The 56,781-nt window shown below is 39.7% G+C and overlaps 2 protein-coding genes across 2 annotated transcripts; one reads left to right on the top strand and one right to left on the bottom strand.

The window, feature by feature from the left end:
- The first annotated feature begins 23,746 nt into the window (after positions 1-23,746).
- slc5a9 (solute carrier family 5 member 9) lies at positions 23,747-43,559 on the top strand. The gene is made up of 14 exons (XM_085376688.1): positions 23,747-23,768; positions 26,290-26,402; positions 26,834-26,905; positions 28,285-28,389; positions 29,122-29,286; positions 29,377-29,482; positions 31,043-31,123; positions 31,379-31,584; positions 34,120-34,255; positions 34,648-34,755; positions 35,869-36,019; positions 39,848-40,016; positions 40,890-41,105; positions 43,248-43,559. The coding sequence occupies exons 1-14, from the start codon at positions 23,747-23,749 to the stop codon at positions 43,557-43,559; spliced, it is 1,962 nt and encodes a 653-aa protein (XP_085232814.1).
- A 1,965-nt stretch (positions 43,560-45,524) lies between these two features.
- rad54l (RAD54 like) lies at positions 45,525-56,090 on the bottom strand. Its single transcript, XM_085375507.1, has 17 exons — positions 55,983-56,090; positions 54,255-54,365; positions 54,088-54,148; positions 53,867-54,002; positions 53,670-53,739; positions 52,773-53,061; positions 51,869-51,993; positions 51,638-51,788; positions 51,431-51,557; positions 50,376-50,450; positions 48,477-48,607; positions 48,186-48,296; positions 47,706-47,829; positions 47,551-47,629; positions 47,290-47,469; positions 46,995-47,158; positions 45,525-45,726 (listed from the first exon to the last, which is right to left on the bottom strand). The coding sequence occupies exons 1-17, from the start codon at positions 56,088-56,090 to the stop codon at positions 45,525-45,527; spliced, it is 2,244 nt and encodes a 747-aa protein (XP_085231633.1).
- Between the last annotated feature and the right edge of the window lie 691 nt (positions 56,091-56,781).

Here is a 56,781-nt window from a genome sequence, read left to right as displayed (position 1 = left end):
CAGAATTAATCACAGAAGGCAAAAACACTGAAACTACGTTTTAAGCTGCAAGCCAAACAAACCAAAGGTAACCGTGTTTTGAAAAGAGCTATGAAGAGAAACAGACAGACTACTGTAATTTCTCAATAAAATGTCGCTTATTATCGCTCACTCTCAAGAACAAAAACGTGAGTAATTTTCCAGTAGCTCACCATATTTGGGATCTTCTAACATCCACACTTCATGTTTAAACGGTGGTGCGGAGGCGGTGTACCGTCGCAGGACGGATGTAGCATTCAGCGCGGTGTGCCTTTTTTTCAGTTGCTAAGCAACAGATTTGTCCCGCCCCTTTCGTTATGACGAGCCGGGCCAGTCCTTTGACTGGTGACGTTACAAAGAAACCGACCTTATATATAGACCTGGCTGTTCAGTTGAAACGCATTCACACAGCGGGACAGCAGCGCTTTAAACGTTCAAACACGGAGTTTAACACAAAACAACATTTTAGACATAAAAAACAAAAAAGTGAAATGGCAAGCTCAAACTGTAACACAATGACAAATGATGAAACAGTTCAGACCAATCGGGATAATTCTACAGTACATGCTTTGGTATCCCTCTTGGATAACTTGTTAAGTAGTTTTTCGAAAAAGCAGTTGGACGCGCTTACCTCAGGCTATCCGGATTGCTTCACCGCTAAGCGGCTTGCAGGTTTTTTAAAGGACGTAATGGACCTGTGTGCACAGTCACTAGCAGTATCACCACTGAGGTCTTCCCAGAACTCCCCTGTACATGAAAACTGTTCTGTCCACACCACCACTGGCAAAACGGTTTTGTCACCTGTGAAATTTTTGGACGATTCTGCTGAGCAGGAGTTTGATACAGCACAGAATATAGATGCTAACAGCCAAGAAACAGCTAACACAGAAGAACGCTGTCAAAATGCTGACCAACACAGTGCTGCAAAAGCAGAAAACAATCCAATTCCAGATCCCCAGCAGCAGAAATCCTGTGTTGAACATGAAGCCAGCATCCCACCGTTAACAAACATAAGTCAAACGGAGTCATATAAAAAGATACAGAATCACAGATCTTCTGTAGACTGTGAGCCACCTGAAAACACCTTAGACTTTGAAAGATGGTTAGAGACATTAATTCAGGCTGTGCTTTCAAAGCTTGGTAAACTTTTAAAGTGCCCTCATTCTCACCAAAAACGTTTGTTGGATCTACTCTTGGACAAATTCAAGGGGATGGATTTGCATTTAGACCGAAAAGTGCAGAATTATTTTGACTGCATTGCTAATGCCATTTTCACTGATATTTGTGACCAATTATATAATTGGTCACTAATATCATTGGAAATGGGGAGGAGTGGGGAGGAGGATTCAATGAATTTAATGGGAGAACCAATATTTAATATCATAACTACTTCAGTATTCCAAGAACACCTGTTGGCAGTAACAATTATCGATAGACTGGAATCATATGAAAAGAAAGAAAGATGCAGACTTTCAGTGGAAATCTTTGTGGAAGGACTGATTTCCCAGGTTGCAAAAACATCAGACACAGTCTTCAGCATTGAAAATGCTGAAGCTATCTCCAACCGGCTTACCATGAAAATCTGGACTGAAATCAGGGCAGAATACAACAAAATCCCCCCAGAGAAGTTCAAGAAACTCAGCGAGAGGGTTTTCAAATCCCTCTGTAAAAGATGGAAGCATGTAGCGGTTATTGCGACATCCTGGCAATTAAACGTCCAAGATCTTGATGAAGATATTGTTAAAACTTTCAAAAGAAAGATATTCCCAGAACCAAGTTGGATATCTAAGTGCTTTTCATCGGTGCGTGCATTTTTTGGGAGGTTTAAGGGAGGAAACAAAGTTTCCCCTTTATAGTGACATCGTGATATCAACAGCAAGATATTTTCTAAAACTCACTGGACACTTTAAATGAGCTAGTTTTACATTTAGATCAGATCAAGTCATTTTTGAAATCCCCAGGAATGGTCGCGGCAGATGGCCACCCCACCCTGAGCCTGGTTCTGTCGAAGGTTTCTTCCTCTTAAAAGGGAGTTTTTCCTTCCCACTGTCGCCTCGTGCTTGCTCAGAGGGGTTTGTTCTTTTGGGGTTTTCTTTTTAATACTGTAAGTTGTTACCTTACAGTGTGAAGCACCTTGAAAACACCATTGTTTCCTTTGGTGCTATACAGATTGAAGTGACTTGCACTGACAACATAACTAAGCTGGGACTTTAATTTAACATCAATAAAATTATAAAAATATTACATCTTGATTTCTGCTTGTTTTCATTGTCTGTGACTTAATGAATACAAATGTGTAATTTAACAGATTTTTTCTTTATGTTAGTCTGACCGGTGATTCCACGTTGGCCTTAGGTGTTGGCGCGGATACGCTGCAGCCCCTGAGCCATTAATGGCCCAGCACACTACAGTAAAAACAAAACAACAGCCATCTCTCCAACTAGGAAAGGAAAATAATAAACTGCCTCCTTGGAGGCAACCTGACTCAAAACAGTTGCAGTCCAACTCAGACCGACTGCAATCACTCTCAGGCAGATTGATGAAGATCTGCAAATAACTGTTGTCTAATTTATAAACGCAGACAGATTGCCAACACGTCTGTTTACAATAGAGGACTGTACTTACATGGTTGCAAACTGGTTGTTGTCTTGCTTATATGAAAACATTGCTTTGGAGCAATGAAACTCAAACACATTCATTTTTAAAATGCCTCAAAATGAAATTTTGAAATATTTGGCTTTATGCTTTGAAAGTGCCGTTGTGAGTGGGAGTGTGAAATCCTTACTTGATGTGTTCCCTTTGCCTTTACTGTTTTCAGTTTTATTTGTCATATGCAAGTTAGCACAGGGTCAACATTGCAATGAAATGTGTTTGACGAGCAGCAGTCACTCAGCAGCATGGTACAGTAGAAATATAATAAAATATAATAAAATAAAAAATAGAAAAATAGTAAAGAGCAAAATATTAGAGAGACGTGGTAAAAGAGAAAAGATGACTAAATATATATGTATCTATAAATATAAATATATGTACACTAGTGATTAAATAAGAAAATCTTGAAAAGAAATATGACGGGAGGCCAAATGGGATGTTGCACAGGAATGAGCAGCAGAAAATTACAGTATTACTCAGACTTTTAATAGTCATATTGTCAGTTTTGGCCGACGGTCATGGGTCACTTCCACTAAAATAGCACGAGACTGGAGTAAAATGTACTTTATTAATGAGAACACATGGTGATACAGCAAAGAATCCAACCCTTCTGAAAAGCAAATGGCTTCCTGTTATACTCTACCTGATTCAGGTGAGCATCTGGAATAGACCAAGTCTGGGGGTCAGCAAACCAAAGGAAAACAAAACCCTCCCCATAAGAAAACCACTACAATATAACCAAGATATAACACATCATAGACATATGAAGATTTGGAACAAGTCCTATAAATAATTCCATAACATATAAACTTCAGTCTCTTCTATATACATTAAAACAGCGGTCCCCAACCTTTTTTGCGCCACGGACCGGTTTATGCCCGACAATATTTTCACGGACCGGCCTTTAAGGTGTCACAGATAAATACAACAAAATAAAACTAGTACCGGTACCGGAAAAAAAGAAGATTTATTCATAACACACGTGAAAGACCCAGGAAAACAGAGTTAACGATAAAAACGATAACAAAATAACGATAAAAAACGATAAAAACTCTGAAAACCATACATTTCACACCCGAGCCTCATCTCTCGACCAAACGACGGTCCGTGGCCCAGCGGTTGGGGACCGCTGCATTAAAACACCTTAACCACACAGTTAGGTTTCAGCCCTCGCTGACTCAGAACAAAGTAAGACAATCAGAGTTCGATTGGTTTTTACTTGTGCAGGGGAAGCCTGGTCAGATTCTCAGAGTTGCAAGCTCTACACCCAAACTCAGACAACTCCAACTCCAGCCTTTTATTGAATGAAAACAGTTACACAACTGCCCATTGTAAACCCCATATGTTGTGTGGTAAAAGCTAAGGCACTGTGTGTGTGTGTGTGTGTGTATGTGTGTCTGTATACGTGACTTCCTGGTTACAAACGTTTTAACCGCATCTCTAGTCATAAAAGGGCATCTCCCCTCAACCTCGTATATGGCTTAACCTCTTTAACAGTCCACCATTTACATGGTGAGCCCATACTGTAAAGGGCAGGAAGTGAACATTCCTTACCAAATAAGGAAACCAGAATCTTACATAGATTGTGCCTGCAGTTGAAAACTATAGCTAGTAACATCCCCAACATCCTACATGTGGGGGAGGAACAGAAAAATATCTGAACATACAGTTCAAGACAAGGTCCAAGCACAATAATGACAACTTTTAACAAAATCACTCCAACACACACTCCCCTAGCCTGGCACATTGGTTTGCTCCAGGAGCTCATAAGCAGGTGATTGAGCTGCTTTTACTCTTTATAAAGTGAGTACTGTTAACACTTCTCTTTTTACATATACAACTAATTTAGGTTACAGACAAATGATTAAATGTGAACAGCTCTAACACGGGTTCTTTTCCTGACACAGGTAGGATGGCCAGTCCCCCTGTCTCTTCACCTTTCACGAGTCACTTAAATAACAACCCAAAAAACCTAATAAAGATCACAATCAACCAGTGTGTGTTTTTCTTCATTATGGTTTTTAAATACAAATCAGTCAGTCAATTAATAAAAATACAAGTAAGGGTAATGGAACCCCTGGTCTCCATTACACACATAAATACCATAAAGACACTAAGTCGTAGAGCTCTGAACTCCTTGCTTTTATGATATTTACACTTCTTCTTGGCCTTCTCCTTCACTCTGAGTCACTCCAGGATAAACGCATCAGCTCAGACATTCAATAATTAAAATATGTGTAGGTGACCGTTTGGCAGAAGACGATGTCGAGGCGGTACTGCAGTGACACGTCCGTGGCTATTGTCGGGGAGGTGTCCTGCATCAGCAGGAAGTCCATAGACTTCTTGGCTTTGTTGCTCATCATGGCTCTGTAGTCCGTGGGCGTGGCCTGCAAAAAGTGTAAATAAACCATCAGAGACCAAACACAATTATGCCTTCCAACCACTAGTTTAGACAACATCTTGCAAAGAGTGTGTATTTCAGAGTGCAGTTGTTTTTAAATTTGACAGAAACAGAAAAAAAGATGGAACAGAAGGACAACAGGGAAAGCAGAAGCACCGACACACTGAAATCTTTTAGGGTCAAGCTCCAGAACTAGCCACAAATCCTGCTGGAAAGAACCTAAAAATACTTAAAAATACTTGCAGAGATCTAATGGAGCCGTTAACTCAAAAGCCTGGTGTCAGGCATGTTCTTTAATAAATAAGAAACGAGCTGATATGTTACAGACCCCAGTCTTTACGTAAAGAAAACGCTGACATTTAGAGCGGTCTCGCAGCAGATTTTAAAACAGTGACACTGATTTGTGGGGTTTTTGTGCACAGATTTGAACCTTTTTGTTTTATCCATGTCCTTGAACACAGCTTGTGACTTGGGCGCTTTCATATGTACCGATTCATTTAGGTTTGTGCACTGAGGCCAGATTTAGGTATTAAAAACGAGTCAGTCATAACACTTCTTACATTAGTTAAAAAGCTGAGCTTACACTAAACCAACATTTAAATTTCCCCTTGTGGGACTAATAAAGGTATATCATATCATATCATTACTACAGTATTGCTGCAACATTGTAAAGACAAAGATGACACACGGACCAGACATAAAACACTGAACACTTTTTAAAGAAGAGTCATTTAAGAATTCAACTGCTTGAACTATGTTATTTTAAAATTGACAGTAGAGCAGAAGTCACTGCATCATTTCATCATCAACACGAACCTGAAAAAAGCTGTCTGATATATAGATAAAATAATAACAAACAAACAAACATACAGATATCACTAAACAAAACACCTTATCTTGGTTTTCTAGGTGTTGCTGATGGTGACATAGGAAACTTCAGGATCCACCTAAACAATGAAGAGAAAAACATGCTGACTCCTCAGTAATATCCATCCACTTATCCTTTTCAGTGTCGCGGGGGGTGCTGGAGCCTATCCCAGCTGTCATAAGGCGAGAGGCGGGGTACACCCTGGACAGGTCGCCAGTCTGTCGCAGGGCCAACACACAGAGACAGACAACCATTCACGCTCACATTCACTCCTGCATTCACACCTATGGGCAATTTAGATTTTTCAATTCACCTATACCTTTAGACGTGCTTGTATGAATGGGTGAATGAGGCATGTTGTTTACAGTGCTTTGACTACTCTGGGAGAGTAGAAAATTGCTATATAAGAATCAGTCCATTTACCAATAAAAAAAACACTGCAAAACACACAAAACAAAATAGAAATAAGAAAAATGGTAACAGACATAGGAAAAAAAACGTAAATAGGAAAAACGAAAACAGAAATAGGAAAAAACAGATTTCCAAAAGCAAAGGGGAGTGTTTCTGGGGAGACAATAACCCGACGGACCAGTTGCAGGAACCCAAAACATGCTAGGTGTGTTTTATCATGACTCATATAATACTGATGATGAATTTTTAGGCTAATAGTTAGGCTAACACATATACCACTCATCTTTTCTTTCCTCACAAAACCGATAAATCCTCCACTTCTTTTAAGTGTCTCCCAGCGCAATTCTTAGCATATTTTGGTTCCTGCAACTGGTCCGTCAGGTTATTGTCTCCCCAGAAACACTTTGTGCTTTTGCAAATCTTTTTTTTTCCTATTTCCGCTGTCGTTTTTCCTCTTTTCGTTGTGTTTTGTGTGCTTTTGCAGCATTTTTCTTATTGCTGGTGTTGTCTTAAGTTGCAGTGGCCTCTCAGGGCCACCGTACAACACATGTTCTCCCCGTGTTTGCGTGGGTTCTCTCCGGGTACTCCGGCTTCCTCCCACCGTCCAAAGACATGCAGCTTGTGGGGATAGGTTAATTGGATAATCTAGATTGCCACTAGGTGTGAGTGTGAATGGTTGTCTGTGTCTCAATGTGTTAGCCCTGCGACAGACTGGCGACCTGTCCAGGGTGTACCCTGCCTCTCGCCCTATGACAGCTGGGATAGGCTCCAGCACCCCCCGCGACCCTGAAAAGGATAAGCGGAAGTGAATGGATGGATGGATGTTTCAAAACTCACAGGATTTTCACTCTTCTGCATTTTGTTTCCTGGAAAGACAAAAACAGTCCACTCTAACATTCATAGAACAACTTACAAATGTTGTATCTGTAAATGTTCTCACCTTTCATTCTTTTCCTTATGATGAGACACACAGCTCTTATCAGCAGTGCGACCAAACCAATAGCTCCATCGATGTACCACGAAACTAAAACTTTGATGGGGTTTTTTTTATCTTCACTAAACACTTTTTTGCTTTGTGTTTATTATTGTGCTACTGCAAGTATTTCATATATTAGTCAGTTGATTGTTACTGTAGGGCAGCTCTAGGACAATCCCTGATGTGATGTAGCTTGCTTTTATCCAGCAGATACGACATCTCATGAGGAGGTTCGAACCCTGTACCCTGACCTTCCCACTGACGCACAAAGTCTGCACATCCAGAAGCAGGCCCTTCTACGTGAACAACAGCACAACAGTTTCTATTTCTTTTAATATTAGAAGTCAGTTATTCATTAATGAATACAAATGGTGACTGAAGTTATTTAGACAGGACATTAAACAATAAACTTCCAATAAATTATGAACAATGTGTGACTGAATGTGTTCAGTGAAAGACTTTGAAAATATCGCAGCATAAAACCAGTGTAAAAGTATTCAGACTACTTTTGGGGGTATTTATTTGATGATGCAACCAGAAAATGTGCAGGTTGTGAGTTTAACATTTTCAACACTGGAGAAGAAGTACATGTACACAGACTAGCTAATGACAAACATTTTTTTTAAATTAACCTTTATTTAAACAGGTTGTTCATTTTTCTGAGCTTATCTGGTGTCTAGTTTTGGTGGCAGTAGCATAAGCAGAGAAGACCCAGACCTTACTCTCCCGAGCCAGCTCCTCCATTATTTGGGGGACACTGAGGCATTCTCTGCTGAGTGCTGTGATCTCCCCAACATGTCCTGGGTGTGTCCTGTCTGTCCTGGTGGGACATGCCTGGAACATCTCACCCAGGAGGCGCTCAAGAGGCACCCTTGTCAGATGCCTGAACCTCCTCAACTGGCTCGTTTAGATGTAGAGGAGTAGCAGTTAACTCATGCAAACCACATTTCTCCACGCCAGTCCTAATCAGCTTACTCAGTATCACTAGATCCAATGCTGCTCCTCCAGCAGAGCACACAAAAGTAGGAGAGACCGGAGATGCCATGGCTTAGTTAGGAGACTGTTTGCTTCAAGGCCACTAGAAGGTGCTGCCATAAAACTACAATAAATGAATTGACCTTTTGACCTGCTCACACTCTTTTATGCAAAACCCTGCTGATGTTACGCACACACACACACATAAAGAGATTCTAGGTCTGACCAACCGTCTCCGCCGTGGGCAAAAAGATGACAGTCAATAAAATTCTAAAATTTTATTTATAAACACAATGAATAATAGTTAAAAGTCCAGTGTCCCATTTAGGTACAAAGTAAAAACACACAGTCCAAGGCCAGAGCCAGCTATGCCACAAAGCCAGTTGCACTCCACACGTTGTTCACTTCAACAGGGGTAGCAATTGTCCTCTGAGACCCACCACCCTGTAAGTAGAAAGCCAGTGATCACTCCATCCTCTGCAACTCAGCTACTTTCAGGCTACAGCATATAATAGGCCCTAGCCTGCACAGAGCGACAAAATAAGACAATTCACTATATAATTCACAGCCCATCCATCCCAAACATATCAGATCATTAGCGGTTTTGTCACATTACATACCTGCACTGAGAGACAAAATAAGACTAATGACGCTAAATTTAATTACGGGTCATGGACAGCCTTCATAAATGCTCATATTACTCACCCACACTGAATTCCAGCACAGGTTCATCTGGGTCCTGACTATTTCCTGCAAAATAACACAAACGTCATCAGAACATTAAGTCAGAGAAACAACATTTGGAGCTTTTGTACATGATAAATTATACTGCAGTAGTAAAACAAAGTCAAGCAGCAGTACATTTATTAAAATCACCTTCAGCTGTAATATTTAAACTGATTTAGTGTCAATTTAGATTATGTTTAGATTAAAATGAAACTAGTACCCTTGTAATGTCTTTTTAAATTAGAGGTAAATATTTGTATATTTTTTTACATAATATAATTATATTTACTGGATTTTCTCTCTATTGTAGTTTAGTATTATAGTTATTACTTGTTTTTTATTGACTTGTCTTGTTTTTACAATGATTTGCTTTGACTGCAGCCTTTAAAGAAAAGACTATCTGTTCAGTAACTATCCATCAGACTGGGTCCATGTTACCAGCCAAATGGGTAATAATTAAAGTAAGTTTTGAATTACGTATATTTGGGTGTTTAGGTGACACTTTTGCAAAAAAAAATATATATAATTAGGTTTAAAAGAACTAAACATGTATGTATTTAAAAACAATAAGTGTGTTAGAATTACTACAGCAACAGGTTGTAGCTCACTGTACTGTTTTTGAGCACAACTTTGGCGCTTTTGCCTCATTTTTAAATCAGTGATCCCAGTAGCACAGTCTAAGCAGAGACCTCAGTGCTTGGCAAACAATCAATAGAATCAATATAATTATTAAAAAGAAACAAAATAAATGCCAACCATATAAAAAACATAAACTTAAAGAAAAAACTAAACTTGATTTTATGTCTTTAGGCTATTGTTAACAGCAAGCATGAGGTTAGTGCATATGTATTATTATTGGAAAGATTACTGCAAAGAAAAAAAAAGTTGAACCAGGAGGGGGCGATATTGCTCTTCTTACAATGAGTTACATGCAGGCTATTACTTACCGTGTCACTCACATTTATTTCACAAATTAGCTGAACCCACTTAATTCGATTTAATTGTATTTATGCAGAGCTGAATCACAACAACATTCTCCTCGAGGTGGTATAGATTGTAAGGTAGAAAGTCTACAATTAAAAAGAAAAAACCTCAATACAGTGGGAAGGAACAACTCACTTTTAACAGGAAGCACCCTCTGGCAGAACCACGGTCAGGGAGCAAACTATCAAACTACGAGGTCTTTAAAATAAGATGATTATTCAAGACCTCATGTGTGATGGGAAGGATTCTGAATTTGATGCTGGACCCACAAATCATAAAAGAGAAACACTAACTCACACACACCAGAAAGTGCCAAGAATTATAATTATATGTAATTTAGTTTTGCGTTCCTTTATAATGCTTTCAACTATACAAATAAGACACTTGGGGGCGCCTGAGCCTTGTAGACACAACAAATATTGAACAAACCTCATGCGCCCTGTTGTTGACAAAACGATAAAAATGAATGTGTCTTATTTAGGTCATTTCTGTAGTTACAGAAAATCATTTGAATTCATTTTTCCTTAAATTATTTTAACCCTTATTTGATGCTATTGAAATTGGTCTGTTGCCTCAGGGCAACAACGGCAATAAGGGTTCCACAGTGTCACAGTTTTCTGCATATAGTCGATTAATAAATGTTGAGAAAACAACTAATCGATTCAATTTTTTTATTTGAACAAGTATCAAATTGATTTTCACAGAAGCGTTCAATGGAACAAATACATAAATGGTAAACTGACTGCTTTTTATATAGGGTTTTTGTATTTTGCTCGTGCATTAAAAAGCGCTTTATACAACATGCCTCATTCACCTATTCACCCAAACATTATTACAAGCACCTTTTCTACAATTAAGCTAAACATGCATAAAATGTTAGCAGTGGAGATTTGGCACCTGAAAGGACCCCCTTTGATCCACTCCTAGTTTGAGTCTATTTACATTTAAATACTGATACTTCAATTTTGCCTTGGTTTGAGCTCCATAAAGCAGGCAAACCAGAATTAATCACAGAAGGCAAAAACACTGAAACTACGTTTTAAGCTGCAAGCCAAACAAACCAAAGGTAACCGTGTTTTGAAAAGAGCTATGAAGAGAAACAGACAGACTACTGTAATTTCTCAATAAAATGTCGCTTATTATCGCTCACTCTCAAGAACAAAAACGTGAGTAATTTTCCAGTAGCTCACCATATTTGGGATCTTCTAACATCCACACTTCATGTTTAAACGGTGGTGCGGAGGCGGTGTACCGTCGCAGGACGGATGTAGCATTCAGCGCGGTGTGCCTTTTTTTCAGTTGCTAAGCAACAGATTTGTCCCGCCCCTTTCGTTATGACGAGCCGGGCCAGTCCTTTGACTGGTGACGTTACAAAGAAACCGACCTTATATATAGACCTGGCTGTTCAGTTGAAACGCATTCACACAGCGGGACAGCAGCGCTTTAAACGTTCAAACACGGAGTTTAACACAAAACAACATTTTAGACATAAAAAACAAAAAAGTGAAATGGCAAGCTCAAACTGTAACACAATGACAAATGATGAAACAGTTCAGACCAATCGGGATAATTCTACAGTACATGCTTTGGTATCCCTCTTGGATAACTTGTTAAGTAGTTTTTCGAAAAAGCAGTTGGACGCGCTTACCTCAGGCTATCCGGATTGCTTCACCGCTAAGCGGCTTGCAGGTTTTTTAAAGGACGTAATGGACCTGTGTGCACAGTCACTAGCAGTATCACCACTGAGGTCTTCCCAGAACTCCCCTGTACATGAAAACTGTTCTGTCCACACCACCACTGGCAAAACGGTTTTGTCACCTGTGAAATTTTTGGACGATTCTGCTGAGCAGGAGTTTGATACAGCACAGAATATAGATGCTAACAGCCAAGAAACAGCTAACACAGAAGAACGCTGTCAAAATGCTGACCAACACAGTGCTGCAAAAGCAGAAAACAATCCAATTCCAGATCCCCAGCAGCAGAAATCCTGTGTTGAACATGAAGCCAGCATCCCACCGTTAACAAACATAAGTCAAACGGAGTCATATAAAAAGATACAGAATCACAGATCTTCTGTAGACTGTGAGCCACCTGAAAACACCTTAGACTTTGAAAGATGGTTAGAGACATTAATTCAGGCTGTGCTTTCAAAGCTTGGTAAACTTTTAAAGTGCCCTCATTCTCACCAAAAACGTTTGTTGGATCTACTCTTGGACAAATTCAAGGGGATGGATTTGCATTTAGACCGAAAAGTGCAGAATTATTTTGACTGCATTGCTAATGCCATTTTCACTGATATTTGTGACCAATTATATAATTGGTCACTAATATCATTGGAAATGGGGAGGAGTGGGGAGGAGGATTCAATGAATTTAATGGGAGAACCAATATTTAATATCATAACTACTTCAGTATTCCAAGAACACCTGTTGGCAGTAACAATTATCGATAGACTGGAATCATATGAAAAGAAAGAAAGATGCAGACTTTCAGTGGAAATCTTTGTGGAAGGACTGATTTCCCAGGTTGCAAAAACATCAGACACAGTCTTCAGCATTGAAAATGCTGAAGCTATCTCCAACCGGCTTACCATGAAAATCTGGACTGAAATCAGGGCAGAATACAACAAAATCCCCCCAGAGAAGTTCAAGAAACTCAGCGAGAGGGTTTTCAAATCCCTCTGTAAAAGATGGAAGCATGTAGCGGTTATTGCGACATCCTGGCAATTAAACGTCCAAGATCTTGATGAAGATATTGTTAAAACTTTCAAAAGAAAGATATTCCCAGAACCAAGTTGGATATCTAAGTGCTTTTCATCGGTGCGTGCATTTTTTGGGAGGTTTAAGGGAGGAAACAAAGTTTCCCCTTTATAGTGACATCGTGATATCAACAGCAAGATATTTTCTAAAACTCACTGGACACTTTAAATGAGCTAGTTTTACATTTAGATCAGATCAAGTCATTTTTGAAATCCCCAGGAATGGTCGCGGCAGATGGCCACCCCACCCTGAGCCTGGTTCTGTCGAAGGTTTCTTCCTCTTAAAAGGGAGTTTTTCCTTCCCACTGTCGCCTCGTGCTTGCTCAGAGGGGTTTGTTCTTTTGGGGTTTTCTTTTTAATACTGTAAGTTGTTACCTTACAGTGTGAAGCACCTTGAAAACACCATTGTTTCCTTTGGTGCTATACAGATTGAAGTGACTTGCACTGACAACATAACTAAGCTGGGACTTTAATTTAACATCAATAAAATTATAAAAATATTACATCTTGATTTCTGCTTGTTTTCATTGTCTGTGACTTAATGAATACAAATGTGTAATTTAACAGATTTTTTCTTTATGTTAGTCTGACCGGTGATTCCACGTTGGCCTTAGGTGTTGGCGCGGATACGCTGCAGCCCCTGAGCCATTAATGGCCCAGCACACTACAGTAAAAACAAAACAACAGCCATCTCTCCAACTAGGAAAGGAAAATAATAAACTGCCTCCTTGGAGGCAACCTGACTCAAAACAGTTGCAGTCCAACTCAGACCGACTGCAATCACTCTCAGGCAGATTGATGAAGATCTGCAAATAACTGTTGTCTAATTTATAAACGCAGACAGATTGCCAACACGTCTGTTTACAATAGAGGACTGTACTTACATGGTTGCAAACTGGTTGTTGTCTTGCTTATATGAAAACATTGCTTTGGAGCAATGAAACTCAAACACATTCATTTTTAAAATGCCTCAAAATGAAATTTTGAAATATTTGGCTTTATGCTTTGAAAGTGCCGTTGTGAGTGGGAGTGTGAAATCCTTACTTGATGTGTTCCCTTTGCCTTTACTGTTTTCAGTTTTATTTGTTATATGCAAGTTAGCACAGGGTCAACATTGCAATGAAATGTGTTTGACGAGCAGCAGTCACTCAGCAGCATTGTACAGTAGAAATATAATAAAATATAATAAAATAAAAAATAGAAAAATAGTAAAGAGCAAAATATTAGAGAGACGTGGTAAAAGAGAAAAGATGACTAAATATATATGTATCTATAAATATAAATATATGTACACTAGTGATTAAATAAGAAAATCTTGAAAAGAAATATGACGGGAGGCCAAATGGGATGTTGCACAGGAATGAGCAGCAGAAAATTACAGTATTACTCAGACTTTTAATAGTCATATTGTCAGTTTTGGCCGACGGTCATGGGTCACTTCCACTAAAATAGCACGAGACTGGAGTAAAATGTACTTTATTAATGAGAACACATGGTGATACAGCAAAGAATCCAACCCTTCTGAAAAGCAAATGGCTTCCTGTTATACTCTACCTGATTCAGGTGAGCATCTGGAATAGACCAAGTCTGGGGGTCAGCAAACCAAAGGAAAACAAAACCCTCCCCATAAGAAAACCACTACAATATAACCAAGATATAACACATCATAGACATATGAAGATTTGGAACAAGTCCTATAAATAATTCCATAACATATAAACTTCAGTCTCTTCTATATACATTAAAACAGCGGTCCCCAACCTTTTTTGCGCCACGGACCGGTTTATGCCCGACAATATTTTCACGGACCGGCCTTTAAGGTGTCACAGATAAATACAACAAAATAAAACTAGTACCGGTACCGGAAAAAAAGAAGATTTATTCATAACACACGTGAAAGACCCAGGAAAACAGAGTTAACGATAAAAACAATAACAAAATAACGATAAAAAACGATAAAAACTCTGAAAACCATACATTTCACACCCGAGCCTCATCTCTCGACCAAACGACGGTCCGTGGCCCGGCGGTTGGGGACCGCTGCATTAAAACACCTTAACCACACAGTTAGGTTTCAGCCCTCGCTGACTCAGAACAAAGTAAGACAATCAGAGTTCGATTGGTTTTTACTTGTGCAGGGGAAGCCTGGTCAGATTCTCAGAGTTGCAAGCTCTACACCCAAACTCAGACAACTCCAACTCCAGCCTTTTATTGAATGAAAACAGTTACACAACTGCCCATTGTAAACCCCATATGTTGTGTGGTAAAAGCTAAGGCACTGTGTGTGTGTGTGTGTGTGTGTGTGTATGTGTGTCTGTATACGTGACTTCCTGGTTACAAACGTTTTAACCGCATCTCTAGTCATAAAAGGGCATCTCCCCTCAACCTCGTATATGGCTTAACCTCTTTAACAGTCCACCATTTACATGGTGAGCCCATACTGTAAAGGGCAGGAAGTGAACATTCCTTACCAAATAAGGAAACCAGAATCTTACATAGATTGTGCCTGCAGTTGAAAACTATAGCTAGTAACATCCCCAACATCCTACATGTGGGGGAGGAACAGAAAAATATCTGAACATACAGTTCAAGACAAGGTCCAAGCACAATAATGACAACTTTTAACAAAATCACTCCAACACACACTCCCCTAGCCTGGCACATTGGTTTGCTCCAGGAGCTCATAAGCAGGTGATTGAGCTGCTTTTACTCTTTATAAAGTGAGTACTGTTAACACTTCTCTTTTTACATATACAACTAATTTAGGTTACAGACAAATGATTAAATGTGAACAGCTCTAACACGTGTTCTTTTCCTGACACAGGTAGGATGGCCAGTCCCCCTGTCTCTTCACCTTTCACGAGTCACTTAAATAACAACCCAAAAAACCTAATAAAGATCACAATCAACCAGTGTGTGTTTTTCTTCATTATGGTTTTTAAATACAAATCAGTCAGTCAATTAATAAAAATACAAGTAAGGGTAATGGAACCCCTGGTCTCCATTACACACATAAATACCATAAAGACACTAAGTCGTAGAGCTCTGAACTCCTTGCTTTTATGATATTTACACTTCTTCTTGGCCTTCTCCTTCACTCTGAGTCACTCCAGGATAAACGCATCAGCTCAGACATTCAATAATTAAAATATGTGTAGGTGACCGTTTGGCAGAAGACGATGTCGAGGCGGTACTGCAGTGACACGTCCGTGGCTATTGTCGGGGAGGTGTCCTGCATCAGCAGGAAGTCCATAGACTTCTTGGCTTTGTTGCTCATCATGGCTCTGTAGTCCGTGGGCGTGGCCTGCAAAAAGTGTAAATAAACCATCAGAGACCAAACACAATTATGCCTTCCAACCACTAGTTTAGACAACATCTTGCAAAGAGTGTGTATTTCAGAGTGCAGTTGTTTTTAAATTTGACAGAAACAGAAAAAAAGATGGAACAGAAGGACAACAGGGAAAGCAGAAGCACCGACACACTGAAATCTTTTAGGGTCAAGCTCCAGAACTAGCCACAAATCCTGCTGGAAAGAACCTAAAAATACTTAAAAATACTTGCAGAGATCTAATGGAGCCGTTAACTCAAAAGCCTGGTGTCAGGCATGTTCTTTAATAAATAAGAAACGAGCTGATATGTTACAGACCCCAGTCTTTACGTAAAGAAAACGCTGACATTTAGAGCGGTCTCGCAGCAGATTTTAAAACAGTGACACTGATTTGTGGGGTTTTTGGGCACAAATTTGAACCTTTTTGTTTTATCCATGTCCTTGAACACAGCTCGTGACTTGGGCGCTTTCATATGTACCGATTCATTTAGGTTTGTGCACTGAGGCCAGATTTAGGTATTAAAAACGAGTCAGTCATAACACTTCTTACATTAGTTAAAAAGCTGAGCTTACACTAAACCAACATTTAAATTTCCCCTTGTGGGACTAATAAAGGTATATCATATCATATCATTACTACAGTATTGCTGCAACATTGTAAAGACAAAGATGACACACGGACCAGACATAAAACACTGAACACTTTTTAAAGAAGAGTCATTTAAGAGTATTTTCTCATAGAATAAAGTCGGCTGATATGGTGAAGGAAAAATCTGCTCACTGTTAGGTATTTTAGTACCATGGGAGCATTTACTGGATATTGTTTTATAGTGACATTATGCAGGAAAACTCTGTCATTCAATAAGGCCCCTTTGTTTTAGTTATTTTTCTCTTTGACCCAAGAATTGATGTGTGAGAATCACAGGCTGGTACAAGGTTGAAATACCACAGAGATCACTCCCTCAGCTACATTAGTTTCTTAATCTTTTAGGAGACTCCTGTTGAGGCCAAATGGTTTGTTTCAGATTTCACTAATGTAAGAACTCTTTGTTTTGTGCCTTGAAAATATGTCGCTGAGATAATCACAATTGTAGCTGAACTGATACACTATACAAAGGATGCTTCTTCACCCAAGGGCAGGAAGACGCTCCCTTATCTTGGTCTGTACTGGTTTAAACTGATAATCTGCTGTCTCATGAATTTTACCCTCTATATAAACTGTTGTACTTGTGAATAAAGTTGAGTCAATTTGGGAAGACAATCTGAAGCAGTCTCTGTTTTCTTGTTCTCCCAAGCTGCTCCCGAGCTCGTACTAACACGCTGAATGGCATGCTTGAATATTGCTTGAGAATATATTTGACTGTGTTACAGACTAAGGGACATTCTCTGCTGATAGGTGAAGGTACATTCTCTGCTGATAGACGTCCACGCCTCGAAGGAAGTCGATCCACGGATTAGGCCCTGGAAACCGTTTCCTTCAATTTTGGTGTCAGAAGTGGGATCCTGACGAAGGTAGGCACTCGTCTTTTATTTTATAAGACTGTGTTATGCCTTTCTCAGTGATCCACATAGAAACGGGATACGCTGACGAGGCCTTCTTCAGTGGCCCACATAGTAACAAGTGGGATACGCTGAGGAGCCTTCTTTAGTGGCCCACATAGAAACACAGGAAGTTGCCTGTTGTTTTGTAAATTAAAGCAGAAAGGACACAGGAAGTTGCCTGCTGTCATAAACTAAGAAGTTGCTCACCAGCAGAAAGGACACAGGAAGTTGCCTGGGGTTATAAAACGAGAAGTTGCTCGTTAAAAAGTGAGAAGTTGCTCACTAAAAAGATAAAATTGCTAGCAAAAAAATCAAGTAACCTCAGGTGTGCCACAGCAAAATAAAAACTAACTTAAATCCTTCAAGCGTCTAAACCCCTCTGGAAATCACTGACCATGGGTCAGAATAATTCAAAGACCTTAAACGGGTCCGATAAAAAATCAAAATTAACTGTAAAACCAGATACCACCACTTGGGTGGGCCTGATTATAGATATATATTATGTCAACGAATCCCAGGTGTGACTGAATCTCAGCTTATTGAAGAAGTAGAGGAACTAGACCCTAAAAATGACCAAGCAGCCAACACCACCTCGTTTTTGTGGATAAACGATGACAAAATCACAGCCTTTTTTCAAAATCTAAAGAAATTTCTGCTCACAATGTCTAGAGATAAAATTGATTTAAATGCAGTAACCATGTGCAAGCAAAAGCCAGATGAATCCATTCTAGTTTTTATGAAACGTTTCACGCACTGCTGGACTAATGAGGCATGCATGCCTGAAGGAGGAAATGATCAGATTTTCATAACAACATTCTTAAACAATATTCATCCAGAATGTTCACAACTATTGAAGCTGACTGCCACTGATAATCTCTATGACATGAAGATAAAGAACTTTATCACACTTGTCAAAACAAAAGCTGGTGCAGATCTTTTCCCCAACAGCACGAAGGCTAAAAGTGTTAAGATGATGTTGAATTTTGATGTTGAAGGCTCAGAGGAAAGTGAAAAAATGATGTATGCAGGGGCCCCGTCCCCTCAACAAGCGCAGCAGGGAGATTTCAGAAGGAGAGATAGGAGTGGAGACGTATGTTTTTACTGTGGAAAAATAGGACACTGGAGGAGGGAATGCAAATCAGCAGCACGTATGTCTCAACCACAAAACACAGGACCAGCTCCTGCCACTAGGCGTCAGCAGAGCTCTTCCAGACAAGGTAACTGGCAACGCAGACAGGAATCACACCAAAATAATGGCCCCTTTGCACTTAGACAGCAACCTTATAATCCACATTTTAATCCCCACCCATATGATAATGAAAGACTGGACCGACAATAGGGAGGCCCAGGTGAAGATGAGGGACAGTGTGAAGCACTACACACGATGCTGCATTTGCAATTGTCCCGTAACACAGAAAGCTTGCCCACGTTAGATATAGAAATAGGTGAAAAGATTTATTCCTTTTTAGTTGACAGTGGAGCCACTAAAAGTTCACTGTCTGGAAAATTCTATAGCGGGCCTGTTTCCTCTGTGTGCATCAACACCATGGGAATAAACGGAACTCTAGTGCAATGCCCCAAAACTCATTCTCTAAAAACACGCTGGGGCCCAAAACCAGACGAAATTACATATCATCCATTCATAATTATTCCAAACTCGCCTGTGAATCTATTAGGCAGAGATTTAATGGCAAAAATGAACTTGTGTATTTCATTTAACACAAAGGGTGAAATGTTTGCTGACACTGATAACAGCTATGTTTTCTCTGCCCTATGCACCGACACCATGGAGAAGGAACAGCCTCTGTGTCAGCTGGACGCCTCAGCGGAGAATGAACTCAATATCCATCTGACTGGTACCCCACGTCACACACTGTGCCAAACACGTGTACAGACACCACTACCAGGTAACCCCATGCCTGGAAGCCACATATTTGTTTCTCTCACACTGTTCAACAACATGATAACTGCTCACACCAGTGAAGGCCAAACAGTGGTTTTGTCACATAACTCAGACATAGGCTATGATATTACTGCACCATGTCGACACATAGATCTAACCTACCCCATACACTGTACTATCTCTGCTGTCACATTGCCAGCTGAATATCAAAACATGACATTATGGTCAAGAGGTGAGAATGATGTAGGATTTATTGACTGTACACCTTATCATGCTCAGCTGAAAAACAACAAGCCGGTATATGTCAAGCAATATCCCATTTCCGCTGAAAAAGCCGCAGCCTTAGACATCATCATAGGAGATTTATTGACAGCTGGAGTAATAAAGCCCACAGTATCTCCATATAACACTCCTGTCAATCCTGTGCCAAAGCCTAACAAACCTGGCGTATGGCGTTTCACACAAGACTTAAGGCAAATTAATGCAGTCATCATGCCTCTGCCACCTCTGGTTCCAGATGTTCCCAGCATACTGACATCTATTCCAGCAACAGCCACACATTTTACTGTGGTGGATTTGTGCTCTGCCTTTTTCTCAGTGCCTGTGCATGAGGACACACAGCCGATATTTGCTTTTACATATAGAGATAAGCAGTACACATGGACTCGCTTACCCCAAGGCATGGTAGACAGCCCTGCGGCTTTCTCAATGGTGGTACGTGCTACCCTGGACGGCTTCATTCCTCCAGAGGGCTGTACCTTGATCCAGTACGTGGATGATCTCCTCCTCTGTGCTGAAAGTGAAAAACTATGTCAAACTGCCACACATATGCTACTCCAGCACCTCCAACAGACTGGCCACAAAGCATCAGCAAAGAAAATGCAGTACTGTCAGACTTCTGTTCAATATTTGGGATTTACACTGTCTCACGGACAACGTTCCATGACTACAGACAGGGTCAAAGCTGTGACCTCTGTCCCTAAGCCCACTACACAGAAGGAAATGCTGTCTTTCCTAGGCATGGTGAACTATTGCAGACAGTGGATACCAGACTGTTCTTTTCATGACCACATTCTGCGTGAATGCTGCAAAAAAGACAAGCTTCCTCGAATACTGTGGTCAACAGAAATGACTGCCTCTTTCAATGCATTACAGGGAGCGCTGACCTCTGCCCCTTGTTTGGGTCTGCCTGACTACCACTTACCGTTCCACCTGTACGTCACAGAGAACGGCACAACCTGTGCAGGTGTATTGGCCCAAGAGCATGGCTGTGGCTACCGTCCAGTAGCCTTCTACTCAAAGGTGCTGCCAGCAGTAGTTCAGGGGATGCCGGCCTGCCTGAGAGCAGTAGCGGCTTGCTCTATCATGATAAGGGACTGCGAGAAGCTCACACTCTCACATGACACTATTCTACACACCAATCACCAGGTCACGACCATTCTAGCAAACATAACTACACAACATATGACCGCACAACGTCGCTCAGGTTATGAAGCTACACTGACTTCAACAGCAAATCTCACTATAAAAGCAAGCAGCACACCCAATTCGCCAGCACACTTACTCATTCGTATGCTGTGTTCCTCTGACCGACAGGATGGTTCAGACAACTTATTTCTTTGTGGCTATTCGGTGGTGACATTGCCTGACATCATACTAGAGGCTCACTCATTACCATTTCACTCAGCACAAAAAGCAGAGCGCATGGCTTTAATACGCGCCTGTGAGTTACATGTGGATAAGCGGGTAACAATTTACACTGATAGCCGTTATGCATTCGGTGTGGTGCACGACTTTGGCACATTGTGGAGACAAAGAGGATTTAGATCTGCTGATGGAAAATCGATTGCTAATAATAGTGGGATATCCAATTTCAGGTTTTCCTTAACAAAGATGCTATTCAAAAATGATAAAAAGGGGCCCTTAACAGTAACCCTGATTGAAGCGGTGCGAGTAGAACTAAGTCCTTTAGATTGTTTATTCATATACACAGGACAAGTCTCTAGTAAGGATGTTAGCATGATTAATGATTCTACCCACCCCTGCAACCAAATGAAGCGCCCCGAAGACCGCACACTGAACCTCTTTCGCCCCCAACACAGGTGCGCCATCACCCAAATATCTTGATGACATGCATACACCGACCAAAACTTGAAAACATAAATTATGACACACAAAACTATACGTTCTTTTCTGACTCTCCAGGAGCACGCTGTAACGAAACATGGCTAGCAGCGAGTGTTGACAGGACACAATATAGACATATGTTTTCTTATATATATGCATATATAAGTACGCATTCAGATAACTCAACAATCCTGCATTCGCCCAACACACTAAACGACTCGTACTGGGGAGGCATATTAAAAGGCTTTACAGCTTCGCGCCTGACCAGACCAATCCCACATGCTTATTGGATGTGCAATAATACTCTTAGATTAGCCTTACCTGTTAATTGGACCGGTACCTGCGGTCTAGTAACTTTAGCTCAAGAACTACTGATACAACAAACCTCGGATCTGCCTGTATCCAGCAGACGGACACATAACGTTTACATAGATGCTATAGGAGTTCCACGCGGGATACCAAATGAATTAAAGGCACAAGGAGAAATATCAGCAGGGTTCGCCTCAATACTACCGTGGATACAGGTAAACAAAAATGTAGGCTGGATCAATTATGTTTATTACAATCAGCAAAGACACACCAATCTGACCAATACGGCCTTTAAAGCCCTAGGAGAACAGATGTCTGCTACCTCCTTAATGACCATGCAAAATAGAATGGCCTTAGATATGCTGTTAGCTGAGAAAGGAGGTGTTTGTGCTATGTTTGAAGATGTTTGTTGTACTTTTATTCCCAATAATACCGCCCCTGACGGTTCATTCACACAAGCTATGAATAAACTTGAAGCATTGCAGATAGAACTAAGAGCCAATACAGGTCACGGTCAGTGGCTAGACAAGTGGATGCAGGACACGTTTGGAAAATGGAAGGAACTAATTGTAGCCTTTGTAACAGTTGTAGCATGTATTATTTTGTTTTTGATGATTATTGCCTGTTGTGTGATACCCTGTGTACGCTCAATGATAACCCGTATAGCTACTAGTACAGCTACTTCAATGTATTTGCAATTAGCACAAATTGATCCTGAGGATGTGCCAGATGTTACCAATGATGTTCCTGATGTGTATATTGAACATTAGGCTGTGAACTATTACATTTTATGATTTGGTTTTTATATTATGTTATTACATTTGTGATTTTTCCTTTCTATTTGAGTTATTATTTTTAAAAATAATAAAAGAGGGGAACTGTTAGGTATTTTAGTACCATGGTAGCATTTACTGGATATTGTTTTATAGTGACATTATACAGGAAAACTCTGTCATTCAATAAGGCCCCTTTTGTTTTAGTTATTTTTCTCTTTGACCCAAGAATTGATGTGTGAGAATCACAGGCTGGTACAAGGTTGAAATACCACAGAGATCACTCCCTCAGCTACATTAGTTTCTTAATCTTTTAGACGCCTGTTGAAGGCCAAATGGTTTGTTTCAGATTTCACTAATGAAAGAACTCTTCGTTTTGTGCCTTGAAAATATGTCGCTGAGATAATCACAATTGTAGCTGAACTAATAAACTACACAAAGGATGCTTCTTCACCCAAGGGCAGGAAGACGCTCCCTTATCTTGGTCTGTACTGGTTTAAACTGATAATCTGCTGTCTCATGAATTTTACCCTCTATATAAACTGTTGTACTTGTGAATAAAGTTGAGTCAATTTGGGAAGACAATCTGAAGCAGTCTCTGTTTTCTTGTTCTCCCAAGCTGCTCCCGAGCTCGTACTAACACGCTGAATGGCATGCTTGAATATTGCTTGAGAATATATTTGACTGTGTTACAGACTAAGGGACATTCTCTGCTGATAGACGTCCACGCCTCGAAGGAAGTCGATCCACGGATTAGGCCTTGGAAACCGTTTCCTTCAGATACGTATGTCTGTTGTCAAGATATAATAGCTAACCAGTGGAGTTTGACAGTCTCATTAACGAACTTATTAATCATTGACCAACTGAGTGCACAGATGCACATACCTTTGTCAGGTTCAGAGGAAGGAGAAACAAAACTTTCAGTCGGAGGATTCATACATATGAAAAACTAAAATAAACGTTGTGTGATCATTGTCTGGGAGAGTGGAATCAACATGTCTACCAGTTTTACAACAGGTAAAAGCTTTTTTGTTTTAATTAAATTTGTTCTTCTATATACAGAACGCTTTATTTAATTGGAAACAAAAATAGTTTTGTATGCAGCTTTGCAGAGCATGAAATGGTCAACAAAAATCAGAGAAGCAGCTTATGACACTTAAAGTTCAGGAGTTTTTTATACAGTTAATTTAGCTACTTTCAACCTCTACAGTCTGTCACCACAATAGTTTAATCTTTTCTTTAAAGACCTTTGACCGAGGGTTATTATAAGGACAATGAAACCAAAGAAAGCTGGAGAAAAGTGGAATAGATTCAAAACGATTACTTTTACCATTTACACTGTCTAAAGTACTGAGACTTCTTCAATAATATCTACCAACATTTTTACACACTGGTTACAGTCAAAGCATAGATTCATACAGTTCATCCACTTAATGGACTGCACTATATCGTTTCCCTCAAAAAAGCATATTAATTCATTTTTTAAATGCAGGTATTTTACGTCTGTTTATTTATGTATTTATTCTTTTATTAGGGCTCACAAGCTTTCAAGCACCACAGAGTATCTACTTGTGTAGGAGTGAAAGCTGTCAGACTGGGTTTTTTAAGGATTTGCAAACTGACAAAAAGGCCTTTGTATAGCATAATTTAATACTGAAATACTTTATTCTGTGTACTCATAGGACTTTATCTACAAGCACAACATGGCCAGTTTGCAATTACCAATTAAAAATTTACTTTTACTTTTGATCAGAGGAAGTCAGAGTAGAGGAAAAACACACACACACAGGCACCAGACGACAGCTTTGCTTTTGTGCTCAGCTCTCTCTTCAACATGACAGGCACAGCGTCCACACCACTGCAGACGCCACCCCAATCCATCTGTCAATCTCTTGCTTTCCCCTCACTTTTGAGCAAGACTGCAAGATACTCAAGTTCCCGTCTTTTCTGGCTGAGGACCATGGCTTCAGATTTGGAGGCACTAAGTGTCATTGCAATGCTTCACACTTGGCTGCAAACCACTCCGTTGTAAGCTGAAGGCCACCACTTGATGCAGCTAACAGAACCACATCATCTGCAAAAAGCAGAGATGCAATTCTAAGCCAACCAGACTGTAAGCCTTCCACCACCTGGCTCCGTCAAGAAAGTCTGTCCATAAAAATTATGAATCAAATCAGTGACAAAGGGCAGCCCTGGTGGAGTCCAACACCAGCTGGGAATGACCGTGGGGAAGCTGAGAGCTACCACATGGACCTCCCTAGAGAGCAAAGTGAGCATCCTCGGCAGGCCTCCCTTGACACCACACCCCAGACCACACCACAGATTGACAAAAGGAAAGAATTAAGGTATTGCAATGGCCCAGGTAAAGTCCAGACCCCAACTCGAAATGCTATGATAAGATCTTAAGAAAGCTGTGCATAAATGAATGCCCACAAACCTCAATGAACTGAAGCACAACACTGTAAAGAACATTGGCCTAAAATTCCTCCGATGTGAGAAGGTGACATAATTAAGGGGCCTGAAAAATAAATTAAAGCCCATACAGGTAAATAACGTAATTTAACCAAAAGAAACAAATGTACTGAAATTATATTTCATTAATGTAACTTTATCTAATCCATTCTGGTTAAAGTGGTTATGATCTGTCTATCTAAAAGAAGGAAATGCTACCCAGGTTGGTATCTCCTTTAAGCCCCAAGATGTTTCCAAGCTACAGATTTTGCATAGGTGCATAGACTCCTTTAGCGGTTGAATGGCTGATAACTTTCTTCAACTTAATGAGGAGCAAACTGAAGTCCTTGTTTGTGCTCCCGATAAATTTGTGCCCAAGGTTATGGAAAAATGAGGTCCTCTTGCAACATTTGCCAAATCTTCTATTAGGAATCTTGGTGTTACTTTTGACTCAGCTCCTGTTTTTATCATTTAAGAAACATTACCAAGCTGAGTCCCATTGTGTCACACTCGGAACTTGAAATTGTCATTCATGCATTTGTTTTATCTCGTTTGGACTATTGTAATTCTTTGTTCACTAAGTAAGCCCTCAGAATGCTGCTGCGAGGCTTCTGACCAATTCCTCCAAGTACTCCCACGTCACACCCCAGCTGCACTGGCTCCCCATTAAATTCAGAATTTAAGATTATGACTCTGTAATTCAGGGCTCTGCATGGACAAGCACTGGCATACATCAGTGATCTTTTACATCCATACATCCCCAGCAGGCCCCTGAGGTCATGTGATCAGGGCTTGCTGGTTGACCATCACACGAGGCTGAAAATGAAAGTTGACAGAGCTTTTGTAACTGTGGCCCCCAGACTCTGGAACTCTCTCCCTACCAGCTTGATCTCTGTGGACTCTTTAAAAAACAGCTAAAAACTCGTCTTTTTAAACTTAATTTTGGTTAATTTTTCTTTTTATGTTTTAGCTTCTGTGAAGCACTCTTTTATTTTTATCTTGATAGGTGCTATATAAATAAAATTTTGCTTTACTTGCTTTTACTTTACTCACCACACAGGGGTTCTGTTGTCTATTTTATATTCAGATGGCAGCCCCCTGCCCACCACTGCGGCTCCCAGCACAGCTCTCACTATGGGTGCTGCTGACATTGCTATTGTTGTTGTCTACTTTATAATTGTCATGGTGGTTGGAATCTGGGTAAGAAGAGACTAAACTAATTTCATATTTACATTTGAATCACTAAACAGTTTATACCAAAGCTAATTTAAGCTTGATTTGTTTGTTCCTTTATGTGTAAAAAATACAAGAAAGTTCTGTACAAGTCCCTGCTAAACATGTTTATATAGAAAAATAAAATTATTTTTACATGTTTTTTTCTACGTGTTTAATTAACTATAGTCATTATGAGTGCATTTCTCCATTTACTAGAAAATGATTCTTGGATGTTCTACAGAGAGTTCATCCTTGCAAAAAATAAACAGATTTTTTTTGACCCAGCTAATTGAGTTTTCTGATGTAGAAATGTGCATCATGATTGTAAATGTATTTACTATATTTTGCACCAGATCAATCTTTGGTGTTGTTTTAAAACTGTATTATTCTAATCTTTTCTTTTGTCCTTGCTATAGTCATCAATGCGTGTCAATCGTAGCACTGTTGGGGGGTACTTCTTGGCTGGTCGTTCAGTGACTTGGTGGCCTGTGAGTAACAAACGATTGACTGTTGTGCATCATATAAAGCTCTTGATTTCAAATCGATTGTCACACGCCTGTGCTATGAGGACCCTGTACGACACACACACAGCCAATGTTCTAATGCAAGGGACTTTCTATTTACAATAAACAACAGACTTAAGTCAAAGTCAAATTTATTTGTATAGCACATTTAAAACAACAACTGTTGACCAAGGTGCTGTACAATTAAGATAAGCAAAAGAAATAAAAACATAGGGAGACATGATAAAAGTTAAGAAAAAGAATCATAACATTAGAAGATTTGAGTAAATGATAAGATATATAAAAGTAATACAAATTCATTCTGGTTTAAAAGCTGTAGGGCCTGGTTTGTTTGCAGTCATCATGTCTCCAGCTTAGCTCTCCTCTCCTCTTGGCCCGAGAAAAGCGCTGCCAGTCTCAATGACACTGCCCCTGAATCCACTGCAACACGGTAAAGACTTGGAATCTAAACAAAACCAAAAAATAAACAAATATACAAAATGAAAATTTACAACATGAATTTAAATATATAACTAGAAAACTGGAAATCCTATGGAAGAGGATTGGGGCCACTGAAAAAAAGGGATGTCAGATTTCTGACTTTTTTCTCAGAATTCTGAAAAAAAAAAAAGACATCCCGACTTTTTTTTCCAGTGGCCCCAATCCTCATCTGTAAAACCCACTGTCAATAGAAAATTGTTCTTAGTAGTCAGTATAGACTTTTAATAAAATAAGTTTGCATATGATAGAATACTGCATGAGGACCTCTTTATAACTCAGACTGTTTTTAGTTACCCGTTATCATGCAGGGAAGGAGCAGTACCTATTAGTGCTAGATAAGAGCTTAATGAGCAGTTTCACTTCGTGCCAGGTAGAGAAGCCTCTCCTGGCACACACGCACACACACATATACACATCCACATTCCAATGTGATAAACGAATGCACCTACTTTTGTATATAAATAAAGACCAGAGCGGTAACAGAGCGCACTTCACAGGGCCCCCACTCCGATGTGAGCGCTCTGTGACTGCCCTTGCAAGTAAAAACTGCAGCATGTGTGTCTCCACTCTCTGACTCTCAGCTGAAGAAGTGTCTTTTAGAATAAATCTCTTGACATCCACCCTGGAGACTGACTGAAGACAAAACTTTGTTAAAATTAAAATAAGAATGAGAAATACTAAATTATAACATTTGATATTTCAAGTTATGGTAGGAATTGTGTTGATTTTCTGTATAAACTAAATATGACTAAAGTGCAGTCACAGGCTGTCATTTAAAAATGTTATTATGTAGTTGTAAGTATTTTAAGTAAGTATTCTAAAAGCTTTTGTTGTTATTGTCTATTATCTCTGTTCCACTACAGATTGGAGCCTCTCTGATGTCCAGTAATGTTGGCAGTGGTTTATTTATTGGTCTAGCAGGGACAGGAGCAGCTGGAGGAATCGCTGTTGGGGGATTTGAATGGAACGTAAGAGATGCGCACACACACTCAGACACCCTGTTGGGCACTGCATGCAGGATTTAAAATAACAACATGATCATTCAGTAGTTTCTTTGTAAGGACAATCATTTCATAATCAGTTTGTGATTCAATCGGGTGGCAATGAAGCTAATATGGGAGAAATATGATTTTTTTTTCCTTCTTGTCCCTGGAAGTATTCTCAGTTAAGTATTTTGGATCAACTGAAGGGTTTTCAGAAAACATTTAGGACAACATGATTACAGGGAATTATAGTAGTCCAGCCTTGATATAAGACAGAACAACAATGAAAAACTATGTGTACATGCACCACAGAAATTATTCATTTAACTATTGCTTTCGGTTTCAATGCAACTTTTAAGAGTTGCTCTGAGTATTTCTACATCTTCATTGTGTTGGTTGTAACATTATATGTTTTGGGGTTTCTTTTTACACCAAAATCTGTTAAATCAGTTAACACTAGTTGACTATGAACAGGTTGTATTCAATTATCTAAATATGCGACTGTCCGAGCTGGATCACTGCAAGACTAAAGATTTAGATATGCTATGTAAATAGGGCGAAAACTCCCAGTAGACGCTTGTTTGGTACTTCTTCATTTATGCTATTTAAAACTTTGCAATGTCCAAAAGTGAAAAACATGAACAACTGTTATATTTACTTTTGACAATACGGACAATGGCTCAGTGCAACATTTTGTGTTTCTGTGTGTTTCTGTAGGCATCGTGGGTTCTGGTAGCTCTGGGTTGGATATTTATCCCCGTTTACATCTCTGCTGAAGTGGTAACAATGCCTGAATACCTGGCCAAACGCTTTGGAGGCCAGAGGATACGCATATACATGTCTGTTCTGTCACTTATTCTCTACATTTTCACCAAAATATCAGTAAGAGGGTTTTTTTTTCAAATACATAAATGATCTTAATATGATACAGTAGCCACATTACCTGTGTGTGCGTGTGTGTGTGTTTCCCAGACAGACATTTTTTCCGGGGCATTGTTTATCCAGGTGTCATTTGGGTGGAATCTGTATCTGTCTACAGTCATACTGTTGCTGGTGACTGCTGTCTACACTGTGGCAGGTAAAACACAAACACGTTTTGACTGTTTTTAGTATTAATGTTAAAAGTTATGTCAGTGCAAGCTTTCAACAGCATAACTGTTTGCCATCATTTAAAATAAATTACATCAGTTTTTTATCTGATGGGTTTTTCTGGACGAGAACCAATTTTTTTTTATCCCACATGCAGTATCCCAGTATCCCAGCAAATTTTGATTTAGTTAGTCTCTTGACCAAAATGTCAAACTTTTTAATCATAATTCTTTTTGGTTTAATCAATTTTTAATCAACAAAATATCACAAGACTATAATATACTATAGGAGGAATGATGCTGATGAGTACCAAACACAACACTGGAGACATTAATCCAAGTGTCTAAGCAAAGGGCTTTCTGGAGTTAGTAATGAAGAGAGTCGACTGTCCATGGGATCGTCAGACACTTCTTTTCCACAATATTATACCCACCTGATGTAAACCACAGGGCAGTCAACCCCCCTTCCTGCTAGGGCAAAATGGCCCTCAGGCCTCTGCTCCGCAGCACAAAACGGAGGGAGAAGTTAAGAGCAGGGGTTTCTCACGTCCCAAGTGGTTCCCCAGATACTGTACCTCCCTCCGTCCAGCCGCACACTTCTTTGTGTTGGCCATGTGCTTCACCTGCCTCAGGAAATCCAGGACCGCAACCACTGAATATGCTCCGCCCAGGTGTTACTATGGATGATGATGTGTTCCAGATAGGCGTCAGTATACAAAGTGTGCGGTTGCAGTACTCGGTTCATGAGGCGCTGCAAAGTGCCTATTTTTTCCTGGACTCTGCAGACAAGACAATATGCCAGTAGCCCATGGTCACATTCAGTGTTGTGAAAAAATGAGGAGGCCAGAAGGTGACAGAGGAGGAATCCCTCCCCTGCACCTTGGTGACACACCTGTACCCCAAGACACTGCATGTGTGGGTGGGTGTGATGGAGGCTGTTTCCCTCTGTTACTAACATTCAGGAAGTCCAGCAGCCAGTTACACATGGGGGTGCTGATACCCAGGGAGCTGAGTTTCCTCACCAGCTGCTGGAGAACAATTGTATTAAATGCTAACTTAAAGTCAACAAGGGGTGACGATAAAACATTGTCATCTACTGTTTTTCAAAGTGTCTGTAATTATGATTTTAAGGAAAATGAAAATGTTACCATGTTTGTTCAGTGCTCAGAGTGCAGTTTGTATTTAGTAACTCACTGTGACAGGAATGATGGACCCGACCACATATTTTGCTCTTTACACACTTCTTTATTCCTGGTTGCTGCTCTCCCAACAATTGGCTGCAGCATTTCAGCTACAGCCACACGACAACAACAACAGCAACATCAACCTCAGGTCCTGGCACATTTGACATAGGGTGATGAGCTGATCGAGCTCAGGTGTGTCAGCCTCCCCCACAGCCACGCCACAAACCACACCCCGCCACACTCACCTAGTTCAACTGTTTTTGAAATAAGAATTTGTTCAATTATTTATGTTGAAAACGGTCTAAATAACACTATTACCCTAACACAGACAATCTGACAATAATATAAAAATCTGTATTTATGTAGGTGGTTTGGCAGCTGTGATCTACACTGATGCTCTCCAGACTTTGATCATGGTTGGAGGAGCTTTTGCCTTAATGTTCATAGGTATGGTACACAGACTTATACAGATACACAAACACAATCATGGGTTCTTAATTACATGACTTACATAGTACTGAAAGTTTGGATTAAAAGGTGTTATTGGCCGAAATGTTTCAAGTTAAGTATCAATCAAAAAATAGAAAACTGTTTCTTTGCATCCAATTATCCTCACTGAAGGCTTCCACATCTACATGTCATAATATTTATTAGTTAATAAGTGAAGTTATAAAATTGTAAAAGTCATTGTACATTTTCCAGCATTCTCCAAGGTGGGCTGGTATGAGGGCCTTATGGATCGTTACATGTCAAGTATTCCCAATGTGACTGTTCCCAACACCACCTGCCACTTACCCCGTAGTGATGCTTTCCACATGTTCAGAGACCCTGTAACAGGGGATTTACCCTGGCCAGGTCTACTGTTTGGGCTCACCGTACTGGCTACATGGGTCTGGTGCACAGATCAGGTGATTTGATCTACACTAAAATTCAGCATGGTGTAGTAATGTTATTGTAGCGGCACACTGCTGTGGGAATGATCCTGGAGGTGGCGGTCTCAAAAACTGATAACATTCGTCTTTGTGAGTCTAAAAAATATGTCCCAATACAAATAAATAATGCAACTGATTTTAATTCCTCAAAACACACCTTGAACTCTTTATAACATTCTTCCTTCTCAGGTTTGAATGTAAATGACAAAAGGCAGCATTTGCATACTTGGTCAAAAATGAGTATTACCTGCTATAGCCAAGGTAATGCCATCCAGAGTCTCTAGAGCAGCATATCTCTAGTTAGAGATATGCTGCTAAGATATTTAGGGCAACCTCAGTTTTAACAGTTTTAATTTCTAACAAGTCAGTGTACTCTTAATGCCAGTCCCAAGCTCAGATAAATGGGAACAGTTGGATCAAGAAGGGCATTAGGCATAAAAACATGGCCAAATAAAACACGCAGATCATCTATAATGAAATTTCTATGCTGGATTGGTTGTGGCCCAGGTTAACAATGTCCGCCAACAGGGTGCCAGTGGAAACTGTGCTACTGTTGGCCAAAAGAAAGAGGTGAAGTGGAAGAGGCAGCATGAGTAAAGAAAAGTCACAGATGTGGAAGTGAGAGTAGAAACTATAAATTCAGGGACTATAGAATAGAATAGCCCTTTATTGTCATTGTACATGTACAAGAAAATTGTGGGTGCTCCACACCAACTGCACCACAATAGAATATAAATAGTAGACAGGAGGAATAAATAGCAAATAGTAAATATATATCATCAAGAGGGATATATATATACAAAAGAAGAGAAATCTATAAAAAGAAATAAGAGAAAGGCACACATTAGAGAACAAAATAATTGCAAAGTGCTCAAAAGTGGTGCAAAGAAAAGACTTGCTCTGAGTATAGATTCAGGCTGGTTTGTGAGGAAATCTTTGCCTGTACTTCACTCGTCTTCCAAAGTTTTGGGTTAGGGAAAACTAGCTGGAGGCGAGCATCATCTGGTTATGTTTTAACAACTTTTGAGGGGTTTATTTACTGAGTGGGGTGTAGGCAGAGGAAAGAGTACAAGGAGACTTGGTGGTGGAATGAGGAAGTAAAGCAAAGTATTCAAAGGAAGAAGTTACCAAAGAAAAAGTTGGATAGGCAGATGAAGAAAGTAGACATGAGTACTGGGAAATTCGGCATACCGCACAGAGAAATGCTTATAAGGAGTTGTATGTGATACTAAGGAAGAAGGAAAGGACTTGTATCCGTTGGGTAGCCAAAGAGACTGAGCTGGAGCAGACATGTAAACGGTTTCATTAATTAAGGATAGAGATGGAAACAAGTGAACAGAGTTTTTTGAGGAAGAAGGAGTACTTTGACGAGCTGATGTAGACAATGAGAGAGAGAGGATCACAGTCATTTTGTCCCTGTGTTACAACACTAAATATGAAACACCCCCTCCCTTTTTTAACATTAAAAATTTCGGTGAATTGCATTACTTATTTGAATTCAAACATATTTTTTAGACTCAAAAAGTTATTTGTTATCCGTTTTTTGAGACTATCACCTCTATTGATCATTCTCACAGTAATTTGGCGATGAAATATTCTTACTGCATAACGCTGTTTTACTTCTCATTGCATCACTTCCAAACCTATCCTGCTTTTCTAAAAAACGTAATTACTTCTGATCGGAGAGATGAGAATCTCTCCAGTACATCTTCATCTCAATTGTGTCAAGTGTCATTGTCCATTAGTTTTTGTTCAGTTATCATTTTGTTTATGTCAGGGAAAAAAGATCATCTACAAAGACTATGACAAGAATTATTGGTCAATACAATTAACAGTGTTTAACTGTATTGTAATGTCATTTTTGAGACAGTGTTGACACTTCACAAACCAGAAACCACAGCAACATTTCAGAAAATGCTATAACGAAAAACAAAACACAACAAGAATATACAAAAGTACATTATCTGAACTACAGTTAAGATACAGGGATGCATACACCTGTAAAGGCCAGCTTGCCAATAGTTACTCTTAATCATTAACCAACATTAATAAAAATGAGAACTGATTCATATAATCATGTCTGTGTTCTCTACTAGCCTTATATAACTGGGCAATGACAGATAACCCACAAGCTAGGCAGCTGAAAATCACATTTCCCCTTCTGAATGTGATAGACTTTCACTAAACTTTTCAACAGCTTGCTAATGTTACCAGCTTTATGAGACCTGATGCATTTGTGAGGTTTGCACGCACTGACTGTAGAAGTGTAATCACATTTTTGAGTGTTTAGTTCTCTACTATTATCATTAAAACTAGAATCTGTGTGCACACACACTTGCATATTTTAATACAGTATTTATTACTATTACTTATATTTGTGTTACTTATTGTGTATAAATAATATAGAAGGTTTGCAAATGTAAAGTTGAACATTACAAAAGTACAAAATGTGTAATGCAATGATGGATAAAAATGATTATATGTTTATGCTGGTGTGTGTTTTTTCTTCAGGTTATAGTCCAAAGGTCTCTGTCAGCCAAATCTTTGTCTCATGCTAAAGCAGGCAGCGTGTTGGGTGGCTATCTCAAACTGCTCCCTATGTTCTTCGTTGTGATGCCAGGAATGATAAGTCAAGCACTATTCCCAAGTCAGTAGTATACCTCTCAAAGTGGGAATGTTATATGACATGTTTTTTAATATTGTTTTATATGCATACTTATATAATACCATTTTGATTACCTTGATATTATTATATATATTATAACAGATGATGCATCTCTTATTATTGTTATTATTGGTTTAAAGAGATTGTTTGCAACTCCTTTTTCAACAAACCTACACTATGACACCATTCTAAGCAGGTCTCCACTTAACTTTACGTTGGAAAAATTATCACATTTTTACGTTTGTTGACACTTTCAATTCATGTTAATGGAGTGGGTAATTGTAGGTAACACATCTGTGGTGTTTTGTCTCATTTAATATAAACTAAATTGTTATTTGTTTCAGCCCCACCTTTGTTTTCTTCTTTATTTGTAGATGAGGTTGGTTGTGTGGATCCAGATATCTGTCAAAGTGTGTGTGGTGCTTCAGTTGGTTGCTCTAACATTGCTTACCCTAAACTAGTAATAGAGCTAATGCCTGTGGGTAAGACACACACATACACACACACTCATTTTGATATCTTAGTGAAGACATCTAAAAATCAAACTGACATAATGCTTTCCCTACCTGCTTACCCTAACTCTAACTATCAAAAAGGAATGCTTAACCCTAACCCTTAGCCTAAACCTTACCATAACCTAATAGTAACCCTGACACTAAGAACATATTTTAAAATTTCAAAACCGTGAGGACAGGCACTTTCCTCACAAGTGACTGTTGGTCCCCACAAGTATAGTAACACACACACACGCACACACACACACACCTATCTATCTATGTATGGCACAAGAAGTAAGAACATTTTTGTTTGCTCAGTTATATCTGTGTTTTAACAATGCCTCTTGGCAAGAAATCTTAAACTGTTGAAATTGTGTTTATTTCCCCTTAAATGGTGCCACAATTGTAGGGAGAATGTATTTATGGATTGAGCAGTAGAATCAAACCCAATCTTCTCTGTCAATACTAAACAGCTTATTCTGCTATTGACTCTTCTTTTGAGCTTCTGGTACCCAAGATGCTGACAATCAGGTGTGCGACTGGTGCCTAATTAAAAGCAACTGTAAGCAGGGACCCTGCTACAGCACTCAGTTAGTGCCTCCTCCAAGCATGCCACATTTGACTAATCTCAATAGGGACCGTACCAACCTGGAGCTGGTCTTCCATAGAACCAAGTTCAATTCGATTTATTTCAATTCTTTTTAAATAGCACCAAATCACATCAGCAGTCACCTGCATGCTCTTCATTATTTGGAATGAGCCCCCAGAACCATCTCTAAATTGAAGGCCAAGTTTCATGTAACGGGCGATGTCAGCTACAGGCCACATCCCAAGAAGATGGCACAACAGGAAGACAGTTTCCTCACCCTGTCAGTAATAGACAGTCTTTTACAGATTTGCAGTCAAGGTTTACAGAACAATATGGCTGATGGCTCTTTACTGAGATAATCCAGAACAGATCTTGATGCCTTGATGTTCTCAGAGATAAACACATGCATTAAGAGAGTTTATAAAAATCTATGTTCTTCTTCCATGGCAACAACTGACAATAAGCAGATTTTATAAAAGGATGTGCCATCATTTTTTTCTTCTTCACAGGACTTCGTGGTCTGATGTTGGCAGTGATGTTAGCTGCTCTTATGTCATCCCTGACTTCCATTTTTAATAGCAGCTCTACTCTGTTTACACTGGACCTCTACCACAAAGCCAGGCCTAAAGCTTCTGAGTTGGAACTTATGATAGTTGGAAGGTAAGATTGACAAGAATACCTTATATGCTTTGGAAAACCAATACAAAACTCAGATGTTCTACAACATTAATACCAAAGCTATACTTACCCTAAATACAGTTTTCAATTGAGCAAATTAGTAACATGAGGTTGAAGAGCCCAGATGTCAGAATTGGTATGTGGACCTACAAACAGATTCAAATACAGGAAGCAAAAGTAAGATGTTCTCACAAATTTTATTGAGCGACAGAGTGTAAAACTAAGGCACAGGGAATGAATGTTTGGTGTGGAATCTAGACGTGGGGGATGGTGAAACAGATGGAGTCTATGGCTTACTTGACTAGTGGAGTGGCAGTGGCAGTGGGGGAGGTAGTGTTGGCTGGGTGAGTGTCCGATAAAGTGGAGTGGAGTGAGTCCAACCTGAATGACCCAGAGATGCAGAGCTATGAATGTAAGAGAGCAGGCAGGTGGTGAATAGTGAGTCTGTGTGAGAGAGGCTGTGAGTGGAGTCCTAGAGAAGGTGACCAACGTCCAGGGTGGTATGCGTTCTGCAGTCAATGGAAGAGGTGATCCAAGAGGCTATAAGGGCACAAGAGAACAAGGTAAGTTTACAAAGAACTAAGCACTAGAGATAAAGGCGTCCTGCCACTAACATGTGGTTAGTCTACGAACTGGCGAAGACCAGATGTCGGGGCTGGTCTTAAATACTGCCTTAGGTTAGCCTGGATCTCCAACAGGTGCAAGTAGCAGATGTACTCACCATGGCTCTGCCCAGAGGAGGACACACAGGGACACCATGGAAAAATCCAGACGACTCACCTGGACCATTACAGTAGTATTAACCAGAGCCAGACTGGGTTTGGCTCCAAGGGCTGAACAGAATGTTTTCGAAACCTGGGAGGTGAACTGTGGTCCTCTGTCTGACACGATCTCAGTCAGGATGTCGTACAGGCTAAACACATGATCCACCAGGATGTTAGCCGTCTGGGATGCTGTGGGAAGTCTTTTTAGGGCGATGAAGTGCTCGGATTTGGAGAACCTGTCAACAACAGTCAAAATGGTCGACTTCCTGGAGGAAACAGGCAGGCCGCTAACAAAACCTAAAGCAATGTGGGATCAAGGCTGACTGGGAATGGACGATTGGTTGAAGCCGAACTGAAGGACGTTGAGTTTTATTTTTGTTCCGTGCAAAGATGGTGCATGCGGCCGAATAATCCCGGACATCCTTATCTAAAATCTCCCAACAGAAATGTCTTTTAAGTAATGAAGTGGTCGTACCTCTCCAGGACAGGAAAACCAGGTGGTGTGGATACAGTCCAGAATCACCCAATGTAACGATGATTAGCTGGTCTCGAGCTTGGATCTGGCTCTGACACAAGAGCTTGGCTAATGGCCTCCTCCACATCCCAGGTAATGTAACCAATCTTACAGGTGGGCAGAAGTATAGTTGCAATCTCAGAGATGTCAACCTCAACTATGAATGGTTTAGTGTCTAGGTGAATTAGGACTGGTGCTGATGTAAACAGATACTTCAATTTGGTGAAGGCGGCTTCAGCCTCAGGGGACCAGATGAACGGGACTTCAGTGGATGTGAGCTGTGTAAGAGGTGCTGCTACCTGACTACAGTTGCAGTTGAAGTGGTGATAGAAGTTGGAAAAGCCGAGAAACTGTTGAAGATATTTATGTTAGGTAGGTGTTGGCCACTCCTTAACTGATTGAACCTTTGCTGGGTCAGTCTTCATCTCCTGCCAGAATGTATCCAGATGTTTAGTAAAATCCACATTTCTCAGCCTTGACATATATCCTGTTTTCCAAGAGATGTTGGAGGACTGCACGAATGTGAACTTGATGCTCCTGAAGGAATTTGGAGAATATGAGTATGTTATCAAGATAGACGAAAATATTCAGAAAATCTCTGCGAACATCATTTACCAGTGCCTGAAAGACAGCAGGGGCATTAGTAAGACCAAACAGCATCACCAGATTTTCAAAATGACCTAGAGAGTATTAAATGTGGTATTCCAATCATGCTGCTTTTTTGTTTTACTTTATTCTTTTTTATGTAATCCTGCACATAGACATAGACAGGTGAAATGTGGATAAGGTAGGATCTAGGGAAGTTTGCATGTTGGGGTAATGTTCTCGTTGATGGCATCTGGTCGTGATCTTTTGTTTAGTAAGCATGGTATTTGTTTTGGGTAAGTTTGTTATGTGAGTGCATTCAGGGAAGTGGTGCAATCACCAAGACTCCGCCCACTTCCACATGTATGAAGACCAAAAAACTGTGTTTTTTCTGCTCTTCTTCACCTGATCCCAGCTGTGAGTGAACCATTTGAATGTGTGATCGTGGACTGTGTGGGCCCATTGCCTAAAGACAAAACTGGACATCAATTTCTGCTAATGTTAAAGTGTGCTGCTACACGTTTCCCAGAAGCTGGTCCACTCAGGAGGATTTCCGCACCTCTGGTCATTAATACCTTAACAAAGTTTTTTACTACCTTTTGGAGCTCAGGAATCAAACATATAGTGGCTAATGCTTATCATTCTCAGTATCAAGGAGCTCTAGAGCAGTGGCACCAAACCCTTGGATCAAAGTTACAGAAATACTGCTTAAACACAAGTAAATACTTGGATGAGGAAGTGCCAATGGTTGTGTTTGCCATACAGGAATCACTTTTTGGACACAGTCTGGGGGCATAATCAAAACTGATGTTCTGGATTATGTTTCAAAGTTTAGATAACACTTGCACACAGCCCTTTTAGTTGCAGGCCCTATCATCTGCCCAGGCCTCAATGTAACATCGGTATGATAAGACAGCAGTGTCCTAGCAGCGGTGTCCTAGTCCTTAATGTCACCTGGCAAGAAGGCTCGTTTCTCAGGACCTTAGGTGGTCAAAAAGAAGGCATGTGAACCTGATTATGAGGTTAAAGACCCCTGACTGGAAGCAACAAACCCATGTACCACAGCAGAGATGACATTTCCTCAGATGTTGCAAAACCGCTCGTTGTACCTTTGGCAACTGTATCAGCTGGTGACCCTGAGACCTCTCCAGTTCCCATCTCTTCCCTCATCTTTAAGGAGTTTAAGTTAAGTTTTCATGTTTCCGCTGTAGAGTGCTCTGAGTATGCAATGGATCTGAAACGGTTTAAATCTTCATTTTTATATTATCATCAGTTAAAATTTCAAAGGACAACATTTGATTTCTAGATAATTGTGCTATTAATAGTAACTCTGGGCCCCTGTGGAGTCGGACTAAAATAGGATTAAAAAAAGAAAACTAAGGAATCATTTAAACATATAGACTCCAAAAGTAACACAGGTGCGTAGCATCGCTACTTAACTAGCAACGAATTAACAAAAGGGATTACAGAGTGACGTTAGATGTTCTATAGAACTATAAGATGTTAAGATGTGTCTTGTTAATTATAGTGATGTGGTTGTATTTTCTGTTGATTTAATGAACTGTCAGTCACAGTTTTAGCAGCAGAGCTGAAGGAGTCAGACTATGTAAAAAAGTGTACTGCGCCGACTCTGGCTCCAAAAGTGCAGCATGGCAGCTCCTGCAAACAGGAAATCTTGACTATCTTATCTATATCTTCCATCTTTTCTACAGTCATTGGTGGGGCTAGGTTAATCGAAAATTTTAAGTTGCCCTTTGGTGTGAATGGAAGTCAAATGGTTGTTTGTCTCTCTGTGTTAGCCCTGCACCAGACTGGCAATATGTCCAAGGTATACCACGCTGCTCGTCCTATAGTAGCTGGGATAGGCTCCAGCCCTCCATGACCCTGATAAGGATAAGAAGTAGACAATAAATGGATGGATAATAACAATAATGCGTGTGTTTTCAGGGTGTTCATCCTCGTCTTGGTGTGTCTTAGTCTGCTGTGGATTCCTGTTGTCCAGACAGCCAATAGTGGACAGCTGTTTGACTATATTCAGTCAGTGACCAGCTTTTTAGCACCTCCCATTACTGCTCTATTCCTAATGGCTATCTTTTGGCCACGAGCCAACGAGCAGGTATGTCTGCCTCTTCAGATTCAATCCAATTCAATTGTATTGGTCCCTGTGTCATTCTATCCCTTGCATCCTCTTATGTTAAACCAACTGACACCTTCACTACATTCACAAATGTCCTCTGAAGTCTTCCTCTTTTCCTCCTGCCTGGCAGCTCCATATTCAGCATCCTTTATCCAACATATCCACTATTCCAACTCTACATATCTCAACTCTAGCTTTGTCTCCAAACTGCTAAACATTTGATGTACTCATTTTCTAATCTTATCTATCCTAATCTTGTGATTGGAAGAGGACGTGTAGGATGGCTTTCATGTGCAAATCCATCCTCAGACTACTCTCCAGTGTGTGTGTGTGTGTGTGTGTGTGTGTGCCATTCCCTAGTCTTGAGATTCTTGCAAGTTGATATATAGAGATATGTCCTGTCTCCTCTTAATTTCATTTAGAGCTCTTTCGTTTTTTTAGTGCAGTCACTGTTGAAGTTTCCTGACGCTGTTACGATGATACCAAGGTTCGGGCCATGGCTGGGAGCTGCATTTCAGCCAGTGGTGTTCGAGATTTTTGAAAGTATCTGATTAACAGCAGCTTCATTTTTCAGCATGACAATGACCCCAAAAATACAGCCAATACAGTGAAAACATACTGGATAGAAAAATACACAATAGAACACCACCAGTCGTTGACTGGGCCTCTCAAATCTTCAACATTACTAAAGCAGTATGAAATCACTTTGACAGAGAATTTAAAAGAAAATAATAGATATGTAAACACAATTTTAAAAACAAGCAGAAACCTTAATAACTTGGGGTTTTTTTTTTTCTTTGCCAGTTCCAAATTATTCAGCATCTAACGCGTTGTGTATGTCCTCTGTCTCAGGGTGCATTCTGGGGTCTGATGGCTGGACTAGTGATAGGACTGATCCGAATGGTTCTGGAGTTCTCCTATTCACCTCCTTCCTGTGGTCAGCCTGATCACCGGCCTGCAGTCCTAGCTGATGTCCACTACTTGTACTTTGCTCTCATCCTGTTGGCTCTCACATGCCTCATCATTGTTGCTGTAAGCCTGGCCACTGCCCCAATACCTAAAGAAAATGTAAGGAAAATTCCTTATATTATGATATTATATTTATATTCTGATCTCTGGAGTGGTAATCAGAAGGTGTCTACTGAACAATATCCAGGGTTCATATAACATATGATTCCTGTTGCAAAACAAACGAAAGAAAGAAATGCAAAGGGAAAGTGTAACCAAGTTGCAGTTAAGAAATTCATTTTGATTATGTGGATTTCAACCTTCTTTTGACTGCTTCCTTTAGGGGTCACCAAAACAGATAATCTTGCTTTCATCTGTATGAACTATTGAACCCTTGAGGATTCTTAATCTACAGAAATTGAAGTTGCGAGATTTTAATACATTTAAGGCTGGGGCGACCGTGGCTCAGGGGGTTGGGAATCGCATCTGTAACCGGAAGGTCGCCGGTTCGATCCCTGGGCTCTCTGTCCTGGTCGTTGTGTCCTTGGGCAAGACACTTTACCCTACTGCCTACTGGTGTTGGCCAGAGGGGCCGATGGTGCGATATAGCAGCCTCGCTTCTGTCAGTCTGCCCCAGGGCAGCTGTGGCTACAACCGTAGCTTGCCTCCACCAGTGTGTGAATGTGAGAGTGAATGAATAGTGGCATTGTAAAGCGCTTTGGGTGCCTTGAAAAGCACTATATAAATCCAATCCATTATTATTATTGTTCATCACTGGAATCATCATGGGTTACTTTAAACATACAGACCTGAAAAAAATACTTGATTAGGTCTATACAAATACACTGACAGTATATAAGGCGCATACACCTGTGCACCTCGGACTATCAGATCATATCCCTCTCATTCTGATCCCAATGTATACACTGTGGGTGCGCATTGAAAGAACTGCAGTCAAAACAGCGCAAGACTATTTTGATCAAAGAAACTGGGAATTGTTTGCAGGTGAGAGTTATGTGGAAAACTGTGTCTGTTCAGTTTAGGGGTACATAGAGTTTTGTACTGAAAACAATACAACAAAAAGAACAATAAATCTATTTCCTCATTGAAAAGCCATGGTTGAACAGTAATTTTAGGGCTCTACTTAAAAAAAGGCATGCAGCCTTCAGGACAGGGGACAGACGAACCTACAGCACAGGAGAAACTCCAGAGAAGCATCAGGGAAGCAAAGCAAACCATAGAAAATGACAATCCCAGCGGTATGTCGAAGAGCTTTAAGGTACTGGTGGACTACAAGACCATCAGAATGCTGCCAGATGATGACGATGCTACACTGCTTGATATCTTGAACAGGTTCTTTCCCTGTTTTGACACCAGGAGAGGAGGGGAATGACTGGTCATTTAGCCAAGCAGACAATACACACTTGTCCTTCAACAGCATCAGATGAGGACTGTGTTAAAAGGCATCAACATCCACAAAGCAGCTGGTCAAATATCCTTGGACAAGATATTAACCCTAAGTTGCTCTCCAGTATGTGTGAATGTTAAATAGAAAGCACTCGTGTAGAAAGAGCATAGAAAAAAGTGCTCATGTGTAGTGAGCATGAGCATATAGTGAGGTTGGGGAGTAGCCAACTAAGTGGTGTAAGGAAAATGATCTAATCTTGAACACATCAAAAGAAGCTCGTGCTGAAGTTCTACGGGAGTATATACTGATGACTCATGCAACAGTGTGGTATGCCAGCTGTTCTGCTGGTGAAACGAAAGAGCTGCACAGAGTGGTGCAGACAGCAAAGTGCATTACTGGGATGGAGTCAAGGAGGCTGACGGTATCAGCAAAGACAGTACACTCCTGGGATATTCTCAGTTTGAACCGCTTCCATCTGGCAAACAGTTCATTGTTTCCATCTAGAGTGGTAGCTTCCACTACACTACCACTGTAAAGATGGCACAGAAATACTCAGACATTTCAGTACAAACAAAACATAATTGGCTCGACACAACCTTATACAGTCGTGTATAATGCTGCTATTTTACTTCTCTGTTGATTCTGCTTAAGTTTGCTACTAACTTTATTTTTATCTCTTAAATTTAAATAAGTTTAAGTTGTTTTGGTTTTTTACTTGTATTGTTTTGTCCTAAGAGAGAAAGCCAAACCAAATTGAATTGTACTATGTATAATTAAATTGAAATCATTCATGTATTTGATCATTGGTAATCTGTAATAATTGTTTTTCATTCGTCGTCTCTTTTCATGTGTAGCTGCATAGGCTGACCTGGTGGTCCAGACATAGTCTTGAACGGCGGATGGATCTCTCAAGTCTTCAGATCACCTCTGACCAAGTGGACTCTAACCTCAGCTCAGAGTCTGACCGATTGCAAGAATCCACTTGGAAGAAAGTTGTTCTGTGGCTTTGTGGTTTGTCTAGTTCACGCTCCGAGTCGGCAGCTCCAGTGATTCAAAGCAGTGAACGAAACTTCCTCCAGGAGAAGTCACTCTGGAGAATAGTCTGCGATGTTAACGCCCTGCTACTGCTGGTTGTTAACGTGTTTCTCTGGGGATACTTTGCTTAATGTGGTCATGAAATCTTGAACATGTTGTTGTTTTTCTTACTTCTTACTCTTCTTAATAACTTTACTTTTCTAAACTATTCAGGAAAGAAGTGGGACAGAAAAAGGATTCTCAGATATGAAACAATGAACTAATTATTCTCTATTGTATACTGTATACTGTATACAGGCGAGAGAGATAAGATTGACATCCAGTTAGCTCATTAACTGCCTTTGTTAGCAAACAATGTACAGCTCAATCTGCTCAACTTGAAAAAATAAAATAGCCCTTTATTGTGATTGTTCATGTACAACAAAATTATGACATGAGTACAAGTGCATCTGACAGGTACAGTTAGGAAGTAGTGCAAAGGACTTGGTCTGAGTATAGAGTCTGTATGTGAGTGTAGGTTTTTTGCCACTGTTCTGGTAGACGTTGATCTTGGTTTCATCTGTCCAAAGAATGTTTTTCTCGAACTGGCTTTTTTTTTTAGATTTGTTGTTGTTGTTTCTTTTTAGCAAAGTCCAGTCTCGCCTTTCTATTCTTGAGGTTTATGAATGGCTTGCACCTTGCAGTGAACATTCTGTATTAATTTTCAGTCTTCTTCTTTTATATTCTCATTTATCCAGTATATCTACCATGCCTTTTATGCACTTCTGGACTTTTTCTGCTCTTCTGTTAAAACTATCTCAGCCATGCCACTCTAACTTTGTCCTTCAAACCAATATAATCCAGTCTCCACCCTGAACTGACCTGAAACCCACCGGTCACTCCTACTGCACACCTCACCAGTGTTTCACTGTTCTCATACATGTTCTGCACTAGTCTTTCTCTATATCCACAATGACACTGGCTGTCTTTCGTCCAGTTTTCCTCCCCTCACAACATGGTGATGGCCGTCCATCCATGAGACTAGTTCTGTTGGAGGTTTCTTCCTGTTAAAAGGGATTTTTTTTCTTCCAACTGTTGCCAAAACACTTGCTTATAAGGGGGTTATAGGATTGTTAGGGTTTTTCTATTTTCTTTGTATTATTGTAAGGTGTTTACCTTACGATATAAAGCCCCTTGAGGAAACTGTTGTTGCGATTTGGCACTATATAAATAAAACTGAATTGAACTCCCTTTGTCTCCGTTTGTCTGCAACCTCAGCAGATCAAAGGGAAATTAATTTGATCGCTGGTGTGTTCTGTGTTCTCACAGCTACAGTTAAACTCTCAAGATCAGAAATAAGTACAAACATTTCATATATTTTCTAAATAAACAAATTATTACATGCACATTCCTGTGACAACGCAACAGTTTGCTTCACTTAAAAGTAAGGCAAACTGTTGCATTCCTTTTGCAGTGCAGAGTTAAGCTGCACATATAAAATGCATACCCCCAGCAGAGAATCTATATTGTGCCATTATCACCAGCAGGAGGTGACACTAGTGTTAGGTCTCTGAAGTGGAATCTGTTCACAGAGCCAGCAATAAACAAAGGTAGAATTTACATCGTGAAAGACCACATATTAAATGTCCATTCTCAATAATTGTTTATTTATTAAAACACAAGCAAGTGGAAAGAAAGTACAACTATAGACCACGTTACATTGCTTGGAGCCAGGCCCAGGGGAGGGGCTTGTCAACAAGTGCCTGGTGGTCAGGCTAGCCTGTGCAGCCTGGCCAGGCTCAGTCACATCTTAACATAACATATTAATGTAATATGCCTGTCTTACAGAAGGTGCACACCTCTTTTTTATTACAGAAGGCTGTGATGACTAACTGAAACCAGACAAAAAAATTTATCTATACAGTAACGTGCATCACAGCTTGTAAATCATAGCACATTTTCCATAAATGCAAAAATGTGAAGAAATAACTGCCTTCTTGTCTGGTTATCAACCTTTATTTTTTCTGTTTAAAACAAATGGAAAAACTCAACAACACATAAATATCCATATTTACAGCATCTGTGGTAGTGTAACACAGCCTTCTGCATTCTTTCTTCTATACTACACCCATCTGGTCCTCATGAGAGCGCTGGTGGAAGACAAAGGACACAGCAGCATCCCAAGACGCTTTCAGCACTTGGTCCCTCAGGCCCTTCTTGTCAGAACAGTGGTTCCAATGGGAGAGGTCACTGTTACAGTCAGCATCATTGTCAGGTTGTCTTGTTTCTCTGCCATTCACACAGCGGCGACAGCGAAACCTAATACAGGAGGGGAAAGAGAGGCTGATTAAGAGCGTGCCATACATTATGATCCATAGTGTGAGATTATTTTTCTATCATAAGTTGCGCAGAGAAAAGACATAACTGTGAGAAAATAATTTCATTTCAGCGGAGCAATTAAATTTCTCACGTGTGAAGAACTTAGCAGCAATGAACACAGTGTCTGCTTTGTGCAGCTACAGTTTCCCCCCCTCGCGGGAGGCTTTTTCCACCTACAGAGGAATCCTGCTAACACGAATCAACTGACTTTTGACTGGATGCCCATAGGATCCTTTGATCAACAGTTCAGGTGATTGTGTTAAACAGTTACATTGGTTATTTACTGCGTAGCAGTATATATACTGACAACAGTCACTGGATTACATCACTGCTGAAGAAATCTTTAAAACCAGAAGATTCAAAGGTAAGTTCTGAAGCCTCTGCACTGCTGTCCCATTAATCTGCATGCCCTTTATAATTAAAAATAACAAGGATGAGGCAAGGAAGTGTGCATCATAATCAATCAATTATAATTATAGCCAAAATAGAAATATAACCATGCCACCAAAAAGCTGCTCAGTCAGCAGCAAACACGTTCACTTTGGTGGGATGTGCAGCTACAAGTGATAAATCAGTACAGACCGAGAAACTGTAGCCGTGGCCGCAAAGCACACACTCCTGCAGGTGCGACAGCTTCTTTGTGTGGCTTTTGAGTTTTACACGCGAGGGTCGTTAAATTTAAGCACAAAGAATTTAATTGTGCTGTTGAAATTAAATTCTTTTCTTGGATTATGTTTTTTTCTTGAATGCAACTTATGATAGAAAAATAATTCCATACATAGCATAATAATGGCTTCAAACCATTACTATCCACGTCAACCTAGCAATAAAAATGCCATAACTAACAACTTCGAATCACTTTTCACGACAGTGTCAAACCCTCTCAGTTTTGCTCAAATAACTATTAATCTCGAAAACTCACATTAACCTCACTTGGTGTCAGTTCTTGTGCGAAAGCCCATAAAACCTAAAAGCACATGATAGGCTGCCCAGAACATGATAGATGCAAAGATCTAACTGCAGCTGCAATGAGCTCTCAACTCAGAGAAGAACACATAACCTTTTACAGCTACGTCACTTGTGCCAAGAAAATTTCTACAAGATATTTGGGCTTTAATTTTAATTTACCATTTCTAGAGTAAATTAAGTTCTCTGGACAATTAGTAGACTGAACAGCACAGACAACGTGTGTGAGTAACGTGTTGTACTTGTCGTGTGTGTCACTAGTGGTCTCTTCGTTGAGAGTGAAGAGTTCTCGGAGTTCGCCCAGAGAGAAGTGACGCTCCACATCCTGCTCTTCATCCACCACACAGCTGCTCAGGGCTTTTTTATGGGCCTGCCTTTGCAGGATCTTCTCTTCAATTGTTCCCGTCTGTCGGGAAACAAGCACAAGTCAAAACTGGTAAATCTGTAACCAGCTCAGTGTAGATTTCAAAAGTAACCTGCTGTACTAAAACACTGAATGTGAGGTCCTAAACACTGTTGAAAATGCACTGAACTGACAGAGAGAAGTCGGTAGATGTAGCAGGTCTTCTTCTGACCATCTCTCCACACCCGAGCCATTGCTTGCTCGTCATTCGCTGGGTTCCAGTCGGGATCAAACATCACCAAGCGGTTAGCACCAATCAGATTGAGGCCACATCCACCAGCCTTGCTACTCAGCATGAAGATGAACTCTGGGTTCTGAGAGAAAGATGTCTTCAGACGCTGTTCAGAAGTCTTTCAAAGCTCTAAATATTGCTTCAAACTGATTTTCCAACTCACCGATGGGCTGTTGAACTTTTCCACAATCTTGGCTCTTTTCTTGATGGACATTGTGCCATCCAGCCGAACATAGAGGTATCTGACAAAGACACAAAGGAGGAGGAATTAAAATCATTTAAATAGCGCACTTAAAATAGTGATTTCTGCAAATATACCTTCTAGATCTGCAGAGCTTTTCAAAGAGATCCAGAGTCTGTGTGTAGTTGGAGACAAGCACCACTTTGTCTCTTGTTGTGGTCTTTGTCATTGCCAGAATGTAGTCGAGAACCAGCATTTTCCCTGAAATAAACAAAGCAATAAATAGAGAGAGGAGAGGCTGCATGACTTTAAAATAGCACCACCCTTTAGACACATTAGGCACATTTACAGAAAATTAGTCTTAACAAAAGAAGGCAATAAAAAAGTTAATTCTTATAAAACAATATTTTCTTTAATATTATGTAAATGTAAACATTAGACAAGCTATTAAATTGTGAAAACAACCCTGTTCACATTTTTACTTAGCTTATCTATCTGACCTAATGTTCTGTTTACATTCTACTAATCTAATGCTAATCTTCTTCCAACTAGTAAGTGTGGATGACCTGGAAGACCATCAGAGGAGCTGCACCACGATATGCTGTGCACGTTCTTACCAGAGAGCTGAGGTTCAACATCTTTGGTGGAGTAGTTTGGAGGGAAAAGTTCTAATGCCCCTTCAAATCCCTCCTCCCGTTCCACACACTTCTCATAAATAAGAGCTGGATCTGAGAAAGATGGCACTCATTTGTATTTTTTCCAAGCAGAAGATAATTCTAGATGTAAGACGACAATCTTGTTTTCTATTAATAGTTTACATTTTAGCTCAATTATGAGAGGACAATTTTTCTGATGATCACTGTAGTGTTCACAAATGCAACATTTTGTGTTACATTTTTCTCACTTACGATTGCACAGTTTCTTGAGTGATGTGATGGAAGACAGGGAGGAGACACTTATTTTGCCCTTTTGTAATGTCTCAATGGGTTTGGCCTGCTTTAGAAAGTGTTTATAGAGCTCTGTCTGTAGAGGGGTCAGCCTGCAAGGAATCACAAAGAGACACAAATTCAAATCAAATTCCATGTAAATTAAATCCTGTTTACATTTTTGTTTTGGGACACTCCATACTCCCAAAACACCTCCCACAGGACACCCCGAGGGACACGTTCGAATGCCTTCTCCAAGCCTACAAGACAAATGTAGACTGGTTGGGCAAACTCCCATGCTCCCTCGAGCATCCTCGAGTGGGTAAAGACCTGGTCCAGTCTTCCATGATCGGGACAAAAACTGCTCGAGTAAACCTCAAGTAAGGGATATATCAAAAGTATCATAATTTATCAGAAAAATAAATAAATTATGGTAGCCCCAATACTACCCCTCAGCCTCCTTGCAGGAGAATTTTCCTCTGTACGTTTCCTCTGAAAAGTCCCGGTTCTAGAAGATTTAATTAGCAAGTCACTAATCCTACTAACCCTACCCTTGGGTTACTGTATTTTTTCATATCTTGCACCAGGTGTTCAATATTTTAACAATACTGCTAATTGTAACCAATGTGTTAATTAGAGCATGCAAGAACATAAAAATATGTCCTTCCAACACCATAAGAAAATGACACATGAGCTATTTTACGAGGCTTTCACTCTAGCGATTCTGCTAGCTAAGTTTTAGACAGATGTTGATAATTTTTTATTGCTAAAACTAAGCAAGCTTTATAATCACTTAAAAATTTTGCAACAGCAACAAATGCAGTGTAAAATGTAAAAAACACTGGTGGCTGGCAGTGCTACACAGCCTCCTTGGAGAGGATATTATGCACCTATAATAGCAGATGCAGTTATTTCTCTAAGGTCTACTTAAACAAATCAACGAGCCTTATTTGTAACTGGTAACAAATAATGAAAGAAATGGTACGCTTTAATCTATGCACTAAGTCAGTCTGTTGAACCTCAGTATCATTCTCACTACAAACTGTAGCAATACTGACAGATCATTCCACGTCAGGTTTACACAAAATAAAACAATTATAAATGAAACAATAAGCATGTAATATCTTTTAACACTTATATCAAATTGTACCCTGGCCTTAAAATCCATACAGTTACAGCAATCTGACAGCATAAGGTTTAATTTAATCATTATAAAAACTCACTGTAAAACAATAGTTATTGAGAAAATGCTTTGAATATCATTTTGTCAAAAGACTGAAACAATGATGCTGGTATATTATATCGTGCCACTGATTAAAAAACAAACAAAAACAAATTGTATCAAAGTGTCCCAGACGCTCCGCAGATACAGCTTTGCTATTGGTATGAGAAACCTATATGATATCCTTCCTGAGTACTACATATATGGCATGGGTTTTTTCATTTATTAATTTTTAACTTAAATTTTTTTTTAAATCCTACAATACTGCTTTCTTGAGCTATTGTGTTTTCAAAACTTGGCTCTGATACGAGATTTTTAGTAGATGCATGTATGGTTTCAATTTGAAAACCATCATTTTCATCTTAGGTGATTTATCGTCTTTCACAAGATTTTCAGACAACTTGAACAATAACCTTGAGGTCAAAGTCACCAAGATTTTAACTTTGAGATTTTTAATAGATCTGGAAAAAAAAAAAAAAAAAAAAAAAACCTGCGTCACCTCGTTCTCAAGTTATTGTGTTCACAAAGTTGGGTGTCCATGGTGCCCAGCACCCACCCAGCCAGCAGAGTGAGGACAATTTATAAAAATTAAAATATTAAAGAAGTTATCTGTGCTTAAAAAAAAGAGGGTTCTTCATGTTGAGCACCAATCTACCTACCTGCAGCACACAATCTGCTCAATTTTCATAGGAAGATACTTGGACAAGATATCAGATGTCCTCCTTATCAAACACCTGTTGATACAGAATATGGTCATTACAACCGAAGCAGAATAAAAGAGAGTTCAGTTTGTTGAAGACATTCGTCTAAACGCAAAACATATAAATAAATATTTATTTTTAGGATGCTTATGTTTACTTGACTCTGTCTAACAAAGACAAAACAAAGGAGCAGGAATTAATATAATTTAATTAACACAATTAAAATAGTTGTTTCTCCAAATGTATCAGAGATTATGCTGCATAATCTCATTCTAAATCTAATCTATGAAAATCAGATAATGAAACAAAAACATGCTGCATTCAATTACAAAATTATATCTTAAAAGAAATCAAAATAAAAGCTAAAAGCCTAGAAATTAACAGGAACAGGTCATAAGATTAAATAAAGTTTCATCCCCTCTGTGTGTGTCCCAAGGATCCCAGGGGCTATGTTGTCTGGGGGGAGGGGGAGCCATTCAGAACCCCCTGTGCTGCTTTTTGAACAAAATGAAACAAGTGTGGACATTTCTGCAAGACAATGATGCCAAACATGCAGCCGAGGAAACTTTCAACTGGTTTCAGAGCTGCTACAATTACCCAGCCAATCACCTGACCTGAATCGAAATGAAAATCTGTGCGAAGAACTAAAGCTCAGAGTTCATAGAAGTGGCCCACAGAGCCTTCACAACCTGAGAAATGCATGCAACTAGGTTCTCCATACAGGAAATGTTGAAGCTGTCATTGCCAACAAAGGCTTTTGTATGAAGTATGAAATCAATTTCAGTAAGTGTGAAATACTTTTTTCCTGTATCATTTCTCATTATTACACATAACTTAATTTATGAACAGCTATGGGTTCTTTACATGAGTGGATTGTTACCGACATCCGGTGAGAATTTTGTGTCAATAGCACTCTTGAAAATATATTTACTTAGAAAATAGCACCCGCACCTGCCTGAAGGCAGTTTATATTATAAGGTAAAGTACTTTAGTGTTCTGTTGCATGAACTTACCTGTTGACTATGCTGATTAGCTCCTTCAGTTTTTCTTCCCCACTCAGTCTTTCTTTATCACTGGCATCTGCATCCCGTCCCTTAAGGATGGGAAGTTCGAATCGCTTTTTAAATTCCTGGGATGTGCCTGCAATCCAGATGAAACGTTAAACAAATCTGATCAGAAAAGAGCTTTTTACCTATTTCTGTATTTGTAATGCTGCTTACCAAGAATACCAGCATTAACAAAGTGGACCAGGCTGAAGTACTCCAGAAGGTCGTTCTGTATGGGTGTGCCTGATATCAGCACTCTCCTCTGGGCACTCATGGTGTTCAGGGCCTGATATGTCTGGTTATCAGAGTTCTTAAGCCGATGGCCCTGAAGAATACAATAGTACTGTTACATCCTAACTTCGAGAGTTCTTGATAGCTCTGAATTGTATGGATAAAGTGAAATACTTCGTCACAGATGATAAGTCCAACTTTTCCCCTGTGCAGAACCTCAGCGTGCAGTCGAAATGTCTCATATGAAATGATGAGGATGGGTGTGTGTGCTCTCAAGCTGCGCTGCGAAATGAAACTCTCTGAAAGAACAGAAAACAAACAAATGACCCTTTAGGGAAGCTCATCTAACAAACTTCTTACTATTTAAATATTAGCAATAGCTCTCAAGTAAAACCATCTTCTCTTAAACTTAAGTCTGCTTGGGCAACAATTTCAATCATGTACACTGGGGCGATCGTGGCTCAAGAGTTAGGAGTTCGCCTTGTAATCGGAAGGTTGCCGGTTCGAGCCCCGGCTTGGACAGTCTTGGTCGTTGTGTCCTTGGGCAAGACACTTCACCTGTTGCCTACTGGTGGTGGTCAGAGGGCCCGGTGGCGCCAGTGTCCGGCAGCCTCGCCTCTGTCAGTGTGCCCCAGGGTGGCTGTGGTTACAATGTAGCTTGCCATCACCAGTGTGCGAATGTGTGTGTGAATGGGTGGATGACTGGATATGTAAAGCGCTTTGGGGTCCTTAGGGACTAGTAAAGCGCTATATAAATACAGGCCATTTTACACTCTATGACAATGTTTAGAATATTTTTATTCTACTGAAAAAAAACTTTTCACTGACAATCACTGAAAGGTCTTCCTTAAGCTAGCAAAAGATATAATGCTGAGATCAAAGATTATTATACTCAGACAATCTGGGGATACACTTCTTTTTGTTTTTTCTTGGCCAGCTGACCAATCAGAGACTAAGCTTTTTAACAGGGCGGGCTCAAAGAGACAGGAGCTAAGACTATAACTTTGGTCCATTACAAGGCTTTTCCAACAACCTTTCTGTGGATATTTATAATGAGAGAGAAATTAAAGTTAGATACCTAGTTGTCTATTAATGCCTTCCTTTGATCCTCCATCAATGGCCAATGGTGTGATACGTGTTCCCAGCCACTTTCTGACTTCATTATACCAGTTATGAACCAAGCTTGAAGGTGACACCACAATGGCCTTGTCTATCTCTGGCTTAGTATCAGGGCTTTGGCGTAGCAGGGTCCACATGAGGGTGATGCACTGCAAGGTCTTTCCCAACCCCATCTCATCAGCCATGATGCAGCCATAAGATCCTGGTATGCGTCGGCCCGTCACACACTCCCACATGAACTTTACACCCTTAAGAAATTAAAGACATTCAATGTGAATTTCAAAGAAAAAAAAAAACATCACTTAAGGTGAACTACACTGCTTTTTTGGAGCTGAGTCACACTTCACTCTCTTCTTACTAGTTGGCATAAGATATCAAAGTTTCAGAAGCAGCTTGCAAACTACTTTTGGAGGACTGTAACAAGCTGAATTTGTGGCTAGCTGAGCCATGAGGTAAAATACAATGTTAAATTAAACCGTGACAACATCCAAAACCGTTGAAGACATTAAGAATAACTAACTGTGCACAGGCACAAATCTGTGATTCATTAACATTTTCATTCATATTTTACAAACAAATTTAGCAATGCCTCTAAACATTACCCAAGACTGCCAAGTCTTGGGTAATTTAAACAGAAGTATTTAAAGACAAGAAGTTTTACGTTACAGTTTTTTAATATTCTTGGTTAAACTAACATTTATTCTCTTATAATAATTTATAAGATGATTTGTTTTTGTAAATCTAGAGTCAAGCATGAAACATTCCACAGTATATGTTTAATACTATGATACTGTTGTATGATATGTGCAATACAGTAGCATAGAGTAGTTTATGTGTAAAGATATCTTGTGTTTACCTGTCTCTGATGGGGTCTGAGCACTTTGCCTAACACTGGATCCACAACCACATGAACGGGTAGTTTTTCTCTGAAAAGAGCAAAGATAGCTTGTGTCACACAAGTATTTTTTAAATCACAAACATGAACAGCACTCTGACAAGAAAGTATTGAGTAAAAGATGATGTATTGAAGAAGGAGTTGTGTTTTTGACTTACTTGTCAGCTTTGATCAGGTCATGGGCACTCAGAGCTGGAGGCTCGTAAAGAATCAGAGCATCTTCGGCAAAAGGATCATGGAGTGGTCTTCTCACTCCTGCACGCTTTAAACCAAGTGCCCTGATTCCCAGTGATCCTGTAGGTATTTCATTAACACAGCAGTGAAGTAATATGCCTGCTGTACTAAAATTAAAAGAGCCATGGTGAGAGAAAAATGTTACCTGCATAATTTGGAATAGGAATTTTAAACGGTTTGGACAGGATACTTTGAATAAATGCCTCCTGCAGAAAAGATTTTTAACAGGTAAGCCTCGTTAAATCATTAAACTTTATTCACACACAAAATCTATACAAAGATATTTATCTGACAGCTTTAAACAATGCTTACATGTTTTTCACCATCCATACATGCAGGACGGTTGTTGATCTGCGTCAGAGGCTTTCTATGGATAGAAATGTGGTTTTCTCTCATTTCATTATCGCCTTTTCTTCTTTTCTCCTGCATAAAAAATATAAATAAATAATGAAAATGTTTTTTAAATATCTGTAAATGGCATACACCATAAATTAGGCCCCTCACTTTCTGCCATGGCTCTTTAAAAGAAAAATAAAAAAAAAACAAAATTCAGCAGGTTATCCACTGCTCTAATTTTCTACTAATATATATATATATATATATATATATATATATATATATATATATATATATATATATATATATATATATATATATATATATATATATATATATATATATATATATATATATATATATATCTTGAATCCCTGTTCATATACTGACATTTCTGAATGTTTGTTTTGTAATTCATAACTCCTGAAAAAAGTAAGCACATTACATTTGTGTGTGTGTGTCTTTTAAAAACAAAAACACTAATGAGGAAGCTGTTAACAGTCTTTTAATAACATACACAAGTGGCAAAAAAATGATGGCTGGCTAGATGTGTATAACTCATATTTCTATAATTAAACATAAAATTACTGTCGCATCTTTACCTTACAATATTAAGCGTCTTGAGGCGACTGTTGTTGTGATTTGGCGCTACAGTGGTCCCTCGTTTATCGCGGGAGTTACGTTCTAAAAATAAGCCGCGATAGGAAATAGCCAACTTTATATTTTACAATCATTATAGATGTTTCAAGGCTGTAAAACCCCTCACTACACTCTTTATACACTTTTCTCAGACAGGCACGAACATTTTCAGATTTTCCTCTCCTGTTTAAACACTCTCAAAGTCCAAACCTTCGTAGAAAAATAAGTCCAGTATTATAGAATGAAACCAAAGGCACCCACAGGTGCATTTGATGGTGCAAAATTTATGGTTGACATTGTTGTGTTTTGGGGGGAGAACTTACAAACATACACACAGCAGGGGCATAATTTCCAGGGGGGTTATGACCCCCCCAGTAATCAGACGCTATCAATATAATCCCCCCAATAAAATTATGAATTATCTTGCATAAATAGGCTGTTGATTTTCTTTACTCATTTCAATTATTACCAGCAAAATAGTTGCATGTTTAATCATCTGGAAATTTACCCAGATTTATTTATTTATTTTGACAGAGATCTTGACACCCCCAATGTTCAGCACAAAGTTAGGCCCATGAACATACAGTACAGCACTTCAGAGTCACACTGCTAGCGAATGTAAATTTGACGTGCTGGACGCATTCTGTGCTGTGCAGGAGATGCGGTACGGAGGAGATTGATTGACAATGGTCTACAGCCAATCAGGTCGCAGAACACGATGTGCTATAAAAAACAAAAAACAAACATGTAAAATTGCACAAAAAAATCCGCGAAACAGTGAGGCCGCGAAAGCTGAACCGCGTTATAGCGATGGACCACTGTATACAAATGAACCTGAATTGAATTGAAAGTTTTAATAGGAAAACCCTTAATCTAAGAAATCAACTTGGGATGTAACACCTAAAATTTAAAACATCCTATTCTCCTAGGATGCCTAAAGTGCACGCTTACTTTCCTATTTGAAACGATGTCTAAAGGCAGGTTTAAAAAGGTGTGACACAGGTCAAGAAGCACTCCAACATTAACACCTTAGCTCCAGATATACAGCAGCGCTCCTGTACTTACAGGTTTATGTGTCCACTCATCTTCACAGTAGTCTCCCTCCTGCTTGCGTTTGGCAATCTGACTGGGAGCGAGACTCCTCCGCTGGGACGGAGGTTCATATATTGGCATTACAATTTCTTAATCAACACCCTAATGTAGTGTGTAGGCCAAATGAAATAACTACGAATACGGCTTATTACTTACCATTTCCACGTCTATTCTATGTGGCTGTAGTAATGCTGAGACGTCTCGCCTCACCGTGTTGCTAGCGTTTGTTCGTAGTTACCGCTGTCTGCTTCTTGTCTGTGCCGGTGTACTCCTCCGGTACTATAAACACTCGTTTAACAAATACGTGTTCCCAGCGTTAACGTGAAACGCACTACTAGGTGTATATAGTTAATAGCAAAATCACGATAACGTCAGTATACATAAAGTATACGGCGCACTTTCCTCCTCGTTTCAACTTGGCGCTAATTGTTGTACAACACTACGGAAAGCCGGAAGGACAACAAACTGTTGTAGGCTCGATCTTTATTCGTCCTGTTCAATGAAGCAGAGTACCTGTTGAGTTCACTCTGTTATTAGTGACATTTCTTTATTTGAAATTATAAAGTGAAGAGTCAGTCATTCCAGTTCAGTTTGTACAGTAGACATACCAGGCAAATAAGAGTAACAATTAGCAGTACAAATAAAATATGAAGGGTAAATAAGAACGGGGGAGCGATATGAGAGACTTCATAATAGCTTTGTACTTGACAATTGTATCTGTGACAGCTAATTTGTTGCTGTTATTGGTGACATTGCAAACACCCTTCAGTAA

The sequence above is a fragment of the Diplotaxodon limnothrissa genome, linkage group LG17 (genome assembly GCF_057381915.1).
Source record: "Diplotaxodon limnothrissa isolate DT_005_m linkage group LG17, D_limnothrissa_male_GT1.1, whole genome shotgun sequence".
Taxonomy (NCBI): Eukaryota; Metazoa; Chordata; class Actinopteri; order Cichliformes; family Cichlidae; genus Diplotaxodon; species Diplotaxodon limnothrissa.
This window is presented reverse-complemented; position numbering and strand designations above follow the sequence as displayed.

What these genes read in the sequence shown, in the direction of transcription:
- slc5a9 (XM_085376688.1), top strand. Translation starts at nt 23,747, where the DNA reads ATGTCTACCAGTTTTACAACAG. An exon ending in ACATTTTCACCAAAATATCA is followed by an intron (nt 29,287 to 29,376) that starts GTAAGAGGGTTT and finishes TGTGTTTCCCAG; the next exon opens with ACAGACATTTTTTCCGGGGC. An exon ending in TGCTGTCTACACTGTGGCAG is followed by an intron (nt 29,483 to 31,042) that starts GTAAAACACAAA and finishes GTATTTATGTAG; the next exon opens with GTGGTTTGGCAGCTGTGATC.
- rad54l (XM_085375507.1), bottom strand. Translation starts at nt 56,090, where the DNA reads ATGCCAATATATGAACCTCCGTCCCAGCGGAGGAGTCTCGCTCCCAGT. An exon ending in GACCTGATCAAAGCTGACAA is followed by an intron (nt 53,740 to 53,866) that starts GTAAGTCAAAAA and finishes TGCTCTTTTCAG; the next exon opens with AGAAAAACTACCCGTTCATG. An exon ending in AAAAGTTCAACAGCCCATCG is followed by an intron (nt 47,470 to 47,550) that starts GTGAGTTGGAAA and finishes TCTTTCTCTCAG; the next exon opens with AACCCAGAGTTCATCTTCAT.